The sequence below is a fragment of the Papaver somniferum genome, chromosome 9, assembly GCF_003573695.1.
Source record: "Papaver somniferum cultivar HN1 chromosome 9, ASM357369v1, whole genome shotgun sequence".
Lineage (NCBI taxonomy): Eukaryota > Viridiplantae > Streptophyta > Magnoliopsida > Ranunculales > Papaveraceae > Papaver > Papaver somniferum.
In genome coordinates this window covers 167147031-167219119 of record NC_039366.1, presented here as the reverse complement: position 1 = coordinate 167219119, position 72089 = coordinate 167147031, and the positions used below count along the sequence as shown (strand labels likewise).

The 72089-nt window shown below is 38.1% G+C and overlaps 1 protein-coding gene and 2 long non-coding RNA genes across 4 annotated transcripts; 1 reads left to right on the top strand and 2 right to left on the bottom strand.

The window, feature by feature from the left end:
• Positions 1-6349: 6349 nt before the first annotated feature.
• LOC113312835 lies at positions 6350-8017 on the bottom strand. Its single transcript, XM_026561572.1, has one exon. It carries the CDS (start codon positions 8015-8017, stop codon positions 6350-6352), a length of 1668 nt encoding a protein of 555 aa, XP_026417357.1.
• Positions 8018-31371: 23354 nt separating this feature from the next.
• On the bottom strand, positions 31372-33019 carry LOC113309097. 2 transcript variants are annotated; one of them, XR_003340318.1, is made up of 3 exons: positions 32958-33019; positions 32402-32502; positions 31372-31489 (listed from the first exon to the last, which is right to left on the bottom strand). It is a non-coding gene; the product is annotated as an uncharacterized LOC113309097 (long non-coding RNA). The 2 variants fall into 2 exon arrangements; XR_003340319.1 differs by having other exon boundaries at positions 32402-32487.
• Positions 33020-57134: 24115 nt separating this feature from the next.
• On the top strand, positions 57135-58775 carry LOC113309428. Its single transcript, XR_003340594.1, has 4 exons — positions 57135-57244; positions 57541-57658; positions 57924-58003; positions 58503-58775. It is a non-coding gene; the product is annotated as an uncharacterized LOC113309428 (long non-coding RNA).
• The last annotated feature ends 13314 nt before the right edge of the window (positions 58776-72089 follow it).

Genomic DNA, 72089 nt, shown 5'->3' with positions numbered 1-72089 from the left:
AATCAATCTCACACTGATCCAAGGTACAGTTATGCTCCTACGTCTCTGATCCCGGCAGAGTACTACGTACTTTATTACCTTAGCTGATCTCACCCACAACTAAGAGTTGCTACGACCCAAAGTCGAAGACTTTAATAAACAAATCTGTATCACACAAAAAAGTCTACGGTAATAGATAAATCCGTCTCCCACGAATATAATGCGAGTTTTGTTCCGTCTTTTGATAAATCAAGGTGAACATGACCCATTTAATAAACCAGACTTATATTCCCGAAGAACAACCTAGTATTATCAATCACCTCACAATAATCCTAATCGACGCAGCGAAAAAGATATTGTGGAATCACAAACTATGAGACGAAGTGTTTGTGATTTTTTTTATATCTTGCCTATAGGATATATCAATCTCAAGCCAATTATTATAATTGTACTCGTACGATAGAAACAGCAAGATCAGATCACACAACTACGAGAAAGTAGCATCGGTCTGGCTTCACAATCCCAATGAAGTCTTTAAGTCGTTAACCTGGTTTAGAAGAAGAAACCAAAGGTTAAAGGAGAATCGACTCTATCTTAGCGCAACTAGTATCACACAGAAGGTGTGGGGATCAGGTTTCCCAGTTGCTAGAGTTCTCCCTTATATAGTCTTTCAAATCAGGGTTTGCAATCAATGTTAGTTTGGTAACAAAACATTCAATATTCACTGTTAGATGAAAAACTGATTTAGATTCAAGCTAATATCTTTCAACCGTTAGGTCGAAAACTAGCTTGTTACACACAAATGAAATGCACGTTTCTAGGCTTGTGCAACCGTACCCAAACTTGTACATTTGTTGGTTCAACAATAGTCAACCAAATAGTTAGGCATATGATCACTTTCATATCAACCATATTCTTCTTCACCATAACTCGTTCAAGTGACTCAAATGAACTAGTTAGAGAGTTGTGCAATTGCAAGGAAATCTTATGTAACTACACAAGACACAATCGAAGCAAAAACGATTTGATTCACTCGAATCGGTTCATGAAATATATAGCCATGGTTTGCAATTTGCATTCCTTAGTTTATATAAGAATAAGTTCACAAACTCGTTTTTAGATACAACCTACTCAAGTTCGCGAACTGGGTTCGCGGACTTAAGTTCCCGGACGGAGTTCACAAACTCCAACAGAAATTCTCGGGACAAGAACTTCCGCCAGTTCGCGGACTGAGTTCGCGGACTTGGCTCACGCCACCATGTCGGTTCTCTTGATCAACAAAGTTCGCAAACTTCGGTTCAAGGAATAAGGACTTATACATATATGTGTTTCCACAACAATGCTTATATCCTCTAATAGTTATATAATCTAAACTCTCATTTCAATCATCGGAACATTCTTAGAGGACGTTGATATTCTATAGTTGTTATTCACAAACTATTTTCGTCAAAGTAAGCAATTTCCAAAGTGATTGAAACTTGTCATGACTTTCGTCACTAGATAAAGATGAACTTGGTTAAAGCGAAAGCTTACCAATACATATTTCTAGAAATAGATAGGCGAGATAAACTCGGCTCGAAATAGCACATGTGTATAATCTAAGTTTATATAGCAAAACGACTTTTGTCTCAAGATAGGAGATAAATAGACTTTTGAGTGATAGATAAGTTCAAGTCTCCATATACCTTTTAGTCGATGAAGATCCATCAGCTCCTTGAGTAGTCCTTCGTCTTATATGATGATTGCCATGGAGTTCTTGATCTCAACTACACTTTCTATCCTAGTCCGATACCTTAGCTATAGTAGACTAGAAATCAAGACTTATAGTTTTGATCACTAACATTGACAAACATGCTTGAGATAGCAACGCATGCGAGTTCGACAGAGTAATACTCTAACACTTTCTATTTGTCGTGTTCACTACTTTCTAAAACATGGCGAGGCGATATTTCGTACCCACATTCTTCCTCTTCTCGTACTGGTCTTCTGAAGGAAAGATAGTGAGAGAATTTCACGTCTTCTCGCCATGTCGCTTGGTGTTATACAACAACCATCATGTTTTCATGAACTTTGCATAACCTTCACGTTTCTTCCATCTTAAATGTTCCTACCGCTTTTTGACCGCCTTAAATACTTATTGATTCAAATACGGATAGTCTTTATTATTGGCTTTCCTGTGGTTTGTCCTTCTTCTCTTTTATGACTTCATTTCACATCATAGGTTTCGTGGCGGATCAACGGATTTTCTCTCCTAGTATTGAGTCTTTATCCAAGTAAGTGATTTGTTACTCTTCCAGGCAAACGCTTCATACTATCCTGACTGAGAACACTTTCATATGGTGTTTCCTCTCTTTTGTCAGATCAAAGAAGATTCCGAGGAGTCTGATTTCGAATTCAAAAGAGGTAAGAAATATCTTCGTTTTCTAAATAATATTGTTGCCTCTATTTCTTATCTTCTTTTGATCGGGAAGGAGGAATTTGGTGAATCTTCTATTTCGGCCAAGGTCAAGAGATCCCGTCATGTCAAATCAGAACCTCTGCGTGTTCCCAAATTCGCTCGTCTCCGTGCAGGTGGATGTCATGCCTCTGCTCGTGGTATGTTGTGCGAGGATAGTACCGATGAAAACTCTGACCTGCGACAACCTCTACCCGAGCAGAGTCTTCTGCTGTAGATAAGAGGTCTTCTCCTTTGATTCTGAACGATGATCATCATGCTGATCTTAAGTTTTGGTTTAGGGTTTCCAGACAGCTGGTCCTTTTCCTACGATCCAGATTTAGTTAAGGTTTGTACCGCCATGATGAGAGTTTGTTCTCAAGTTCCTATGGATGAGGCTGCGAGAATCGAGGTTGCCCATTCTTTAAGCTACATGCAACAAGCGGGATTCGAAGTTATGGTAGGCAAATTCTTCTGTTGTTACTTTTTGTGTCTTTACTTCGTTTATTGAATTCTTGCTTTCCTGCCTCAGGATAGCGGGCGTCGAATCGCGCTCCTGGAAGGGTGCCTTCATTCAGAGCGAGAATTGGAACATAGCTTATTCCTTATCGCCGATCTTAAAGAGAAACTTTCCGAGGAAGTACGAGTTGATGACTATTTACGAGAAAGGATTCATGATCTTACTAGTAATTTCATCCGCCATCTTTTTTTTTTATGATATTTAGTGATTCTCGTGTTCTGCCCCTTGATTTTCCTGGTCTTTGCGATGTAAGGCCTCAATAAAAGTATATCGGCGAACTTGATGGGGCTTCAATCTGTTGCTGATGAAAATTCGGACTTGAGACGTCATCTGAGTATCTGCACTGCTAGGCATTCTTATCTGACTAATCATTTAGAGAATTTCAAAGTCGATAACGCTCATTGGGAGAGTACGATTTATGAACCGACGTCACTATTCCATGGTGTTCGTTGCTAGTTTTGACTTTGCTCTTTTCTTTTCTGTAGACTCCGCGACTCAGCAGAAGCTAGAGATATCAGCCCGAGATGATGAGTTGGAGAAATTGAAGGGTTACTTGATCCTTACCCGAGATGAGAAGTAATCTTATTCACGACGGATCGTTAATCTTCAAGGTCAGATGTCGCAGCTTCGATTCGAGAAGAAACAAAAGAAAATCTGGAGTTTTTGGTAGCCAAGATCACTAGGCAAAGGGAAAGGCTTGAAAAGAATTCCCACATACGTTCCCAGCGAAGTCTGAATGTGCAGTGCCGGAAGTTCGAGTGTGAGCTCTGTGAATTGAAGGGTCTTGATCCGTAAGATGTCGAGTATTTCGAGGTCATCTCTGATTAGAAGAACACCAGTTCTGAGGATGAGTCCGATGAGGATGAACATAGCGATGATGATTGCTCCTAGGATAAATCTCGCGCTTCTCTGCGATAATCCATCTCACTTTACTTTGGTCCCCTGCTCTCATCTATATATTGCTATCTTTTGGATAATATCTGGGGATTCCCAAGTTTGGTGTGTGTGTGGTGGGGGGTGTGAATTCCTTTTGCTTAACTTGATTCATCTTCTAGTCTTTTACCTGTTCTTTGGAAACGATGATATCATAGTATGTTAGGCAACTTATCGGGTAACATATTTATGGAAATTTATCTGAGTATCTTTCGGCGATAATTTGATGACAAATTCAAAAAATATTTCTGGTTGAAAAGGTAAAGAATACGTAACCTGACTTTGTATTCCCATACTTTCCTTTGTTCTTTCCCTTCGAGTGAGGATGCATTTTTTGAATTCTCTTTTTCATGGCTACTCTCTTCCTTAGAGCGTAATTTCTGCGTTATTTGTGCATTTCATGGTTAATTATTCGTTCTTTTAGGGCGAGGTCAATGATTTTAAGTGACCCAATCCTATCGACAAGATCGCAAACGCCTACACACTTATATTGAGTGATAGTTCCTTGATCTCGCCTTATCAAATTTGAGGTCTTATTTTGCCTCCTAGTTAAAGTCTTATTGTGCCTCTCCCTGGTTTTGTAGGTCTTATCGTTGCCTCAGGGTTATTATTTTTCATTATTATATTCTGAGGGCGAGATTGCTGATATTCGATTACTCATATTGAGCAATGCTTTCAGAGATCCAACCCTGGCGACAAAATCGCAGTTCCATGGGCTCTTTCGAGTCATTGGCCATTGATCTCTCCTTATCATTGTATTTTTATTTTCTTTATTTTCTTTGATATTTGATATTTGATGCGACAATGTGATAGGCCTAATGTACTCCCATGAGTAAAAAGCCTCATACCATTTTCGTCTTTGACACTTTACAACTCCCTAGTGGAGGGTGTCGTCCCTTTATATTCCCCCTGACTGCCCCTTCGAGGAAGATAACCCCTACCTGATGCAGTTGGACTTCTTCTCGTCTGGTTATGCCGACAATCAGTGTTATCGTGAGCACTTATACCTTCGCCGATGAGGCTCTTGGTTACGAGATCACACCCTAGGTGGGATTTCTTGGGGACCGGATGCATTCTATGCCAGAACTCTGTCTAACTAGCACGATCAACAATCAATATATTTTTCATTTCCTAGGATTTTCCCAATATGACATGCGATAGGTCTTATCACTGCCTCTTGCATTTTTATGCGAATTAAGGTGCAAGCCAAAAATTTGGTACCTAGCCTCGCATCTAAGGATTTGATTGTTTTTGTATTTTTCTTCTCCTTTTGTTTTTGCTTTTTCTTTTGCCTTGTTGTCGAAGGTCTTTTTGTATTCTTTTGTACTTGTTCTTGTCGTCTTCTCTTTATATTTGTTTTATCGTACTTGATTTACTGTTGTTTTGTCGCAACAATTTTCTTTTTTGCTTTGCGACAAAACGTCCTTCTCAAAATGTTCTCATTGAGACATTTTTTCTTGATCAACATATTCTTTCATTAATACATTCTCATTCTTTATAACAACTGTTCCACCTTTTTTCTTTTAATACTTCCTCTACGGATAATACTTCTTGATGTATAATGGATTCTAGGGACGATCCAACTTGTGGTTTATTATATTATCCTCGGAATCTACTAATTCATACGCGACATTCCCTTTAATTCTTTTAACTGTATAGGGTCCTTCCCAGGTTGGTTATAGCTTTCCTCCTGACTCCTTCTGATATGGTGGAATTTTCTGTAAAACTAGATCTTCTGGCTGGAAATTTCTTTTCTTGACTCGCTTGTTATACTCTCATGCTAGCCTTTGATGATAATTGACCATTTGTTGTAAAGCTACTTCCCGATTTTCTTCTAGATCATCAAGTTTCGATAAAATCAGATCGGTATTTAAATTTCTTTCTCATGCCTCTCGCCTGGTAGTGGGTATAATGACTTCTGTTGGGAGAACTGCTTCCACTCCATATGTTAGACAAAATCGGGACATTCATGTAGCGTCTCCTCTCGTGGTTCTGTAGGCCCATAACACGTTATGCAGCTGCTCGCACCAACTTTTATGATGCCCTTCCAACTTCTTTTTAAAATTATCGGTGATGGTTTTATTTGTTGCCTCCTCTTTCCCATTACTCTATGGGTATAACGGAGTTGATTTTCCGCGCTGAATTTTGAAGGGTTGAATAACATATCTATGTTTTCTTCTTCAAACTGTTCTCCATTATCGGATATAATCACCGGTATTCCGAATTTGCATATTATCTGCTCGAATATGAAACTGAAGACGTATTTGTCGCGAATGTGCTGCAATGCTCTTGTTTCTACCCATTTGGTGAAGTAATCGATAGCGACAATTAGGTATCTTCTTTGCTTGCTCCTTGTCACGAGTGGTCCCACGATGTCTATTCCTTAATTTTTGCAAAGGGACAGACGCTCAGCACCGAGTTTAGATTTGTTTCCGGGTTGTGTATTCTTGTTCCAAAGCGTTGGCATTCTTCACTTCGTGTGCTCACCTCCCCTGCGTCCTTGTACATCCTTGGCCAGAAGTATCCATGTCCTTTGCTTTGTATGCTTGCGATTTTGTACCACTATGATTCACTGCATCCCCATAATGTATTGCCTTTAATATCTCCATGCATTCCTTCAACGATAGACATCTCAGTAGGGGTCCCAGAAAATATCGTCGATAAAGAATGCCTTCTCGTAATTCATATTTCGTGGATCTGCTTTTAATTTTGTTTGCTTCTAATCTGTCTCTTGGCAGTTCACCCCTTTCCAGATATTCATAGATTGGTTTTCGCCAATCGTCTTCTTCTGATTCCTTAGTCCCCTTTTTCATTTCCAAGTTCATAACTTTCATATCTTCGTTCTCTATTTCTATATTTTCTTCGCTCTGCTCTTTCAGGCTTTCTTCGTTCTGTTCTTCCATCTCGATAGAGGGATTTTTCAATCGCACGAACACGTATTCTACGCTGGGATCCACTGTCATGGATGATATAAATGCGAGTGCATCCGCATACCAATTATCTTTCTGACCTATATGTCGCCATACTATTTTTAGTATCTTCATGGCATGCTGCTTGACAACCTTCAAATATTTTTGCATTATAGGGTCGCTTGCATTATGCTTTCCTTTTATTTGGCTAATCACGAGCTGGGAGTCACTCGTTAACCGGATATCTTCTAACTTCATTTCCTCAGCCAACCTCAAAGCATGTACCAGTGCCTCATATTCTGTCGTGTTATTAGTGGATTGAAATTCTATCCTGAACGAAAATACTATTCTAGCTACTCCCGGTGAGGTGAAGACTATTCCAATGCCCCTGCCTTGACTATTCGTGGATCCATCCACGAATATTTCCCATCTTGTTGTGTTAGTCTCTTTTAGTAGGTCATGTGTATCTGATTGCTCATCGTCGATCTCAATCATTTTTTCCTCGTCTTCTTCTTCTTCCAGCGGGAATTCAGCCAGGAAATCTGCGATGACTTGAGATTTTGGTGAGGATAAGATTTCGTATTTTACTACGTAATGTTTTGTTTGTGCGTTCCATTTTGCGACTCTTCCTACTCTTTGAGTATGTTTCAGAACTGATTCAATTTGGGTTCTCGTTAGTACTTTGATTTTGTGTGCTTGAAAATAAGTTCGCAACTTTTGTGTCGCGTATACCAATGCGAGAATCAATTTCTCTATCTTTGTATAATTTATTTCTGCTGAGTTAAATATTTTACTGATGTAAGAAATTGGCTTTTCGATTCCCTTATCTGATCGCAATAGAATCACGTTCAAGGCATTTGAGATTGCCGCTAGGTAGATTAGGAGCTCCTCCCCCGGCTCCGGCTTTTGAAGGATGGAGAGATTCGCGAGATGATCTTTTATACTTTTCAATGTCCCATCACATTCTTCAGTCCACTCGAATTTGCTCCTCTTGTTTAGTACATCGAAAAAATGTTTGCATCTATCCGACGATCTCACGATGAATCTCCCTAATGCCGCGAGCTGACCATTTAACTTCTGCACATCTTTGATTGTCGACGGACATGGCATATATCGCACCGCTTGCACCTTGATAGGATCTACTTCAATTCCCTTCTCCGAGAAAATGTAACCCAAAAATTTTCCTGACGACACCCCAAATATGCATTTGGCTGGATTTATCTTCATATTGAGTTTTCTCATTTGTTCAAATATTTCCCTCAAATATCTGACATAATCTTCTGAATTTTTGCTTTTTATCAGCATGGCATCCACGTACACCTCTAAAGTGGTGTGCACCCACTTGGAAAATATTTTTTGTACCATCTGTTGATAGGTTGCCCGTGCATTTTTTTAGTCCGAAAGGCATTCTTGTATAGCAATATAACCCCCTTGGTGTAAAAAATGTTGTATTTTCTTGATCTTCTTCGGCGAGATGTATCTGATTGTAACCCGAGAATCCGTCCATCATTGATAGTGCGCCATATCCTGAAGCTGACTCCACCATTTGAGGTATATCAGGAAGAGGAAAACTGTCCTTAATTAGGACAATCTTCATTTAGGTTGTTGAAATCTATGCAGATCCTGATTCCTTTGTATTTCTTTGGTATGACCACCATGTTTGCAATCCAATCCGGGTACTTTGCTGGTCTAATGATACCTGATTCTTCCATCTTTTTGAGTTATGTCTGTATTTCTGCGTGGTACTTTGTTTCTATCTTCCTTATCCTTTGTTTTAACGGCTTGGCACTCGGATTGATATCCAGCTTGTGACATGCCACTTTTGGATCTAATCCTAACATCTCATCCATGTTCCACGCGAATACATCATGAAATTATCGCAGCAATCGCTTTAGTCACTCTTCTTTTTCCTTTTTTAATTTGGTTCTGATTTTAATAACTTTGGGTTCCTCCTCTGTTCCCAGATTGACCTCCTTTGTGGGCTCGACAACGGTGAAACTCATTGGTGCTTCACAAACTGGGGTTGGATCTTTTATCTCGCAAATTGGATCTCCTCCTTTTTCGGGAATCTCGCTCGGAATTCCTTTTCCTTCTCTGCAGTTAACCAGATAAGCTTGATATTCCTTTTCCTTCTGGTTTTCTTTCGCCTGTTTTCTCTTTTCTTCTTCTTCTTCTTCTTCTTCTTCTTCTTCTTCTGCTTTCGTTCTTCATATTGTTGAGTGTCTTGTTTGTTGCTTATTTTCGCTTGTATTGTGTCTCTTTTGATTTCTCCTATTCCCTCTGGTATCAGGAAACAAATGCATTGATGGAAAGTTGAAGCTATTCCCGTGATCCCAGAATCCATGGCCTTCCTATAAGCGCTTGATATGGAGATTCGATATCGACTACGCAAAATACCACTTCAGTGTGCACGGATTCCAGTGGTATCTTTATCATGATCCCGTCTTTTGGTGCAGTTGGTACCCCGTTAAATCCAAATATGTTATATAGCGATTGAGTCAGCTCTGAATTATCATATCCAATTGATTTGAGTTTCCGGTAAAAAAGTATGTCTGCGGAACTTCCCGTGTCTACGAGAATCTTGTCTACCACCCATTTTTCTTCTTTGCACGCGACATCGTTCCTTTCCAGCGTTCTTCTAATCATGGTTAGCTCTACGACAAGAGGATTCAAATGAAGCCCCCATCGTACAGAGCTTCTTCGGTTGAGAAGGTAATGAGATGTTTTTGCCATTCCGCGAGTGGTGAATCATTTATCATACAGTTGAATTCATTGTCGTTATATTCTCATTTGTGTTTTATTCTTCATCACATTGTCGTGAAAACTGGTTATTTCTCTCGCATAATGTACTATAAAGTTGCACTTCCGAAAATTGCTTTTGGTCTCTTCTCTCGCTCTTCTGGCATCGCCCATCATTTCTCGCGCGCTCTCCAGTTCATTTAGAAATTCACGGCTTAAACTCTCATTACTGGAGTCCCCTTCCTTTCTTTTTAACGTTCCTTGCCGACCCACTTTTGTCGTAGTCTTAAGGTTTCTTTGATCTGGTTGACTTTGCTTTATTGCTTTCCTTAAGTCTTCTTCTTCATCGTGCTCCTTTTGGCTTCTTTGCGAATCCTTCCCCTTTTCTTTAGGTCCCTTTGAGATTTCTCGATTATAGCTCTCTCCTTCACAAGGGCGCAATTCTCTAATTTTCTGGTGTGGTCGCTAGACCGTTTTAATCCTCTGGGCACAGTTCCCATCACTTGTCTCAATTTCCTTCTTTATCGAATTATTTTCTCCTTCGATTGTCGCGTTTCTATTTGCGATGTCAGCCTTCTCTTGCTCCCATACTTTCCTTTTCTCTACTTTTTGTTCTAGCATCCTTTTTAGATCTTCATTAGTATCTTCCTTCCCTTCTAACTTCTTTTTTCCCTTTCCGTGGAATCGACTATATGTTTCTTCCTCCATTTTCTTATACCTCTCCTCTTCATCGCCATGAGTATTTGAGATGGGTCCTTCCTGCACATCTTCTTCAATTCCTCGCCTTCTTTTTTTTTCGGTTGGTGCATTCCCATGCTCTGCTGTCAGATCAACAACTATCGAAGCCCTTTTAGTGATCCACTTTCCTGCGTTAATTAACTGTGGTTGCACGAGATTCCGTTCGTAGAACCCCAAATCGCACACTCCAAGTGCAGATCCCTAACTCAGTACATAGTACCTTCCACACTGATCCAAAGAGTAACAGTTTTGGCAGATCCCAGAGATCAACTGTTCAATCATTAATCGTTTTTAAGCAAGGAAAACTCCACCGGAACTTATGGAAATCTTAACACCAAATAACAGACTCTCTTTCCTAACTATCAGTATAAATCAAGTTTTAGTTTCGAAAACTCATTAAAACCCTAAAAATTTCTTAGATCCAAATAACAAACTCTCTTTCCTAACTATCATTGATCCAGAGTTTTCCAATAAAAAACTTACAGATCTAAATTCTTGTACTAACAAGATAAAACTTGTATGAAAAAAATAAAAGTCACATGAACTGAAAAACAAGGTCTATGATGATGGTAGTAGAGAAATTTGAGAAAATAAAGATTCAAACCATGACTGCAAATAAAAGTCACAGATTCACTCCCTTTGTCTGGCGCCAAAATGTAGCTGCAGGAAATCCTACAACTACACCCTTGATAAGATTAACGCACATACTTACTAAAACAATTAAAGAAGATTGGAATCAAGCCATATTGTTACTCTTGAAGATTCATACACAAAGATGATATTACTCAAAGTATACAAACCCTAACTTTATCTCTCTCTATTCTCTTTGGATATTACTTGGACTAGATAAAACCTCATTGCCCCCTACAATGCCTTCTTTATCCTTATATAGGCCTTTTACATAACAGATTACAGATAATAAAGTGATTTCTTCTCCTATAAACTCGGTTAAATCTTCTCTCCGATGTCTCTTCATCGCATTGGTCTTGGTCAACTATCTTCTCTCCTTGAGATTGCCTTGTTCATCGTGAACTCTGTGCTCATCGTTGTTATTCCATCGGATGGATTTATTGTTATGATGCTTAGTGTCTTAATCAGATCCCTTTTTTATCACATGTCCCGTGTCGTGTAGGTTTGTCGTTGTCTTGTTGTCGGGGAACTTTCTATTTGTCGTGTGCACTACTTTCTAAAACATGGCGAAGCGATATTTCGTACCTACAGTTCCTTTAATTCTTAAAACTTTTTCTAATATTTATTCTCTGCTATTAATCTAAGATGTTAGAGCACTGCTCGATCGAACTCGCAAGCGTAGCTATCTCAAGCTTGTTTTTCAATGTTAGTGATCAAAACTATAAGTTTTAATTTCTAGTCTACTTATAGTGATGTCTCGGACTAGGATATATTGTGTAGTTGAGCATTACAATTCACAGCGTTCATCAATTGAAGACGAAGAACTACTAAGGAGAGCTTGTGGAACTTCATCAACAAAAGGTATGTGGAGACTAAAACTCATCTATCAATTGGAAAGTCTATTTCTACTCTATCTCCTATATTAAGACAAAAGTCGTATTAATATATAGTTTTCGATTATACATATTTGAGATTTCGAACTGAGTTTAACTCGCTTACATATTTCTCAAAATATGTGTTGGTAAGCTTTTGCTTCAACCAAGTTCATCTTATATTCTTGACGAAAGTCAAAAGATGATCATGTGAAAATTGTCAGGTAACATCTTACATGGTTTGTGTGATACAATCATTTGGTGTAGATTTGGAATGTTTCGTTATGATTAATTCAATAACTTGAAAATTGCTTTGATGCTAATAGTATGTGAAAACGGCTATTGTCATCCTCTAAGAAAGTTTCAATGATTGAAATAGATTTTAGAACTATTGGATTATAAACATAGTGTCTTGCATGTATGTGATCCATGACCTGAACTAGAGTATGCATACACGTATGCGTACTTGTAGTTGTGAAATTCCGTGTACCAAGTACACATACCGGTACGCATACTTGCGTAAGGTATAGGTCCGGGAATTTCTGCTAGGTTTTGGAAGTGTACTAATGTATGCATACCCGTTCGCATACTGGCGAACCCAAACCCAGACCGGCTACTTAGGTATGCGTACCCATATGCATACTTGAGTGGTTAAAGTTCTAAAATCGGTTGGGTCATGAACTAATACATTTATATATTAAGGAATGCATTCTTTGCAAACCGCGGCTATAATGTTCATGAATTGATTCGAGTGAATCAAAACGACTTTGCTTCAATTGTGTTCTTGTATACTTCTATGAGAATATAACAATTGAACAACTCTTTAACAAGTTTCATTTGAGTCATTTGAACTAGTTGTGGTTAAGATGAATAAGGTTGATATGAGAGTGTTCATATAGTTAACCTCGGTTAACTACTGTTGAGCCAACATGGTGTACACGTTTAGGTACGGTTACTTAAACCTAAATGAAGGTACATTTCATTTGGGTATAACAAGATAAGTTCGATCTAACGGTTGAAAGATATTAGCTTGAATCTAATAAACGTACAGAAGTGATATCTCCATAAACGTACCACTAGTCTTCGATGGCTCAAATTACTTATGGTGGAAAATTTATATGCGTTCCTTTCTTCAAGAACGTGATTTTTAATCATGGGTTTATGTAGTTAATGGCCATAATACTCCGGTTGTTGCAGAAGGCGATGCAACTGTTCAAAGGATATTAATGCATACGAACCTGCCGAGATTCTCGCTGCAATGCAAAATTCTAACAGGTTAAATGCTATCATCCATGTCATTACCCCAGATCTTCAGCACCATGTGACTACGTGCACTCGGTCTAAAGATGCTTGGGATATCTTAGAAACCGTATTTGAAGGAAATACCAGTGAAAAGGAAGTCAAGCTTCAAAACCTAAATTCCGATTGGGAAAACCTTCGTATGGCATATGAAGATTCATTTGATGAGTTTAATCTCAAAGTGTCTGAAATTGTTAATGCATCTTTTGCATTGGGTAAGACTATTCCTGAAAAGGACATTGTTATGAAAATTCTCAGATCGCTGCCATCCAGATACGATTCTAAGAAGCATGCCGTCGTTGAAGGTAATAACCTTGCAACTCTTTCCAGAAACACTATGGTTGGGAAGTTAAAGATCTTTGATCATGAGCATACATCCAAATCCGGAAAGGATGTTGCTTTCAAAGCACAAAAGAACACTAAATTACTTGACAAAAGTAAAAGTGTTTGCATCTCTGAAGATGATCTTTCCGAGGCTGATTCATCAGATGAAGATCTTGACAAGTCAGTCTCCTTGATCACTAGACAGTTTAGGGATCTTCTTTTGAAGAGAAGTATTCGATTCTCCATAGATAAACCTAGGTCATCAGTTAAACCTCATAATTGTGGTCCTCCTAAAATCAGGGATATTAATGAAACTGATGACGAGGATATGCCTCAGTGCTTTAAGTGTAAAGGTTTTGGTCATTTTACAAATGAGTGTCCAAATCGGAAAAAATACACTGGGAACAAAGGTCTAGCTGCAACTCTTGATGAAATATCTGACAACTATGATTCTAATGAAGACGAAAAGTCAAGTGTTGCACTTCTTTGTGAAAACATTGATTTTGATAATTGTAGCAATACATACATCAATCTTGATATTCTTTCAGAAGAAATCTCAACCGGTCTGGAAGAAAAAATGAATCTACATGTTTATACTGGAAACTCTTTTTCTGATTTTTTAGGTTATATTATGTGTCTAGCTGCCTACACATCTCGGGCGTCTGAATAATCTTCCATGTAGACATGCTCTTATTTTTCCCTCAAAGGTCATGAACTTTCAAAGTGTTTTAAGTAAAAACACAAAATGAGATATGTCAACAAACTTCAACGAAGAGCGAATCGATTAGCAAACAAGCTAAAACTTGTTCAAAAATAATCAGAGGTATGTAAACGCATCTCTTCTTTTAAGAAGTTAGTTTCTAAAGAAAAGACTAGATCATTACTTTTTTGTTATATAGCAAAGTGGCGCCTGGCGGAGCCATGGCATAGCGGCATGCCAGTGGCGTAGCCGTGGCAACTGTTTTGGCATATTGGTGTTAGACCCAAATATGGCTTCTGGCAACATTGGCCTTCTTGCTAAGTTAATATTGAGGTCTCAGGAGATCCACTGAACCCAGTTGGCATGAAAACTTTTAGCTAAATTAGGGTTTGGTGTATCACAACTCTATTTAGCACGTGCGATATGATGGTGGCATGGCTGGCATAGTTAGCACATGCCAGTGGCACGAAGTAGCGTCTGGCGTAGCCATGGCCGCTAGATTTTGCACATTGGCATGGCAACATTGGCCTTGTTGCCACATCAATCCCAATGCTCTGGGAAACACTACTTGGCTTGGTTGGCGTAGCAACTTTTCCTAAATTAGGGTTTGGTGCGTCAAACCCTAATTAGCGCAAACGCGCGTGCGGCATGTGGCATGTGACCATTGCACATCGATGCTTTGTGCAAATGGTGCCATAGCCACTCCAAAGGAACCATAGCCAAGCCATCATGTGAAAATGACCACAAGAGCATGATTCCCACGGGTGGCCATGTCATGGCGCCATTATTAGGGTTTCCTGGGTCCTGTATGGTTCGTGGCATGTTGTGGGGCCCGAAGTGGCATGATTTGTACCACGAATGGAAATTAGAGTTAGGACTAACGCCACTAAAGCAGAGCCGTGTTTGGAATATCCTAATTGAATATGTTATGGCGTTTGGCCATGAACAAGGAGTGGGTTAGCACATTGGCGCGCTATTTATGGTAAGTTGCCACGTTCGGCATGTTTCTGTGGCAAAGTGGCGCGTTCGGCATGTTTGGCATGCCAATTAGCGTATTCGCGCGACTTTTGGAAAGTCAATTTGGCATTGTGACCATCTGGCGCAACTTTGCCTCTTTTAATACTGTGGCAGGTTTAGAGCGACCTGATTGGTCGATTAAAAGAGGGGTCGGCCAAACGCGGGCGTGACCACACTTCTGTTGCGCGTGTGGCAAATTTAGAGCGACCTGATTCGTCGATGGGAAGGGGGCCGGCAAGCAACATGGGGCCGGCCTCATTCTAAATGTGTGTGGAACATTTAGGGCGACCTGATTGGTCGATGGAAAGGGGGGCCGGCAATCAAGGGCGTGGCCACACTTCCAGTGCACCGTGGCGGATTTAAAGCGACCTGATTGGTCGATGGAAAGGGGGTCGGCAAGCAGCATGGGTCCGGACTCATTCTAAATGCATGTAGCACATTTAAAGCGACCTGATTGGTCGATAGAAAGGGGGCCGGCAAGCAAGGGCGTGTCCACACTTCTAGTGCACCGTGGCGGGTTTAAAGCGATCTGATTGGTCGACAAAGGAATAAGGGTCGTTTGGGTAGTATGGGGCGTGGCCAAGTGGCGCCGGCTAGCCTATGGCATGGCCACGCTTCCCTCGTTGTTGCTCCTATTCCGCGGCTCTGTTTATTCTTTGCTTTCTGACTGAGTATTCTGCGCAAAGGCCTTAACCTTGGTACTTGGAGGTCCGTGCTACTCTGCTGCGAGTAAACACAAATCCGTCATGCCATATCGATATTAAGGGTTCTGCCGGGGAACATAGCACATGAAAAGTACTCAATGAATCTTATATTAATAAGTAATATAGGCAAGGTACCGAAATTTACAGAACATCTGGGATGGTTGCTACATGCGCCAGTCTGGATAAATTTCATGTAAATATATTGAACGACTCAATAAATATGTCAGTGAAGAGGTTAACAATCGTGGCTCCGTTTCCTTACAGAGTGACGTCACATCATATGCAAGGTTTTTACAATTTTAACCCTAAACTAAAAAGCACAATCAACATTAAGTCCCCTGCTTAGCTCGGAACAGCGGTATTGTTGCGGGGTAAGCATGAGATGGTGACAGACAAGGATAAAATCGAAACGACAAGTCATGAAGAGATTGTCAGGAAGATTTGGCTAACCTTTGTCAGGAGGCATGAAGAATCTATAATTCTTGCATTGGCAGATTTGCATAAATTCGGCTTGGCCACGGGGTGTTGGAATTAGCGCTGCAACTTTGGTTATTGATTGGCAGAGGTGGCACTGCAACTTGGTCTGCGGAATGGGCGCTGGCTGTCTAGGAAAGGTAGATGGTGCTGCTTTAGCTGGCTAGGAGCAAGCGGATATGGCGCATTTCAACATTAAGATGAAGATGTGTTGAGGCAGTGATGTCTGACAACACGGTATTGAGTGTTGAGGAATTTGCACGTCTCAACACTAAGAGAAAGGATGTGTCGAGGCAGCATGTCTGGCAACACAGTGGTGAGTGTTGAGGAATTTGCACGTCTCAACACTAAGATAAAGGATGTGTTGTGGCAGCATACCTGGAAACGCAATAGTGGGGTTGAGGAATTTGCACGTCTCAACACCAAGAAGAGGGTATGTTGAGGAAGCATGCCTAGCAACACAGTGGTGGGCGTTGAGGAATTTGCACGTCTCAACACTAAGAGAAAGGATGTGTTGTGGCAGCATGCCTGGAAACACAATAGTGGTGTTGAGGAATTTGCGCGTCTCAACACTTAGAAGAGGGTGTGTTGAGTAAGCATTCCTAGCAACATAGTGGTGAGTGTTGAGGAATTTGCACGTTTCAACACTAAGAGAAAGGATGTGTGATGGCAGCATGCCTGGCAACTCAATAATGGTTTTGAGGGACTTGCACGTCTCAACACCAAGAAGAGGGTGTGTTGAGGAAGCATGCCTAACAACACAGTGGTGAGTGTTGAGGAATTTGCACGTCTCAACACTAAGAGAAAGGATGTGTTGAGGCAGTATGCCTGGCAACACAATAGTGGTGTTGAGGAATTTGCACGTCTCAACACCAAGAAGAGGGTGTGTTGAGGAAGCATGCCTAGCAACACAGTGGTGAGTGTTAAGAAATTTTCACGTCGCAACACTAAGAGAAAGGATGTGTTGCGGCAGCATGCCTGGCAACAAAATAGTGGTGTTGAGGAATTTGCACGTCTCAACACCAAGAAGAGGGTGTGTTGAGGAAGCATGCCTAGCAACACAGTGGTGAGTGTTGAGGAATTTGCACGTCTCAACACTAAGAAATTTAAAATTTATTGAATATACTTACTAGATATAAAACATTTAGTTTAAGGATAGTTATTTAGTTCTGTCTCCGCTAGGCAAGTCCTTCGCGCATGATTGGGCTCTGGGTATTTTAGGCTCTCCCATGAGTGAGCAACATCTGGCGTTAGTGATGACATAAAGATGATGACGGGTTAATAGACGGACAAAAGTCCTCAGGTCTTTGATGGGATGAAACAAAAGGTGGCCACAACTATGAACCTTGGCTGGCTGCGATCACGATCCTTGACAGGGAGGAGTGTGGTGGCTACGGGCACGAGCCTTGGGAGGAAGGAGTGTTGAATCGGTTTCGGGTCCTGGAGAGGACATTGAAGCTTATGGAGCAGAACGCTGAAGCTTCGGCTTCGGATCTGGGGGAGGATGTTGAGGCTTCGGCTATGGATCCTGGAGCAGCTTTTGGAGAGAACGTTGAAGCGGAGCGGCTGTTGGAGAGAATGTTGAAGCGGAGCGACTTCTGGAGAGAACGTTGAAGCGGCTCCTGGAGAGAATTCCAGTAAAAGCACCATTAACCCTTGACTTCGAAAAAACGAGTTGATATGATATGGCATATGGGAAGACGTCACACATATAGTTCTGGTCGGCAAGTCGTGTTTTTCTCCTCGTGGGAAATAATACGCTTCTTATGTTTGATTTTCCCGTGCAAATCTCAGAGTCTTGAAGGTTACAATGTTGAAGTTAGAGACCGCGTCAATCAGCTTGCTGTCAAACTCGACATACTTCAAGTGAACAGTGGTTAGGAGTCCCCAGTTCCGTCTATCAATCGTGCTTTCAGGGAGAGGTTGGGGTTTGGGAACGGCTTCGCTGGCTGGAAACAGCTGCTTTCCTGATACAGTGCGGTTGAGGGCTGCAGATATGTCTTGACGCTGTACCTTGGAGAAATACAAAATCTCACATAAATGTTTCATCATAGACTGCACGATTTTGTGGACGGAGTCCCCAGAAATCATGCATCTCCTGATGGGGAGAGGGTCTATGTGAACTCAGGAGGGTTGTTGATTTTCTTTGACTCGATTTTGGAGAAGTCGTTCCTGATCTTCACGTGTGATGAAATTGGATTGTTGATTCTTTTCTATTGGGCGTTCAGGAGCAACACGAGCCTCTTCATCTATAGAGGCGCGTCCTACTGAAGTGCTTGCGCCGGATGCTAAAAGTATTCCTTGTCACCTCCATTTGGGGTTGACGTGACTCTTGTGGTAGCCGCTCCGTTAGTGTCTAGAGGAAGATAGGTATCTCTTTATGAATTGTAGCCATGTCTGTCTGAGCCTTACGAGAACCTTTTGTCTTTCCATCAAATCAACAGCGGTAAGAGAAGGTTAGATTCCTTTGGCTCCTCCAGTCTCTCGTCCCGGTGGTGGAGTGGCGGCGGCTTTGGTGACAACTGGCGGTGTCACGTTTGAATAAATATTGGGAGTAGCTGCGGTTCTGGCTCTGGTTATAGGAGGTGTTACGCCAGAGGGGATGCTTCTAGTGTTGCTGGTGTTGGCGCTAGAGGGTGTAACGCCATGGGATGTGTTGACTGCGCTTGCAGAGGATACATTGGTGTCGGCCATTTCCTCTTGATCTCGTTGGATACGTCCACATACTGTGTCTGCATCGTCGTTGGCGGGGGCACAGACCTCAGACAAAGATTTAGCATTTTGTGCCATCTCTGAAATTGTTGGCGCTCTCCGAGCGAATGTTTGCTGGATCTTGCTACAGACGGTTAACCATACTATTTAAAAGACAAAACATCTCCTTTTGCGGCTTGACAACATCAGCTCAATTTGCGGCAACATCTTTTAATATTTTTTCCATGCCTTCCATGGTGATTGGATTTCGAACATCGCGCCTTTGGAAGTGCTTCGGATGACCGGGGTAACTCCTAAAGCGGAAGGTTGGGATTGGTGATTGAAGTTAATTCTGTTTAGTGATTGAATTTATACCTAAGACCCACCATCTTGAGTTTGGGAAGATTGGAATGAAAATCGAGAAATTGGCTTCGCAACCGAAAGATTAATCTCCCACTGTGGTCGCCAATTTTTTGTGGGTAAAACTGTTTCTGCCGGTTTTGGTAAATTCGGGTGTGTGGATGAGAAACAAATCTAAACCCTAAACAATGCACTACACGGGAGTACTTTTGATTCGAGAGATCAATCTGTACAATCCTGGCCTAAACCAAGAAATGGCCTTTCCGGGCTTGCTTCGGTCACAAAGTGAAGGAGAAGGGTTAGTCTTAGGGAGGGAAACGAAGAAAGTGTTGAGACCAGAATGGTTAATTCTGAAGGTGTAGATGTTTTATGACTTGTATCAGAAAATGGAACTGGCTTGCAGAAAGCTATCAGTTCTTTGGTGATTTCTGGATACTATATTGTTGCTGACCAAAAACTTGTTTTTTGGTGAAAATAAGTGAATCCTATTTATACAAGTCATATTGAAACGTACCCTGGTCTCGTAGGAAGTGGAAACGATTGAGTGGTGGAAGAATAGAGTAACGTGTAACCGTCAGTCATTATGCTTCCATGATGACGGAGGTGAATTCGTTTACACCGTTACTTTTTACTACCACTAATTGTCCTGCTTCATGACACTTTATTGTAATGGGCGCATTGCACGCCGCATGTTGTAAACTGCCAGACCAATACCCTGATGAGCATCCCCCAGTTTGTGACATGTTTGATGTCTCGAGTGTTTTCGTGGAAAACATGTAGCACTTTGCTACGTGTGGCAAGTCAAAGTCAAGGGACTTACCGCAGGAAAATAGCATGCAATTCTATTAGGCTCGTTTTGGATGGTATCCTAAAACTTGCCACAGGTTTGTCAGTTCAGTGGTGAACTTCGATGGCTGAGATCGCATCTCATGAAGGAGGATAGCCATTGATTATGGCTACCTTGTGTTGGTGCCTGATGATGGCGCGGTGGTGTTTTGGTGTACGCCAGTGGCAATATGGCATGGCTGGCATAGCTCGTGCATGTCAGTGGAACGGTGATGCAAGTGGCGCCTGGCGTAGACATGTCCACTAGATTTAGGCAGCTGGTCGCCTCAAACTTGCCACAAGTATGTCATTTCGGTTGCGGACTTGGATGGCTGAGATTGCATCTCATGACAAAGGATGGCCATTTATTATGGCCGCATCTTGTTGTATAGAGAAGTGGCGCCATTGGCATAGTGGCGCCTGGCGGAGCCATGGCATAGCGGCATGCCAGTGGCGTAGCCGTGGCAGCTGTTTTGGCATATTGGTGTTAGACCCAAATATGGCTTCTGGCAACATTGGCCCTGTTGCTAAGTTAATCTTGAGGTCTCAGGAGAGCCACTGAATCCAGTTGGCATGTCAATTTTTAGCTAAATTAGGGTTTGGCGTATCTCAACTCTATTTAGCACATGCGACATGATAGTGACGTGGATGGCATAGTTAGCACATGCCAGTGGCACGAAGTAGCGTCTGGCGTAGCCATGGTCGCTAGATTTTGGCACATTGGCGTGGCAACATTGGCCTTGTTGCCACATCAATCCCAATGCTCTGGGAAACACTACTTGGCTTAGTTGGCGTAGCAACTTTTCCTAAATTAGGGTTTGGTGCGTCAAACCCTAATTAGCGCAAACGCGCGTGCGGCATGTGGCATGTGACCATTGCACATCGATGTTTTGTGCAAATGGTGCCATAGCCACTCCAAAGGAACCATAGCCAGGCCATCATGTGAAAATGACCACAAGAGCAGGATTCCCACGGGTGGCCATGTCATGGCGCCATTATTAGGGTTTCCTGGGTCCTGTACGGTTCGTGGCATGTTGTGGGGCCCGAAGTGGCATGATTTGCACCACGACTGGAAATTAGGGTTAGGACTAACGCCACTAAAGCAGAGCCGTGTTTGGAATACCCTAATTGAATATGTTATGGCGTTTGGCCATGAACAAGGAGTGGGTAAGCACATTGGCACGCTATTTATGGTAAGTTGCCACGTTCGGCATGTTTCTGTGGCAAGTGGCGTGTTCGGCATGTTTGGCATGCCAACTAGCGTATTCGCGCGACTTTTTGAAAGTCAATTTGGCATTGTGACCATATGAAGCAACTTTGCCTCTTTTAATACTGTGGCAGGTTTAGAGCGACCTGATTGGTCGATTAAAAGAGGGGTCGGCCAAACACGGGCGTGGCCGCAGTTCTGGTGTGCGTGTGGTAAGTTTAGAGCGACCTGATTGATCGATGGGAAGGGGTCCGGCAAGCAACATGGGGCCGGCCTCATTCTAAATGCGTGTGGCACATTTAGGGAGACCTGATTGGTCGATAGAAAGGGGGGCCGGAAAGCAAGGTTGTGGCCACACTTCCAGTGCACCGTGGCGGATTTAAAGCGACCTGATTGGTCGATGGAAAGGGGGACGACAAGCATCATGGGTACGGCCTCATTCTAAATGCATGTGGCGCATTTAGAGCGACCTGATTGGTCGATGGAAAGGGGGACGACAAGCAAGAGTGTGGCCACACTTCCAGTGCACCGTGGCGGGTTTAAAGCGATCTTATTGGTCGACAAAGGAATAAGAGTCGTTTGGGTAGCATGGGGCGTGGCCAAGTGGCACCGGCTAGCCTATGGCATGGCCACGCTTCCCTCGTTGTTGCTCCTATTCCGCGGCTCTGTTTATTCTTTGCTTTCTGACTGAGTATTCTGTGCAAAGGCCTTAACCTCGGTACTTGGAGGTCCGTGCTACTCTGCTACGAGTGAACACAAATCCGTCATGCCATACCGATATTAAGGGTTCTGTCGGGGAACATAGTACAGGAAAGTACTCAGTGAATCTTATATTAATAAGCAATATAGGCAAGGCGCCGAAATTTACAGAACATCTGGGATGCTTGCTACATGCGCCAGTCTGGATAAATTTCATGTAAATATATTGAACGGCTCAATAAATATACCAGTGGAGAGGTTAACACTCATGGCTCTGTTTCCTTACAGGGTGATGCCTTATCAGATGCAAGGTTTTTACAATTTTAACCCTAAGCTAAAAACCACCATCAATAGTATCCTCTATAAGACCATGAGCTGATACACATAACTCTCAAGAAGATGCTCATTTCTTGACAAATGGTCTGTGTTGTAATATTTGCTTTGATCTTGTTCCTCCTTTTTGAGTCGTGCTCCAGACAGTTGTTGTTCCTTGTTTGTCTGATGCCTTGTTCAAAACTTTAGTTTTTTCTTCCTCAATGTTAGTTGATTTCCAACTTTGTGTTGCACTTTTTGTGAACTAAAGCTTCTTGTCATGAGTTCAAAACTTTTCTGGCAAAACTTATTCCTAAACGCTGGCTCCTCTGGTTCTCGGGTTTTTGATTACTGGGTCATAACCATGAATTTTGTGCACCCGACCCGTTACCAAAAACAGTTACAAGTGATCCTAAGGTTTCCTTATGAAAATCACTTATATATATATCAAGGACTTCCCCTGATATATAATTGTTCGGTAACGTCAAGACTCTCTTGATTATTTTTTGTGTGTGCACAATCGAAGGATGCAATGAGGAAGACAAGTTTGATGATGCCAAAGTGTTTGAACTTCTCGAAGAACCCATATCCATAATTTTCTTTCAAGCAATTGATCATGAAAAAGATCTTCCAGTTCAAATGTCTCTTCAATTGGTTGAAAATCTTCTTCAAGATTTTGAGGTCGTTTGTGAACAACTTGAAATTGCGTCAAAGAACCTTGCGTTTCTGAAAAACGAGCTAAAGAAGGCATCTAATGAACTCGCCCTTGTCCGTTATTTGGTTGTTGATCATATCCAAGTTTTTTAGTTGTTCTTTTAATTATTGTCTAGGAAATTTCTTATGAGAATTTATTTTTGTGTTTTTAAGAAAGATAACTAGGGTTTGGAATATCCATTATTGTGAGTACACATAGCTATTGCCAACGTTTTCATCTTGCAATGCTTTTAGATTCATTTATTTAAAATCTTAAGTTTATTTGGAAGATAATTTTTGGAGTATTAATCTTTATGGTTTTATATATTGCAAATTGTTATGGGATATGTTTTTTACGTCCGTGATCCTTGACTGTCCCATATTTGTTCAAAAGTTAACTCTATTATATGTCGGTATGAAAGTATTGATAAAAGATAGAATGAACTTTTGATTACAAAAGTTAAGCCTTTTATGTCATTATGCAAATATTGATGGAAGAAATGATGAACTTTTGTTTACAAAGATTATATCTATTATATGTCATTGTGCAAATAGTGATGAAAAATAGAATGAATCTTTGATTATTCCGCAGTATTGGTCTTTCCCTGATCCACATCTTAGTGTATATACTGTGTTGCTCCGTAAGTTCTCTTATGTTGAGCATGACCAATTGAATTGATCATTTTCCTTGTGGTCAATTCCATTGAGATTTTTGGATACAAATTCATGTTTCATAAGAATTTTTAATGTCCAAAGAAATCCTTCTTTTCTTGTAAAAGTAAGGTCGTTCTTGTTGTTTTTACGGGAATGACATTTTATGGGGGAGAGTTCTTAATTGAACTTGTGCTTAATTGCCAAATCTTTGTGGGGAGTGCGGTTGTGGAATATTGTAGGAGTTATCTTGTATCTTTATAATCTCCTTGATTAATACACTAAGTTTCGACTATGTGAAATCATCGAAACAAGTTGGTATGTTGTTCTCTTTTGGTTATGTAAATTTCATGAGGATCCCACTAGTTTTCATACCTTTGCCAATTTATATTGACAAAAAGGGGGAGAATTAATGTGTAGTTCACACTATAAATACATATGGTTTACGGATCATTATGTAAGGGAGAGTGGATCTCATTGTGAGATGAAGTATTGACTAAGGGGAAGTGATACATATCACCATAGTATTGTTGTCAAAGTTGTGATACAATTGAACTTTGATGTTGTGTGATAATACTATGACACCGTATAACAATGATTGAGAGCAACTGTTTTCTCATTGTTATTGCTACGGATCTTCAACAACTATGATGTTGAGTTGAACACATTTGGAATCATTGGAGTACTTCGAAGTGACGAAGATTTCGATTAATGTTGAAGAACCAAGGAGATCAAGCATTTGGATAAGAATCTAAAAAGTTTATTTATTTTGTAATCCATATGTATTGATAGTTTTTCCACTAAAATTGACAAATGGGGAGATTGTTAGAGCACTGCTCGGTCGAACTCGCAAACGTTGCTATCTCAAGCTTGTTTGCAAATGTTAGTGATCAAAACTATAAGTCTTGATTTCTAGTCTAATTATAGTGATGTCTCAGACTAGGATAGATTGTGTAGTTGAGCATTAGACTTCACGGCGTTCATCAATAATTGAAGACGAAGAACTACTAAGGAGAGCTTGTGGAACTTTATCAACAAAAGGTATGTGGATACTAAAACTCATCTATCACTTGGAAAGTCTATTTCTACTCTTATATCCTATATTGAGACAAAAGTCGTATTACTATATAGTTGTCTATTATACACATTTGAGATTTCGAGCTGAGTTTAACTCGCTTACATATTTCTAAAAATATGTGTTGGTAAGCTTTCGCTTCAACCAAGTTCATATTATATTCTTGACGAAAGTCAAAAGATGATCATGTGAAAATCGCTGAGTAAAATCTTACATGGTTTATGTGATACGATTATTTGGAGTAGACTTGGAATGTTTCGTAATGATTATTTCAATAACTTGAAAATTGCTTTGATGCTAATAGCGTGTGAAAACGGATATTGTCATCCTCTAAGAAAGTTTCAATGATTGAAATAGAGTTTAGAATACTTAACCATCATTTATTTACGAATATAGTGCTCATTCTTGCATGTATGTGATCCATGACCGTAACTAAAATATGCATACCCGTATTCAACTAAAATATGCATACCCGTATGCAACTAAAATATGCATACTTGTAGTTGTGAAATTCCATGTACCAAGTACACATACCGGTACGCATACTTGCGTAAGGTATAGGTCCGGGAATATCTGTTGGGTTTTGGAAGTGTACTTAAGTATGCGTGCCGGTTCGCATACTGGCGAACCCAAACTCAGACCGGCTACTTAAGTATGCGTACCTGTTTGCATACTTGAGTGGTTAAAGTTCTACAATCGGTTTGTTCATAAACTAATACATTAATATATTAAGAAATAAATTCTTTGCAAACCGTGGCTATAATTTTCATGAATTGATTCGAGTGAATCAAACCGATTTTGCTTCAATTTTGTTCTTGTATACTTCTATGAGAATATAGGAATTGAACAACTCTTTAACTAGTTTCATTTGAGTCATTTGAACTAGTTATGGTTAAGATGAATAAGGTTGATATGAGAGTGTTCATATAGCTAACCTCGGTTAACTACGGTTGAGCCAACATGGTGTACACGTTTAGGTACGGTTACTTAAACCTAAATGAAGGTACATTTCATTTTTGTATAACAAGCTAAGTTCGGCCTAACGGTTGAAAGATATTAGCTTGAATCTAATCAGGTTTTCATCTAACGGTGAATATTGAATGCTTTGTTACCAAGGTAACTTAGATTGCAAACCCTGATTTGAAAACTATATAAATGAGAACTCTAGCAACTGGGAAACCTAATCCCCACACCTCCTGTGTGATACTAGTTGTCTAACCTAGAGTCGATTCTCCTTTAACCTTAGGTTTTTCATGAAACTCTGTAAGTTAACGACTTGAGGATTTCATTGGGATTGTGAATCCAGACCCAACTATTTTCTCTGTGGTTGTGTGTTCTGATCTTTCCCTGTTCTATCGTATTGAGTACTATCTTCTCTAAGATTTGCTCGAGATTGATCTACAATATGCAAGATAAAAAGTAGTCACAAACATCTTCGTGCATCGTTTGTGATTTCACAATATCTTGTTTCGCTACCATACGATTAAGATTATTATGAGGTGATTGATAATACTAGGCTGTTCTTCGGGAATATAAGTACGGTTTATCAATTAGTTCTTGTTTACCTTGATTTATGAAAGACAGAACAAAACTTATAGGTATTTTTGTGGGAGACAGATTTATATATTCCAATAGACTTTTCTGTGTGAGACAGATTTGTTATCAAGTCTTCGACTTTGGGTCGTAGCAACTCTTGGTTGTGGGTGAGATCAGCTAAGGGAATCAAGTGTGAAGTATCCTGCTGGGATCAGAGACGTAAGGAGCGCAAATGTACCTTGAATCAATGTGAGATTTATTAGGGTTCAACTACAGTCCAGTCCGAAGTTTACTGGTAGTAGACTAGTGTATGTATCGGCTTAATACAGTGCGGTGTTCAAAGCTGGACTAGGTCCTGGGGGTTTTCTGCATTTGCGGTTTTCCTCGTTAACAAAATTCTGGTGTCTGTGTTATTTCTTTTCTGCATTATATTTTGTTATATAATTGAAATATCACAGGTTGTGCGTTGAATCGATCAATTGGTAAATCCAATCTTTGGTTGTTGATTGAAATTGATTGATCCTTGAACATTGGTATTTGTTACCGTTCAAGTTACTTCTCTTATATTCAATCGGGCTCGCAAATTCCTATTTGCTGATTGCGGATTGAGTTGAGAGATAGAGATATAAAACTCTTTGATATACTTTTATCTAGATTGAGTATGATTGTCTAGTTGATTCTCTTGAAAGTATATTGGAGTTTGTCTATGCATATTGCCAAATGAAATATTGGGTGTGGTTGTTAGACCCCCGCTTTTTCATAAGACATTAAAATTCATCTACTTATTTTTGGCAGTAATCGTTGTTGTGTGATGTATGTTGTGATCTTTGTGGATGTGAGAGCTGCTTTTGGTGGATCTTTCATGCATCGTATCTTGATGAATGCTTACAAGGAGGTTTTATCTTTAACATGTTGTTGTTTTTAGAATTCAGGTCCTTGTAAACATTACAAATACATGTACATGGATTAAGAAGTGGATCTATCTAGCCAGTGTTCGGTGTCCCCACCGCGCATACACATATATATGTTGGGAAATAACAATTAAAATTGAATATATCAAACATCTAATTAAAATAAGAGGAACTTATCTTATTTTTGTGTCGTCTCCGGTTCAATTGTTGATGTCTTGAACATCCATGTTAAACACCATAGAAAGAAGAAACTGGTAATGGTAGATTGAGGCACATGTTCAACATGCTGTCCTTAAGACAAGAATGCCCGACTACACTCTGAAAAGATGATGCTATAGCCCTACCAGACATCTACCTCCAAGATACAACAATCTTAACACAGTTTGGATAGCACATTCAAACCTTATCTTTATAGAACTTGGCAGCGAAAAACTCACGAAACGTTAGCACTTAAACCCTCGCATCAAACATAGAAAACGAAGAAGAAGTATACTACACGGATGGATGTAAGAGAGATTCATCTCGTGAAAAACCTTTGTGCAAATCCAATATATATAAGATAAACTTATCCAGTAAAAACTAAGAGATAAATTTGGAAGGTATTTTATTATTTGAAAAACTGTTTTCTTATTAATTTTTTTATTCACATAAAAAACTTAATTTTTCCAATAATATATACGATCTGCATATTCTATATCAGGCTTTGTTAGGATCATTACATCAATTCGAAGTGTTGACGCATTTGTAAAGGTACCATACAAGCCATAGCTTTCTGCTGACTAAAATTCGAACACTTGATTTTTTAGATCATGGCACCCATTAGAAACTTGACAAAAGACTAACCAGGCAACCGATAAAAAATAAATTTGTGTGGTTTCAATAGAGTACGAGAACAATTTCTCACTGGCAAAGTACCAAACAATTACGTGACAAAAGAACTAGGTTCCACCTTATCACATACACGTTTGACATTCATGGGTGTACCAAAGATTTAAGCTTCAACCATAGCCTAATTAACAGTCGATTTATAGCACATATAAACTAAATCTTTCGTATAGATAATAAAGCTTCAACTATATCTTAATTCTATGTTGCCCTTATCAGATAATATTTTTGTCGCAGGGTTTAACGGTGTTTTCTCTTTAGATTACGACCAGAAAAACAAAGTTAACATTCCTAGTTTGATCTTCTTAATTGTTACTGTGAAATATTCTTGTCTTAAGATTGTTGAGGAATAACAATTAAAATTGAATATATCAAACATCTAATTAAAATAAGAGGCACTTATCTGATTTTTTATCGTCCCTGGTTCAATTGTTGATGTCTTGAACGTCCCTGTTAAACACCATAGAAAGAAGAAACTGGTAATGGTAGATTGAGGCACATGTTCAACATGCTGAACTTAAGACAAGAACGCCCGGCTACACTATGAAAAGATGATGTTATAGCCCTACTAGACATCTGATCTGCCTCCAAGATACAACAATCTTAACAAAGTTTGAATAACACATTCAAACTTTATCCTTCTAGAACTTGGCAGCGAAAAACTCACGAAACGATAGCACTTAAACCCTCGCGTCAAACATATAAAATGAAGAAGAAGTACACTACACAGATGGATGTAAGAGAGATTCATCTCGTGAAAAATCCTAGTGCAAATCCAATATATATAAGCTAAACTTATCCCGTAAAAACTAAGAAATAAATTTGGAAGGTATTTTATTATTTGAAAAACCGTTTTCTTATTAATTTTATTCACATAAAAACCTTAATTTTCCAACAATATATATAATCCGCATATTCTATATCTGGGTTTGTTAGGATCATTACATCCTGAAGTTTTAATTTCAGCTGTATCGTAGATTATTCGACTCTCAGCCAGCCAGATGCTAACCCAATTTTAGTCAAACTGCGATGACTAATAAAACTTTTTTTTTGCATCTATATCCTATATACATTATTTCAAATTAAAGTCTACTCTATTCGATGAAACTTCTGATCTAGTCACTTCGAATTTGCCAGTTCGTAATTCATTATATTGATAGATTCAAAAGAACTAATCAAATAACAAGTGGTTTTGAAAGAAAAATAAATCCGTTGACATTTTATTTTGTTATACATTTTTTTCATTGTTGAGAGAGTTATATATAATCCTTCTTCCATTCTCTCTATGTATTTACTTTTTAGAATCTGTAACCATCTTCATTACACCCATATTATCTCTTCTGATTATCTATGGAAGCACCACCAGTAATCCAAGAAATGAGTATTTCTGCAGAAGAAGAGGAAGAAGAGGACGCTTGGTAATCATCTAATACACACATAATCTTGTTTATGCCTTGTTGAATAATCCAAGTAACCATTAACCATGTATTTATTCTAATGTACATTTTCTTTTTCTTATTTGCAGTAATTGTTGGAAGAACCTGGACTGTTGTAATGGTGCTGGATGTAACTTCTGCTGTGACACATCCTGTCTTGATGGATGTTGCCAAGGAGGATTTGATTTCCCTTCTTGTTGTTAGAAAACTCGTCTTTCTGTAAAATAAAATGTTAATAGATTGGGAAGCGGGTCATGTAATCAGCTCATGTTTTATGTAAGCAGTCCAAAGTCTTTCACATATATGCAGTTTTCTTGTGCCAGTAAGAATGATGTTTAAAACGAGCGAAGGAAAAGAAAGAACGATGTTTAAAGTTTGGTTTTATTTTATTTTAATCAACAGTTCATTATTACCGAAACGAACAGAACAATTCAAAAATTTCTAGACATTTCATTGCGATTGGTATTTTTCCTAGACATAATACTATTCAGGAATGGAGCCAGAATCGGCTGAACTTAGTCCCGTTGCAAAAGTCTAATGTGACACAATTTTGGAATGGAAAATTTGTTGGTTGGTCCTGGGCCCATATAGTTATTTATAGTAGGGTCCAACCGGAATTTTCTTTTATCTGGAGGTCCAAAATTAATTGAAAACATTAAAATGACCATAATACCCTTTACTACCAAACGTGTGCGTGTCTACACCCTTATTATATTGGGTACATATCCGCTGCACTGCTTACAAATTTAAGTACACATAGCTTATATACTTATAAATTCGAGTACATATCTTCTGCACTGTTAACTATCAAAATCAACGGCAAGAAGCTTCACTCTCTTAACTGGTTTTTCGTCCAAGTTTTACAAACCCAATCTTTGAATATTCGACCAATGTTTCCATGTTTATCTCAAGTTCTAAATCAAGCTTTTGCCTTTGCCAGACAGCCCTTGTGCACAGCCTCGAGCCAAGACTAGCAGCTACACAATACTTGGGTAGAACTGTTGCCCTCTTCACTGATTACTCGCCTCAAACTCTTGTCGAAAGTCTGTTCGAACCCTTGTACAACCAATGTAACCATGGCTGATAGCTGCAAAAGACTTACTTGGATTTGTGAATACTGGTTGCACAATCCCTTGTCAGCATTTTTGACATCTCCTACATCTGACATACTAAGCTGGTCGCAGCTGATCTTGAAACTGTGAAGAAATGCTCTTTCCGGCCTTTCTACAAACAACCTGTGTGCAGTTTGCTTATATACAGTTCTGAGCTTGATGTTGAATCCTAAGCTCTTTCAATCTCCTTCCCTGCGACAATAATTAAATTACACAAGCATCCACATTTCTAATTCATTCAAAAATCAGAAACATTCATCATCACTTATCATCATAACGGCAGCAACTTGTCTTCTCTTCACTGTCTTCTCTTGGCAGCAAAACGACTTCAAAATCAAACCAAACTCTCCAAAATTGAATACCCAATCTTTATTTCCTTCTCAGCTTCGAGATCCCAGTCCTGATCTCCCTTGATCTTCATTCCAATCAATGACAGACAACAACTCTTTCCCAACTGGTTTCTCGGTATTAATCTCTCACTCTGTCGTGTTGTTATGAGCTTCTGGATCACGCATTTCCTCCTCAAAAACGACCACAAGAACCGTGACTATCTGCTGGTCGACTTTGTTGGACAACGGTGAACTCTTGGCAGCATCTCTTCGTATTTTGGTTGTAGACTGAGATGAAATGAGCGGAACTGGTCGAGTGTATTAGGACCTAGCTTTGTTGTTGCTGCATATAATACTGGCCCTTGTCACAGCAGGTGGCTACCCCGATTAATAAGTGTGACTGCCTTGGCTTCAAATCCATTAGCACCTAGCGTAGCCAAAATGATGAATTATGCCTCTTCTCCTCTTCTTTCATGTAACATGACTCCAAAATGCCTGCAAAATAAAACAAACGTAATATACAAAAATACAAGAGAAATAACTAAGAAAAGCATAAAAAATTGACATTCAAAAGATGTATTTAAGACACTTATCACCCATTACCAATGAAAACTCTTAAGACGTGTAGGCGTTTATCAAACCATACCAACTAACGAAGAGTAATAATCCTGCAAAATGTTTTCCAGTCTATAAATGATGTACTCAATTTCTTGACAGTACATCTGCACTCAATTTATTCGGTCCTTTCTTTTTCGAAGGCAACAAATAACTATTTCTTGACAGTACTTATACACCCAATTTATTGAAAGTATACCTACACTCAGATCATGTTTTACATCTACAAAAATCATCCTTGAATAAACTCAATTCATACTGTATAATCCAAAAAAAAAAATCGTTCTCGAACCGACACATAAACTGCTTAATAAGCCAATTCCATTACCAACCCAAAAAGATCATATAACCAATGGATAATGCTAAGAAACAAAATTCTTCCTTTCACACCATGACAGTGATTGCGTTACAAAACACAACTAATTCTATCTAAACCTATGTGTAATGCTAAGAAAGGCAAGTCTTCGTTTCACAACTATCAGTACATATTGGATGCACTCATATTTTCAGTGGATTTTAAACATAATAACACGGATTTAATGTTAAGAAAAATATGTACATGATCCTATCAATGTCCCCATAATGAACAATACTTCACTTAGTCCAACTTGGGTAATTATAGAGTGAATATACTTAAAAATTGAAACTAAAATCGTTATGGGTTGTCCAGCAGATAGACAACGGTGCTGGTATACTAAGATAAAAATGTATGGCAAGGAGATAAACTGTTTATTAGTTTGTTTGTTTTGGTATTCCTCTATGCGAAAAAAGAAACTTAAGCAAGAGTCTTACGTAGTTGTGTTGATAAGGTGTACCAATCTCTGCTTGTAAGAATGACTTTATGCAACCATATCAACTAGCACGTCTTGTTGAGCCCCCTGCTAAGTGACCAACTGAGATGATCAAAAAATGTATAAAAACTCCAAGCGAATTACTTGGTTATGCTTAGTGCAGAATAATAGCTATGGAGCAAAAAACCAGCAGCTACTGTAATGTTCTATGAAGTGTAGACTGTGATTTTTACAGAGTGCAACATTTATACACTGATTTCTCGTCAGTGTAGCGTATATAAACTGAATTTTCAGCAGTGCAGCATATACGCACTGCCAAATTATACCAAATGAAGCTGCAAAAACCTTCTACAATACTTATCTGGGAATAATACAGTACATTCATTATGGACTCCATCAAACTCACTAAAAATGCATGAGAATGCAATACATGCATTACACACTCTCATCAAAACACACTAAAAATGCATGAGAATGCAGTACATACATTATGCACACCCATTAAAACACACTTCATACTAAACAAGATTACATAAAAAGAATATCGAAACACTTACATGTTTGCATTATATCGTCCCAAGAACTTCACCGGAGTTTGATCCTTCAGAGAAAGGACGCAACCATCAGGAAATTCAGGAAAACCATTATACACCACGATCCATTCCTACGCCTAACCCGAACTAAACTACCAACAGACAAATCGTTCTTCTTCGACCTATATTCCCTAGGTGGATTCAAAAACTAAAAATCAATTGCATATCAAAACAAGTAATGAATATAACAAAAGCAAAACAATTCTTTTTCAGTACGCCATATATGCACTGCTGGATTCTTTTGCAGCACTACATATATAGCATACTGATATAAACAGTACATCATATATGCACTGCTGGATCACACCCAAAATCAACTGAAAATAAAATCAACTATAAAAGAATAATCAGAATAAAAAACTTAAGAGCTACCTACCTGAATTATGTTAGTCTCTAGATCCGAATAAGAACAGAGCATGAATCCAACGACAAAGGCCTGCACCAAATTAAAAGAAAGACATATACCAATGTTGATTCATTAGATTATCAAACTGATACTTTTTTTTTTTACACAAAGCACACACATATACACAAAATTTAGATGTTACACATTTTATAGACATACAACGACCGTATTATATTCAGTACATCACATATGTACTCCTGATTATGAAATTAAAACACAAGAAAAGTATGATTTTAACTGGGGAAAAAAATAATCTACCAAAAACGGAAAATTATCTCAAATTGACAATCCACCCAATCAAAATATTATCAATTACAAAAACATATTCATAAACAAGAAAAATTCAAAACAAGGAGATGGATTTTACACATCTTAAACATATACAACAATTATAATACCATCAGTACGACATATATGTACTACCGGATCCTGCAACCACGGATCTACAATCAAACATCAACAACTCAGATTTATACAACCAATCTTTAGCTAAAATCACCGAGAAAGGAAATGAGATTACAGATCTAAAAACTAATTGTGAATCGAGTTAGGAATTCAAAGTGAATTTAGTGCTATTAGGGTTTTTGAAACCATAGATTTTTCTGTAAATTCTTATCCAAACTGATAAATCAAGGATTACGACCGAATTAAACAATCAAAATAGATGAAACTTATTTTTTTTGTTGGATTTTATTGATGATTCATTCAATAAAACTCGTCGGTGATGCTTTCAAATGGAGTTTCTTCGATCTTCAACGCAGAGCTGGAGTCGTGGAAAGAGAAAATGAAAATAAAAATGAAAATCTTTGTGACTGATTTAGTCTTATCGTTATTATGTATGAAGGGTAATTCAGACATTTATCGAAAATATTTCCTACTTTCGCACGTGTACAGGACCAAGTGATAAAAAATTGGATCCATTTTTCTTCTTTCTTTTAATTATGGACCTCTGGTTATTGGGCTTTAGTGGGTGGACCTGCCACTAACTAAGAAGGATCTATAGGTAATTCCTACTTTTGGAATATGAGCAACGAGTGCTCCTAGACTTTCAGATTTTTTGCCCCTCCCAGATTTTGAAAGATGTCGCGAAATTTTGAAATGTGGTACTACCTTCTTTCTCATAGACCACTTTTTTCATTAACTCCTCGGAATTTGGCCCCTCCCAAAACTTCTGCCGTCGCAAGGGTGATATCACCCTCTCCCCATCCACACACTTTGCTAGAGAATCAGCACAAGCATTACCATCTCTTATTAGTCTGATCTGATCTGAATCGTGCTAAGACATCAAAGACAATTTTTTCCACTGGATTTATTATCAAAAAACGTAGCTACATTTCTTGCATTTGTCAGAAGGTCTATCCCTACTCCTAGTACCACAACTATAATGGTTTGATAACTGTTACCATTGCAGGAAACGCCTCAACTGCCTGAGACTGAGTCCCATATTTCAAATTTTATACACTCGTTAGTCTTAAGGAATTACGGTATAAAATATGATTTGCTTTATCATATACTCGTTTCCTTCCTTTTTTAATAGGCTGGTTTCCTAAAATAAATGTTTCAAAAAAAATAGGCCGGTTTCCTAATTGGGAAAATCAAATGTTATTTTAGTTTTCTGGGACCACTTTTATCTTAACTTTTTTTGATCACAAGTGTCATGTGGACCATTTTACTATACATTTTTTGCTGACAAGTGTCACGGGGACCATTTCACTTCACTTCTTTTATTGACAAGTGTCATGAGAACCACTTTTAATGATTAGTTCTCTTAATTTTCTTAATTTTCTCTAAAAGTAAAACCAGCTTATTGAAAAGGAACGGACGGAGTATTACTTCTTTTGGTTGACGAGTTCTTTTAACCTCTTATCTCTGGAGTTTTGCTATAGGGAGGAAGGAAAAATCTTCTCTCTAGTTAACCTTTTCACTCAATTATTCATCTAGCATATCCTAATTCAAAATTCAACATCAAGTAGGTTGTATTTTCATATGGAACCACCAATTCCAGGACTGAGTTTCTATGCCGAAGATGATGATGATGATCCAGTTATGAATGAATGACAAGGTTCCTTTAATTTTTAGACTTTAAAATTCATCAACTTTATTTTGGCAGTAATGGTTGCTGTGATTTATGTTTTGATCTTTGTGGATGTGAGAGCTTCTTTTGTTGGATCTTTGATGCATCGTGTCTTGATGAATGCTTACAAGGAGGTTTTATTTTTAACGTATTGCTGTTTTTAGAACTCAGGTTCTTGTAATTAAACACTGCAAATACATGTACATGGATTAAGAAGTGGATCTATGCACGATGCTCATATTCAATATCAGGCTTTCTGACGATCATAATATTCAGTTGTGATCATTCGCCTCTTAGAAATCAGTGAGCCAGATGCTCACCCAATTTTAGTCAAACTACTTTGACTAGTTAAAACTCAAAGTCTAGGCTATTCAATGAAACTTCTGAATCTGATTTAGTCACTTCAAATTTGCCAGTTCGTAATTCATTGTATTTATACATTTAAATGATTTAATCAAATAACAAGTCGTTTTTAAGGAATAAAAAATCCGTTGGCATTTTCTTTTGTTATCCATTTTTTCATCCATGAGAGGGTTATATAGTCCTTCTTTCATTTTTGTAGTTGCAGGAAATCCTACACTACACCCCTCATAAGATTTCATTAACATTCAACTCATTTTTGGATTAACAATTTTAATTTTATTGATGAATCTTTAAACAATCTTACAAGAAAAGATAAAGGAATCAAAAATAATCTCTGCTCTAAATTTTCTCTCTCCTATTTACTTGATTCTCACTCAAAAAAGATCTCTCTCCTTTTCTTTACAACTGAATGACTATTTATAGGGAAATACATAGTGGATGACAGCATCTGTCCTTTATTTTCGGATATGGTTTGCGACATTCTCGCAACCTTACAAATGTTAATCTCGCAAACTCCCAAATTTTCGCAGGGCCATCACAATTTTCTCATGATTTAGCTGACGTCGTTTATTATGTCATTTCTGAAGTTGTTCTGCGACACTGTTGTGTTGTGTTGTTAATAATTTCGCTGATGCATTATTGCTGCGAGATTCCTGCGAGAAAATTTAGAGCAGAGGTTATTTTTGATTCCTTTATCTTTTCTTGTAAGATTGTTTAAAGATTCATCAATAAAATTAAGATTGTTAATCCAAAAATGAGTTGAATGTTAATGAAATCTTATGAGGGATGTAGTTGCAGGAATCTCGCAGCAATAATGCCTCAGTGAAATTATTAACAACACAACACAACAGTGTCGCAGAACAACTTCAGAAATGACATAATAAACGACGTCAGCTAAATCATGAGAAAAATGTGATGGTCCTGCGAAAATTAGGGAGTTTGCGAGATTAACATTTGTAAAGTTGCGAGAATGTCGCAAACCATATCCGAAAATAAAGGACAGATTAGCTGTCATCCACTATGTATTTCCCTATAAATAGTCATTCAGTTGTAAAGAAAAGGAGAGAGATCTTTTTTGAGTGAAAAGCAAGTAAATAGGAGAGAGAAATTTTAGAGCAGAGGTTATTTTTGATTCCTTTATCTTTTCTTGTAAGATTGTTTAAAGATTCATCAATAAAATTAAGATTGTTAATTCAAAAATGAGTTGAATGTTAATGAAATCTTATGAGGGGTGTAGTGTAGGATTTCCTACAACTACAATTCTCTCTTGGTATTTTACTTGGTAGAAGACACGCATACTATCTTTTTCAATTATATATGGAAGCACCACATTAATCCAAGGAATGAGTATTTTTGCAGAAGAAGAGGAAGATCCAGCTACGGAGGCTTGGTAATCATCTAATACGCCCTCTTCAATCTTCTAATATACTCCCTCCGTTCCTTTTTAATAGGCTGGTTTCTATAAATAAATGTTTCAGAAAAATAGGATGGTTTCCTAATTGGGAAAGTCAAATGTTACTTTAATTTTCTGGGACCACTTTTCTCTTAACATCTTTTGATGACAAGTGTCATGTGGACCATTTCACTTTACTTTTTTTTGCTGACAAGTGTCATGGGGACCATTTCACTTCACTTCTTTTATTGACAAGTGTCATGAGGACCACTTTCAATGATTAGTTCTTTTAATTTTCTTAAATTTCTCTAAAAACAAAACCAGCCTATTAAAAAAGAACAGAAGGAGTATATGAATTCTACTATCTTGTTTATGCCTTCTTGAGTTTTACAAGTAAATTATTAACCACCGTATCTATTCTAATGTGCAACTTTTTTCTTCTTTGCAGTGATTGCTGTAAGAGGGATTGTTGTAATTGTAATTGTGGTGGATGTAACTCCTGCCGTAACTGTCTTGATGCATGTTTAGAAGGAGTACTTTGTTGCTTATCTTGTTTCACAGTTTGTTCTTAGAAAACTCGTTTTCCTGTAAATTAAAATTAAAAAGTTAATAGATTTGGAAGCGGCTCATGTGATCAGCTCGAGTTTTATGTAGGCACTAAGCAGTCCCCAATCTTTCGTATGTATATGCAATTTTCTTGTGCCGATCAGAAAGATGTATAATCCGAGCAAAAAAGATAAGAACGATGTACAAAATTTGACTTTTTTTTAATGTCATTAGTTTTTATGCTTATTACAGAATTTAATAGAACAATTCAAAATTTTCTAAGTTTTATAGCAATTACTAGTATTTTTATTATCAATACAACTATTTCGGGGCCCGGAAAATAATTGTGACAATAATAAAGACGACGTAATCCAACTCATATTTGACTATTTGACCACTGTACTGAGCAATATACAATTCCAAGCACAGCGAGAGACGAGGAGTTATTTCCAGCAGAAATCAAACAAGCACTTTTCTCCATAGACTCTGAGTATGCTCCTGGCCAATTCGGATGGCTACATAAGTAAGTTTTTCAATGCCTTTTTGGAAACCACTCATACACAATTGATAGCTATGGTTTGCAACTTTTTCAATTTTGTTAATGTCCATCCACTCATGAACCATACAAATTATTAACAACCTAAAAATTCAATCCCATCTCTCACTCCAGAATAAATGTAGCACTGGTGGAGCTTACTCTCCTTCTTATTGGCTGGTGAGCGTAACCGCGCGCTCTCATTGACTCAGAGAAAGACCATTCGTATTCGTCAGATGAAATTTCGTGAAATATGGAGTGTTGATCTGACAACGTGCGGTGTAGATTTGGTAGGTGGTTGGTACATATCTGACGGATGGCCCTTATTATTTGATATGTCTAACTGCTAGATGGACAAGATCTTTGATTGGACGGCCTGAAATTATTGCATATAATTACACCGAGTTTTCATGATATTTTTAAAATCATGACCGTCGAATATTTTGTAAAAAAAATATTATACTAATTTCGCGTATTTATGATAAAAATCCAGAAAAATACAAAAAACTACTATAAATTCCGGACATTTATGATAAAAATCCAAAAACTCGAGTAAAGTGTAAAAAATTAGATTTATATTTTTTGGATAGTTTTTTAGAACGCGCGATTGGGGGATACTAAAACTAATTGGGAGATAGAGGAAAAGGACAAAAACTGGATTTAAATATCAAATCAGGGTCACCCCTTATCTAAGTATTTTACCTAATACCTAATCTACCCCTCACTAATCATGTTTAGTGCTTAATTATAATTAGTAAATTCATAAGATTATTTGATAAATGATTAGTGTGTATTTTTATTTGTATTTGGGTGAGTGAGGTGAGAGCAGAAGGAGGGAAAAAGTATTTGAGAGGGAACTTTTTTTGGTGAAAATGGAGGATGATTGTGAAGAGAGAATTGCTGCTAAGAGGTTGAAAATTTGATTATTTTTTTCTTTGAATCCATCATTTTTGCAGCTGAAAAAGCTCGGTGCCGGCATGGACGTGGTATGAATACAATGCCGGAAGCAGCCATACGGGCATGGTATTCATACCACGTCCATGCCGGCACCGAGCTTATCCCCCATTTTAAAATTCAAGCCGGCATAGTATTCAACCAAAAAACTATGTCGATACAAAAGTTGTTTTTTACCTACCGCCATCCAGGGGGTCTCGGGGGGTCCGGGAGGGCGTAGCCTTTCCCGGCCTAGCAGAGTGCGAGTCAACGTCTTGTAGAAATTTTTTCTGGTTTTGAAATTCAAAACCTATTCCGTTTTGATTTTTTTTCTGGTTTTCAGTCCACTGCCGGCACAGTCAGTTAATTATCGAGCATGCCGTCCGGTACTGCTACTGGCATGGTATGTTGCTTGAATTTCTTTGCCGGTACATGATGTAAAGTATCTAGAAAATTGAATTTTTTCCACTTGACTACCGGCATTGATAGATTTCTATCGAGCATGCCGGCACTTAGTTACAGCATTGAATGTTAGTTACCAAGTGTAAATGGTGGATTTTCGACAAGGGCTAAAATCGTAAACTCATAATTATACGAAGTTCTGATCCAGCAATCAGACGTGAGTATTGAGACACAGGTCTCTCATCGAATTCTCAACGGAGAGTACTTTCTCTCATAGTACATGTAGATATGTAGTCTCACGACTAGACAACGACATATCTCATGAATACTGAACACTTTCAGTGATTATTTCTATATAGTATCACGAGATGGACGGCTCCTAGACAGCTTGCTCTGCTAGTATAGAGCAATAACGTCTTCAGGAACAAACAACGAGTTTACCCTGACTATATAAAGGATATGACTTACCGACAAGCTCATATCGGGATAATTAATGCTCCTAGACAGCTTGCTCTGCTAGTATAGAGCCACAAAGTTAATTATTCCTAATTAAGATTAATTCTGCCGTGACATTCACTACTGAATTCCCAGAATAATCTATTATTGCTCCTATTCCATGGTCGAATCCACGACTGGTCCCATGGAATGGCAATAACAACTGCTCCTATTCCATGGTCGAATCCACGACTGGTCCCATGGAATGGAAATAAACAATTGTTCTGATTCTATGATCGAATCCACGGCTTGATCTCATAGAATAGCAATAACTATATTATCTCATTACTCCGATTTCATGATCGAATCCACAACTGGTCTCATAAATGGTAATAGATAAATCTTAATTACTCTGATTCTATGGTCGAATCTACGATCCCATGGAATGGTAATGCTCACTTTATTATTCTGAATTCGTAGTCGAATCCTCAGCTGATCCTATGAATTAATAATAAACATCTTATCACTCAGTTTTGTGAATTACTCTCCACTGAATTCCACAATTAGTAATAAATAATCAACAACCGGGCGTCTGAGCTACCTCTAAGTAAGTCCCGATTCAAATGGTAAAAGTGTATTCAACGATGATACACTAACAGTCACTTGCACGAACGAGTATTTCAAAATACAACGAAACAATGAACCTATGCAAAATAGGGAAGAAAATAATAAATAATTAAAAATATTGACCAGGGTGCTGGGAGCACGGACACACGACCGACCGACCGTGTCGTGGTCAATCCCACGCCAGTTTTATATTTTTAATGCATTTTTATTATTTTCCATGATTTGATGAAAATTCTCTCATTTTATCAAATCTCCTTCGTCTCGAGGAAACTCCTCGGTTTCATGGTATTTTCATAAATTCGTAAAAAATAATATAAAATTAAGGAAACAAGTGTGGGGCGTGACCGTTGGCCAACCGACCATCCCTTGGTCCCAGCCGGCCCCACACCTCACGGTTCCTCATTATTTTTTTATTATTATTATTTCTCTAATTTCATGAAAAAACTCCTTGATTTCATGGTATTTTGCACAAATCACCAAATAATAATAAAATAAAATTATGAAAACTTGTGGGACCGGGCCCTAGCCGGCCGCCATGCCCTAGCCGGTCCCACACGCCCTTGTTTTATTATTATTTTTATTTTTCCTTGAATTCATCAAATTCCTTGATTTCATGGTATTTCTCTCAAATTAGGAAAAATTCCCTCAAATCATAAAAATACCTAAAAAATAAAATTATGAAAACTCGTGGGACCGGCCTAGCCGGCCGGCCGCCTCCACGGTCCCACACGCCCTTTTATTATTTTAATATTTTGCTTCCTGAACTCATGAAAACTCCTTCAATTCATGGAAACTCCCTAAATTCATCAAATTTCTCAAAATTCATGAATTTTTCATAAAATCATCAAAATATTATAAAATTAAGGAAAAGGCACCACGGGACCGTGGCCACGACCGGCCGACCATGCCTTGCCGGCGGTCCCACGCCTCCTATTCCTTTTTTATAATTTTTCATCATCTCATGGTGTTTTCCTCAGTTTCGTCGAAACCCTAATTTTGGCATATTTTCTCGAATGGATGCTCAATTGCACGCCAGAAAATATCAAAATTCTCAGGACTGAGACGCGGACGCCTTGGGGACACGAGCACGCTATCTTGACCGACCAAGATTGGCTCTTTGGCTACAGAAGCCGGTCCCATCAATTTTCACAGTTTTGACCTAATTTGCACAATTGCACGTATTAGGTCCAAACTCTTCCAAACACTTTGGATTTTCATGAAGTGATCATCAGGCGGTCACGTGACTACCCAGGGCCGGTTTCATGACCCATGGTCGGTCCCACTCCGTCATAATTAATTAGGTTTTCTCACCTAAGGCTCAGACGAGCATTTCGAATAAATGATTAAACCAGCATTTAATCATTCTTTCACCAACAAATCGTCAACTCTTCAGGAGTTCTTTGTATTTGCTCACGTGAGCATATGGACACTACATGGTTGATCCACGGTCCCATGTAGTCGCTCCTCCTTCATCCCATGGTTGAAATTCTGACGAACCATGAATTGATTATCAATTGATCAAATTAGGGTTTCTGAATCCAAGGATCATCATTCCAGATTCCAACCTTAATAATTTTATGACGACCTCGTTGTCATTAATTTTATTAATTATGCTCGGTTCAACGACCAGTATTCTAATTAATATTTTTGGTACGCTGCCAATAATCCATCAGACGAGCAACACATGTTCAGACGATCAAATATTCAACAATTCATCACATGAGAAACATTTGCTCAAATGATAAATATTTGTTCAAACCAAGGAATATTGGTTCAACAATCAATATTCAACGATCCATCGAATGAGCAATACTTGCTCACTTCATCGTAAGAACTATACCTCTGTCTCATGACATGTTCAATTCAGGAGTTTCAGAACATCATGTTCAACTCAACGACTACATGGACTCATCTTCCCATCAAACCACGAAGTCATCAATTGACTAACAAACCACGAGACGTCAATCGTGTCACTTGGGGGGATATTACTTAGGGTTTTGGTCTGGCGGTCTACGGTACGTGTGTTCAAACACACGATGGAATGTGAGCAAGTCGTGTAATCAGTTGAAGGAATTCACGAGGTAGTGGGTGGAAAATCGACCAAGTCTCCACACGTTGAGCAACTGGTTTCAAAAACGATCTCCACTTCCCCACTCCTTGATTCCATCAACTGTCACACTTCATGGAATCGTGGTGTCTACAATTCCAGTAATATAAATAAGTCTCTGAATCATGATTGAATCAGCATTATCAGTATCATCAATCTCACGTCAAACTGACCACACGAGATCATCAACTCATCAATTGAGCAACTACTCTCAATTGAGCAATTTCAATCACTCAGAGCTTATCGTATTCAGAATTCACACACCCACAATCTTTGATTACCATTGATTCCACACATTTCTCAGCTTCCCTCCTACAGATCAACCCATCCTCTTTTGTGACCGAATTTACTCTGGAACGGTCATTGTCTTGATTTAGGTCGGAGTACTACAGATTGATCTCTCGAATCTAAAGCACCTCCTTTGCAACGGTGCATCTGTGAGAGGTTTAACATTTCGCTCGGTTCGAGGAGTCTCCTCCGTACGGTCGTCTCCTAAATTTCTTAAAAACCAGCAAATCGGTTTTCCCCATCTACAGATTGGCGACCACAGTGGGAGATCATTCTCTCGGTTGCAATCTCACAATCTCACAAAGATGATTGATCTTAGGTACAGTTTAGTTACCAATCTGGGTTCAACACCCGACTCTCGCATCACAATTTCTAGTGATACTGCAATTGCAAGTACTACTCCTCTCAACATTACAGGCTTCAATGGTACCGCTAATACCACTCCTCCAGCCAGCAATGTCATGCCACATGTTACTACTACTCCTCCAAGTATTGGTGCTCCAGAGATCACCCCTGCAAGTGACGACACTGGCGCCATCAACAATGCACTCTTCGATCGGTCTCCTGAAGAAACCAGAGGAAATCAGCCTACCATAGTTGATCTCACGAAGGTTCGGACTGACGTGGCTGCAACACAGAAGCAGTTGTGTGTTTATATTAAAACTCTCACAAACAAGCTTGCGTCTGAACGAACTCAGCCTCAGCGCGAGAAAGGAAAATCTAAAGAAACATCTTCAGCCGCTGATCCTAAAATCTCTCAATCCATGTTGTACATGATGAAGAATTACGCAAAGCTGCAGATGACTTTCCAGCAACGGAACCTGCAAGTTTCATCACTCGTGAAGATATGGAGTGCTTTTTTGAGGATCGATGAAAAGACAAGACATCATATGTCCATCGTCACCAACCTCCATACTGCCATACAGAGGATTCCTCTTTCAAAAGGTTATACCGCTCCAACATTTATTCTTTATGATGGAACATACAATACTCAAAAATATATTTCTCGGTTTCTGGAATTATTGGGCGAACACGAGCACAACCATGTCGTTCGTCTGGAGAAATTTTCAAAATCCTTGAAAGGCAGGGCATACACCTGGTACAACAACATCGCATCGTGAAGTATCACCGATTGGGGAGAAATGATTAATGCTTTCTACAGAAAATACTTCTTCGTGTCAGATCAAGTCACTCTGATCTACGAAGGATGTTTCGAAGGAGTAGCGAACATCCTGATGATTACGTGAAAAGGTTCAGAATTCAAGCCTTGGACTGCCACGACCCAAACGTCACATAGCAACAACTTGTAGACTTGTGCGTCAACAAAATGATCCCGATCTACAGAGCCTTGCTGGAAAACCTCCGGTTCCACACTTTCTCAGAACTTCATGAAGCAGCCAAAATGATCAGCGACTACTACACCTGCTTTACTGAGCAAAGTCTACAAGGTCGAGGAACCTCGGAGCAGCCGACGCCTGATTAACAAACAATACGATGTCCAACCTTCCATGAACGTTGTTGCTCAAGGAAGAAAAAGGAAAGCTTCTGCTCAAACATGCGACATCCAACACCTCTTCCTACAAAAGTATCACGGAAGGATAACCAATCTTGCACAGACCTCGACCTGGCATCAACGAACGGGAAAATGATCGTACAAACTAAACTTCTCACGAAGTAGTGATCGAGTTACTGGAAGTCTGGGTTCAAGACGGTGCAATCAAAATGTTGCTCATCATAGAGAGCCAACATGAAGAATCCAAGGTACTGTCACCTTCATAGATTTATCAATCATTCGACAAGTAACTGCAATATTTTGAAGCACGTCACCAAAGAGAAGGTTGATCCACAATAGCTTCAACTGGGCACTGGAGGAGTACACAAGAATCCTCTCCCAATCATAACCTTTACACTCTCTGAAAAACCTATCAAAGAGGCAGTTCAATCCTTGGTTGAACGTGAATTGCTCTATCTGTCGAAGGCACAAAAGAGAGACATGTTCACAACACTGAACCACATCGTGTCAAGAAGTCCATTCCGGAAATACTTCTTGAGCCTCTAGCCACAAACCAAGAGATGTACGACTGGGGACTGCTTACCACAGTCGAAGAAACGAATTTGGAAGAACGTTGATCGATGCCGGCACCGCCATCAACATCATTCCACTGAAAACCTCAGAGCCGCAGGCATCAGTCGACAAGAAGATACTCATGCTCCCATCTCAATCAGAGACCTTGAAGGAGCGCTCGGAATACTTATGGCTACATCACTCTCAAAGTGAACATAAGTTCAACACTGGACAGAAACCAAGTTTCACATAATCAGGAAGATCCAGGATATGACATGTCCTTCAAACGAGCGTGGATCCACGCTGAAAATATGGGTACTTACAGAGCCCCTTTGGTTACACCTCTCTCCAAAGAAGAAAGTTCTGATCCAGAAAATTTGACGGACATTCCATCATCAGAGTACTTGGAGGAATTTCAAACTTTGACGAGGTTGAAGAAAGAACCTGCAAAATATGCATACACATCCATCAAGAGGTTCCGCATTCAGGCAAGTTTCATCCCATGTCTATGTCATTTATTTCCTCACATGCTATCCTAGCATGGGGACTCAATTCTGCTAGCAACTCTGCAAGACGTTATGAATGGTAGCTTCACCACATTAGTATTTTACCAAGTGGTTTAATCTGGCGCTCCTCCGAATCAAGCACTGAAACATTCATTACCAAGATGATGTCCAAACATGGCAAAGAACACTTTGGGTGTTTCTCCTGCAAGTCCATGTGTTCCACAAAATCAGAAAGCTCTGATGTCTGCACAAGTGTCGAATCCCACTACCGCAACGAAAGGGATGATGAATCAATCGAAGATACTCCAGAGCTGAGATGATCAAACATTCGATGCTTAAGTAATATACACTTCAACACTCAAGAATCCTCTCCCAATCAAAGAGTACAAGCTTCAGCACAAATATCTCGACGATGACACATTGATTCAACACCAGCATGATCAAAGTGTAACTAAACTACAATCGATAAGTCTTCATTATCCCATGATAAGACTTCCGAAGCATATGCAACATTATTCATACATGGATGGCACTAACTCCTGAGGTGATTCCGCGAAACTTCATCAACTGGATTTTTCCACATCACAAGCCCCTGCATGATTGAGGAACTTCCTCTCTTCACCAATCACATTCAGTATGAAAATTGTTGATGCTATCTACCACAACAACGTCGACTCACTGACAAAGCCAGTTCATGGTAAAGTTATGCTTTCAGGAGAATTTAGGTTGAACTCTCAGTACACCTTCATCTTAGGGACGCTCAACTCATCAACTAGTTCGTAAAAGGCTCATTGGATGGAGGAGCAAAGATTATATCTATAATCATGGTTCTAGCCTTTTCGGTCTTTGGAGCAACTTCAACCATGGTATCAACATCAACAATAATCTCTAGAGGAACACCATCCCTAATTTCATCATCGACAAGTATCTCTGGAGCGTAATCATTCATGGTCTCAGCACCAACAACGGTCTCAAAAGCAACATCCTCAGGGTTTCATCAACTAATCATTCTCTGAAGTGTTACACATGAAGCGGACTTCTCTAAGAACCAATGATTCATATCAATATATGTAGACATGATAACAGTAATATCTTCCCAAAGCTTGCACGACGGATGGGTACAAGTCAAAGTCTTTTACAAGATGTTCTCATCGCCTCTACAAATGAGATACGACATGCTCCAGGCCATGGGTTTACAAAAACGTACCAACGGGTGAGGAATGGGACAATACTTCCTCAACAAAAGGTGTTTGTCTATGTTTCTTCTGCAATATACCAAAAAGGCGCATCAATCGGACATACGAGCTGAAAGATATGGTCTTTACCGTCAGGTCTACGGAATCTGAAAAATCTGTACGGGATTACAAATTACAAATGTGCACGCTCCATTGGCTAATCTCTACAACTCCAAATTGAATTATTCTTTTCTCATGAGATAAATCATCCTCGTAGCTTCAAAAGTTGGGGTCAAGCATCGAATTCCGACCTTGTATGAGGTCCCTACAGCTTCCATACCGTACAATATACAAGCAGAAATTCTAAGACGGGATTCATGACTTCCACAGTCGAGCGGTGTCCACCAGGTCTTTCCACTAAGTACTTCATCACGGTACCTCCAACTTCGACCACCTAGGTCTTCACATCAATTTTTCTACCTGGGTCCTCTATCCAAGTCTTGCTAGAAGAAGAGAAAACGAAAAGGAGAGATTTTAAAAAATACTGGGGACTGACGGTCCGCTGATCATGACGATCAGTTTCACAGTCCAAGACTCGGGGCGCCAGACTCTCTTGTGCTAATCATTCATCATAAAAGTGATGCTACCGCCGGGACATGAAACCATGTTCATTACATCATCCCCTCTCGAAAGCAACCTCAGCTATGGTCCCGTGACCAGGGTTTCAGACGTGATGTTTTGCAGTTGAGAAAGACAAGATGGCTGCAAGCACCATGCTCATGAATCAAGGGTCCTGATCTCAAATGAATCAATAGCATTGAAATCCTCTACTAACCAGTTCGTGGTATGAGAGTGATGCATCGAATGGAGGACCAAAACAACCCCTGCACTTGGGTGTTAATACACCACTACACGATTCTCAGTTATTGGGGAAGCCTCTACAATCAGGGCAACAGTTTCTTCAGTATTCTCTGTTGGTGGCTCAGTTTCTTCTATCACTGAAGCAGCAACAATCGAAGTTTCCATAACTTCAGTGACCACCTTCTCATGGCCTTGAAGTGCAGGGATGGTTATCTCTTCATCAACAACTCCAGAACATCTCGAGTTATCCTTATTGGTTTCAATATCCTCAACTTCGGTATTTGGCACCTAATACGCAGATTACATGAGGTTAGAGCAATATAAACATGAGACCAAATGAGATCATAAAAATACATTATACAAGCATTCCAACATCATCAGGGTTCATCAGTATACACTCGAGGCACGAGCAAATAGCATGAAAGTCATGAAAATACGTTTTGCGGCAAGCTCGTCTGAAGAGACTTTACTCTGCCCTGTGCAAGATGACTAACTGGGAGCAATCTACAAGGAATCTAAGGATGTGTTATATACCATTCTCTTCACAAGGATATCCTCTACAACATATCCAAAATTCAAAACAATTGGATAAACGAGCAAAGAGTTGTGGCCAAAACATTAGATCACATGCCAGCTGAAAATTTTCTGAAGGTCTCCTGGAAGTTTACTGTTTCGTCGATTTCACATCCTAAACATGCTCGGAACTCAAAAGTCTTCTTTGTGAAAGTTTGAAAATTTCCTGGGCATGAGTATACATGGGTCGACCGTGAAAATACGACATCGGACGAAGATTCTACAACAATTTCAATGAAGGCCTAACTTCTGAATTTTCTGATGACGAAATTCTTCATCCAATCAGGAGCTACACCATCAACGCAAAGCCGAACTTCATCTTCAGCCGATAGTCTCACTTGCTGAAGTCGGCGGTGCTTCTGCTAATGAGGGATGACTCTCGGATGATCGAGAGACATACAATATGTCAGCTTCCAGTGTCTCTGAAAGGTTGATTTTCCTCGGTATGAGCATCCGCAGAAGTCTTCATCTTTGACTTGATATTTTTGGAGCGCTCCACGGAAAATCCCGAAGAGTGGCTGTAACCAGAATTCACCACTATCTGAGGCGCAAGGCATGGAGTCATGGATATACCAATAAAAAACACGCAACAAAATGGTAATCCTCAACTCTTACTTATTTACGGTTTCAAGAACCTAGTGATAATAACGTAAAAACCTCGAAAAACTTGCTCGCTTCTTCAAACTTGCCAAGATGAGCAAAATTCATTATTTAAAGTCAACACCTGACTTTGCGTGAAACTATGAATAATTCACATAACCTTTTATGTGAACATTCGTTGATTTTCTACATGTGTGCATACACTATAAAATCGCAAAACTCATACATACATTATTTCATCACGTATACAATTGCTTACTTTCAGCAATTTCTCAAAAATCATGACTTGATTTTCATAAAGCCGTGAACAATCCATGTAAATTTTTACTATGTGTAAACTCATTGATCTTCAAAAATTGTACAGACGTCCATTCTACAATTGTGAAAACTCACGTATAGACATTATTTCACCATGTATAATTGTCTACTTTCAACAGTTGTTCAAAATCAAAACATTGATTTTACAAAATATATATATTCAACGTGAAACTCACGTAAATTTGAAAAATATATCTATATATTTTTGCTCCCTCGCACGAGCATCTGTCTTTGAAGCGAGAGTATATTTTCAAAGATTTCCGAAAGCTCGAAGATAAAATTTTCATGAAAGCTCATAAACAAAATTTTATTACTAACAGACGCACGACTATTCAAAAAAAAAAAAAAAACTTTTCTCTCGTATGAGCATCCACCTTTGAAAAGAGAGTTTATTCCACTTTGTGAAATCTCACATATAAAATAAAATTTTGGTTTTCGTGAAAGCTCATAGACAGAATTTTATATCATTAGACTCAGGTCTATTTTGTTTGTTCCTTAAACTAACGAACGAACAAGCGTCTATTCCTAAAACAAGGGTTTATTTTTTGGGTCGGGCCCGTGAATCCTGAACCAACCAAGATTCCATCATCGAATCAGCGGTTCAACACCAATTTATGCTCATCAAACGACGCTCCAATCATGACATTGAAGCCTTCATCAAGTCGTGGTTTACTCATGCTCTCTAAATCCGGTAACGTCTCAACTTACGACTAAGTTCAATTACTGGTATTATTATTTATGGCCGGAAAATCACCATTTAATGCTGACTGAGGAACACAACTTTCCTCAGTAAGCAGGGGACTTAATGTAGATGGTGGATTTTCGACAAGGGATAAAATCGTAAACTCATAATTATACGAAGCTCTGATCCAGCAATCAGACGTGAGTATTGAGACACAGGTCTCTCATCGAATTCTCAACGGAGAGTACTTTCTCTCATAGTACATGTAAATATGTAGTCTCACGACTAGACAACGACATATCTCATGAATACTGAACACTTTCAGTGATTATTTCTATATAGTATCACGAGATGGACGGCTCCTAGACAGCTTTCTCTGCTAGTATAGAGCGATAACGTCTTCAGGAACAAACAGCGAGTTTACCCTGACTATATAAAGGATATGACTTACCGACAAGCTCATATCGGTATAATTAATGCTCCTAGACAGCTTGCTCTGCTAGTATAGAGCCACAAAGTTAATTATTCCTAATTAAGATTAATTCTGCCGTGACATTCACTACTGAATTCCCAGAATAATCTATTATTTCTCCTATTCCATGGTCGAATCCACGACTGGTCCCATGGAATGGCAATAACAACTGCTCCTATTCCATGGTCGAATCCACGACTGGTCCCATGGAATGGAAATAAACAATTGTTCTGATTCTATGATCGAATCCACGGCTTGATCTCATAGAATAGCAATAACTATATTATCTCATTACTCCGATTTCATGATCGCATCCACAAATGGTCTCATAAATGGTAATAGATAAATCTTAATTACTCTGATTCTATGGTCGAATCTATGATCCCATGGAATGGTAATGCTCACTTTATTATTCTGAATTCGTAGTCGAATCCTCAGCTGATCCTATGAATTAATAATAAACATCTTATCACTCAGTTTTGTGAATTACTCTCCACTGAATTCCACAATTAGTAATAAATAATCAACAACCGGGCGTCTGAGCTACCTCTAAGTAAGTCCCGATTCAAATGGTAAAAGTGTATTCAACGATGATACACTAACAGTCACTTGCACGAACGAGTATTTCAAAATACAACGAAACAATGAACCTATGCAAAATATGGAAGAAAATAATAAATAATTAAAAATATTGACCAGGGTGCTGGGAGCACGGACACACGATCGACCGACCGTGTCGTGGTCAATCCCACGCCAGTTTTATATTTTTAATGCATTTTTATTATTTTCCATGATTTGATGAAAATTCTCTCATTTTATCAAATCTCCTTCGTCTCGAGGAAACTCCTCGGTTTCATGGTATTTTCATAAATCCGTAAAAAATAATATAAAATTAAGGAAAGAAGTGTGGGGCGTGACCTTGGCCAACCGGCCATCCCTTGGTCCCAGCCGGCCCCACACCTCACGGTTTCTCATTATTTTATTATTATTATTATTATTTCTCTAATTTCATGAAAAAAACTCCTTGATTTCATGGTATTTTGCACAAATCACCAAATAATAATAAAATTAAATAAATTATGAAAACTTGTGGGACCGTGACCTGGCCGGACGGCCATGCCCTAGCCGGTCCCACACGCCCCTTTGTTTTATTATTCTTTTTATTTTCATTGAATTCATCAAATTCCTTGATTTCATGGTATTTCTCTCAAATTATGAAAAATTCCCTCAAATCATGAAAAAATACCTAAAAAAATATTAAAAATTATTAAAACTCGTGGGACCGGGCCCTAGCCGGCCGGTCGCGCCTCCACGGTCCCACATGCCCTTGTTTTTATATTTTGATATTTTTTGCTTCCTTGAACTCATGAAAACTCCTTCAATTCATGGAAACTCCTTAAATTCATCAAATTTCTCAAAATTCATGAATTTTTCATAAAATCATCAAAATATTATAAAATTAAGGAAAAGGCATCACGGGACCGTGGCCACGACCGGCCGACCATTCCTTGGCCTCGACGGTCCCACGCCTCCTTATTCCTTATTTTATAATTATTTTCCATCATCTCATGGTGTTTTCCTCAGTTTCGTCGAAACCCTAATTTTGGCATATTTTCTCGAATGGATGCTCAATTGCACGCCAGAAAATATCAAAATTCTCAGGACTGAGACGCGTACGCCTTGGGGACACGAGCACGCTATCTTGACCGACCAAGATTGGCTCTTTGGCTTACAGAAGCCGGTCCCATCAAGTTTCACAGTTTGACCTAATTTGCACAATTGCACGTATTAGGTCCAAGACTCTTCCAAACACTTTGGATTTTCATGAAGTGATCATCAGGCGGTCACGTGACTACCCAGGGCCGGTTTCATGACCCCATGGTCGGTCCCTCACTCCGTCATAATTAATTAGGTTTTCTCACCTAAGGCTCAGACGAGCATTTTCGAATAAATGATTAAACCAGCATTTAATCATTCTTTCACCAACAAATCGTCAACTCTTCAGGAGTTCTTTGTATTTGCTCACGTGAGCATATGGACACTACATGGTTGATCCACGGTCCCATGTAGTCGCTCCTCCTTCATCCCATGGTTGAAATTCTGACGAACCATGAATTGATCATCAATTGATCAAATTAGGGTTTCTGAATCCAAGGATCATCATTCCAGATTCCAACCTTAATAATTTTATGACGACCTCATGGTCATTAATTTTATTAATTATGCTCGATTCAACGACCGGTATTTTAATTAATATTTTTGGTACACTGCCAATAATCCATCAGACGAGCAACACATGTTCAGACGATCAAATATTCAACAATTCATCACATGAGCAACATTTGCTCAGATGATAAATATTTGTTCAAACCAAGGAATATTTGTTCAACAATCAGTATTCAACGATCCACCGAATGAGCAATACTTGCTCACTTCATCGTAATAACTATACCTCTGTCTCATGACATGTTCAATTCATGAGTTTCAGAACATCATGTTCAACTCAACGACTACATGGACTCATCGTCCCATCAAACCACGAAGTCATCAATTGACTAACAAACCACGAGACGTCAATCATGTCACTTGGGGGTATATCACTTAGGGTTTTGGTCTGGCGGTCTACGGCACGTGTGTTCAAACACAAGATGGAATGTGAGCAAGTCGTGCAATCAGTTGAAGGAATTCACGAGGTAGTGGGTGGAAAATCGACCAAGTCTCCACACGTTGAGCAACTGGTTTCAAACACGGTCTCCACTTCCCCACTCCTTGATTCCATCAACTGTCACACTTCATGGAATCGTGGTGCCTACAATTCCAGCAATATAAATAATTCTCTGAATCATGATTGAATCAGCATCATCAGTATCATCAATCTCACGTCAAACTGACAACACGAGATCATCAACTCATCAATTGAGCAACTACTCTCAATTGAGCAATTTCAATCACTCAGAGCTTATCGTATTCAGAATTCACACACCCACAATCTTTGATTACCATTGATTCCGCACATTTCTCAGATTCCCTCCTACAGATCAACCCATCCTCTCTTGTGACCGAATTTACTCTGGAACGGTCATTGTCTTGACTTAGGCCGGAGTACTACAGATTGATCTCTCGAATCTAAAGCACCCCCTTTGCAGCGGTGCATCTGTGTGAGGTTTAACATTTTGGTCGGTTCGAGGAGTCTCCTCCGTACGGTCGTCTCCTCAATTCCTTAAAAACCAGCAAATCGTTTTTCCCCATCTACACCAAGCATGCCGGCACCGTTTTCCGGCATGGTCTTCATCAATTCCGGCATGGTCTTCATCAATTCCGGCATGGTCTTCATCACTTCCGGCAATGTAAAAAAAAAATTCCGACATGGTCTTCATCACTACCAGTATGGTCTTCATCACTTCCGGCATGGTCCTCATCACTACCGGCATGGTCTTCATCCATATCGGCATGATCTTCATCACTTCCGGCATGTCTTCATCACTACCGGAATGGTCTTCATCACTAACGGCATGGTCTTCATCACTTTCGAATGTTAAAAAAAATCGTTTTCAAGGTGAGGAGCCGGCAAAGAAGGAGAAGAGAATTTAAAAGGTAGTGGGGCAAATTTAGAATTTGAAAGGGAGTGGGGAATATTTAGGTTTCAAAGCCGTAACCCTAAAAGAGATTAATAAGATGTGAAGATGGAAATGGGGGATATGATTTTGTTTTTTGATTTTAAGTTTTTTTGATTTTTATTTTGAGGGAAGAGTATTTTAGTATTTTTGCCCCCAGAAACACCCCTTAGCAGACACTATTGGTTGGGGGAAGTAATTTATATTCCCCAATTAGTTCAAGTATCCCCAAAGTTTTTTTTAAAGTAAACTTTAAAATTACTATATTAATTAATGTCCGAATTCAATATTTATATTTTCCAGTATCTAAAGAAATCAGATTTATATTTATATTTCCAGTATTTTGAATTAAAATCCAGCAACATCTATAAATTACTATATTATTCGTTATACATAATCGAATATTTCAATAAAACTAACATAATTAATCAAAAATATTAATCTGATAAATATTTTCCATGAATATAATAAAAACTTTAATATAAATCTCCAAAAGTCATAACATTGTAAATATTTTCCTAAAATAAATCGATTAAGATAAAAAAGAATCTTCTTAGAGCCTTTTTTTCTGGGACTTAATTCCAAAAATCTAATCGAAGATCAAAGAAGGAAAAATCTTTACAATTTTCTTGGTAAATATAAGAAATTAATACCAAAAATAATAATATTCTCTCCTGTATAAAATTGCTTGAGCAAAAGTCAAAGGTAATTTTTTTAGTGTTTTGCTCAACATACGTACGCTTACTTATTTTCTTCTATTAGTTTTCTCATTCGTGAAATAGGTGGTTGGTACACACCCGATGGACGGTCCTCATTATTTGATATGTCTAATCGCTAGATGGACAAGTTCTTTGATTGGACAGCCTAAAATTATTGCATATAATTACACCGAGTTTACATGATATTTTTAAAATCATGACCGCCGAATTTTTTGTAAAAAATTATATATCAATTTCGCGTATTTATGATGAAAATCCAGAAAATACCAAAAACTACTATATTAGTTTTGGCTATTTATAATAAAAATCCAAAAACTCGAGTAAACTGTAAAAAAAATTAGATTTATATTTTTTGGATAGTTTTTAAAATAAAAAAAATCTAAAAATGGATATATTAATTTATAATGCTAATGACAAAAATCCGAAAAAAGAAAAGAAAATGCTATATTAATTTCTGACATTTATGATAAAAATCCAAGCATGTTTATGGGGTAAAAAAAACCAGAATTATATTTTGTGGATAGATTGTAGGGTAAAAAATATAAAAATTAGTAATATTAAATTAATATCCGAAATCAATATTTATATTTTCGAGTATATAAAAAATCAGATTTATATTTATATTTCAAGTATTTTTAAAAAATCCAGCAACATCTAAAAATTACTATATTATTCATTAGACATAATTAAATATTTCAATAAAAATAGCATAACCAAACATTTCAACTTGTTGCTAGGCTACCAACCAATAGTTCTGTATGATTTATATTTTCCAAATATAAGATTAACATTTTTGTTTTTTCTTTAATCAAAAATAATAATGTGACAAATATTTTCCGTGAATATAATAAAAACTTTGATATAAATCTCCAAAATGCATAACATTGTAGATATTTTCCTAAAATAAATCGATTAAGATAAAAAAGAATCTTCTTAGAGCCTTTTTTATGGGTAAATATAGAACTTAACTCAAAAAATCTAATCAAAGATTAAAGAAGGAAATTTTTTTACAATTTTCTTGGTGAACAAGACTGTTCAACTAATGTTTGCCATCAAAAAACTCAAGGACCCTCAAAGTGAAATGTTATGACTTCGTAATTGTACTGGTGTGTCAAGATTATATTTTGCAATGCGAACTACCAACCCTGCAGCCGTTCAACAAGCCATCGATCTTTTCGATGATGATTTTCTCAAGTACTTGAGACTCCTAGTCACTGGTGATGGCGCGGGTTTTGGTCCTATACAACAGAGATTAGATACCTTTCCTATCAAGGAAGGTGGCCTCGGAATTTATACCATGGCAGACACCCGCACCTACTGTTATCTTGCTTCTCAGAGCCAGATTGCTGCGGTACAAAAGGTGATCCTCGGTAGCCTATTCCCAACAGACAAAGATTTTTCCTGTCAGTTGGCTCTTCAGAATTTTATCTAGGTATGTGGACTACCTTCTTATTATTGTGTCGATGATACTGCCCCCCCCCCACAACCACCACCACCCCCACCCCCCCCACCCCACCCCTCTTCCATGCACTTCGTGGCAGTCACTTATTCTGATGCAGTTAAGAAGCGAATCCTAGACCAATTTTCTATGTCTGCAAGAGATTCCATTTTGTGGCAGTGAAACCGTGTTAAGCATGCACTGGATTATTTGTTGGATATACCAATTAGTAGCTTAATCAATGCATTGGGCCAAGACAGTTCAGAGCTATTCTTTGTTATCGCCTTGGTATCCCGTTGTTTGTTGAGAATGGTCTTTGCTCAAGTTGTAACATATCTATGGATATCTTTGGGGACCACGCGCTTCATTGTGCTAAAGATGTTGGAAGTAAGTTTCTACATGACCTTGTACGTGATGTAATCGTTGAAATTTGTTACAAAGCTGGTGTGCCTGCGTAAGGAAGTTTCTCTTGAATTTCTGTCGGATGATGACAAAGATTCACGGCCTACTGATATCCTTGTTCTTAACTGGGAAAATGGTCAAGATGTTTGTATGGATGTCACATGTGTCTCTCCCTTCACTGGTGATAGTGCTCGCTCTTTCGTCCCAAGTAAAGCTCTTTCTAGTGCTATTTCGCGTGAACGCACTAAATACTTGGACAAATGTGTAGCACATGATTATGGTCTGGGCGTTCTGGCCTTCTCTACCTTATGGGAACTCGGGGAAGATACTTTGTGTTTTTTCAAGCGTCTGAAGAATTGTTTAGTTAGCAATGATGCTATTAGTGGTTTTGGTAGTTTTATTTTTCATAGATTAGGTATTGATATTCAAAAAGGAGTTGGTGCCCAGCTTGTTGCTAGGTTACCAACCAAAGTTGTATTCCAATCTTGATCGAATAAAATAAATATATTATAGTCTTAAGAAATTAATACCAAAAATAATAATATTCTCTCCTGCATAAAAATGCTTGAGCAAAAGTCAAAGATCATTTTTTTAGTGTTTTGTTCAACATACGCTTACTTATTTTCTTCTATTAGTTTTCTCATTCGAAAACCGCAAGCTTCTCTATCATTATCAACAGCAGCGATAAAAGTCGGATTCTTTGATTAATTTCCAATGGTAATCATATTTTTGTTGTCTTTGTTTGATCTTTCTCTGATAATTGTTTGCTTTTCTTGGTTTTTTTCTGATAACTTTTTGGAGGTACCATTTTTGTTGAAAATGATAAATAACTCAATCCAATCTTTTATTAATAACCCTAACCTCTTTTTTTCCAGGTCCCGGTGAAGGTATTATGACAAATGTTATATGACTCTTTAACTTTGCCTCATTGATTTTTCAGCGATCCTAAGAAGTTCCAGATTTCAGTTTTTATTTGGATATGTTGTTGATTTACTTTCTCTTTGATATTACAGGTGATAATAAGTTGATTCCAAAAGTGGATTCTCAGTGATTTTTAGTTTTACTTACGTTGGGTTTTGTGGATTCTCAATGATTCCACAAGAGAGTTTCCAGAAGTTCCCCTTCCCAAAGGTAATATATATTGCCTAACATTCTTTTCTACTTATTTTGTTCTTCACATTCTATGTTTCAAAAAATTATTTTCCTAGTTGCTATGAATCTCTCAAGGATAGTAGGAAGATTTTAACTTCTCCTGTTGGTATTCATGATGGTAGCGGCAATAAATTGTTACCAAAATTAGATAGGAAATCAAAATAATATTGATTGTATAATAAAATAAGTTTGGTGATGCTTTGAAAAATTGGGTGATAATTTTTGGTTTATTGGTATATGTCAGAGTCATGATACAGGCTTTTGTGTAGGCTCCACAAGCATGATGTTACATGTATATCAAGAAGCAAGATAAGGGTCGAGAGAGTAAGTGATAATTTTTTCATCCTCTATATATTTGGGAGTTTAAGAATACATTGACGATTTGATTCTGATACTTATAGATTCTTGGAGGTATTGTAACCAAAATCTTTAATTATTTAGTAAAGTTTATAACTGTAATTGCTTATGAAATTAGGGATTTGAAATATGATTGAGTAGTCGGAGCTAGATATAGTTACCTAAATATATGGTTTTGAGGAATTGCATTTTAAGTTTATTAATATAAATTGCATTTTTGAAAGTTTTTCTTTGATTCTATTGTATGTGAACATACCCACAAATTACATAGAAGAATACCTTGAGAAATTTATGAAGGTGTGATGTCAGATTTTCTCTTAGTCATCTCTTCTATAAAAACCATCAAAATTTGTACCTAATTGGCTACATTAGATGTTTCTAATGTCTGTGGTACCCTTCCCTTATATTGTAAGTTGCGGATCAAATAATTATGTCACTTAACTGAATTTGTTTATGTTCTCTTCAGGAAACTGACGACCTTGGAGAGTTTTCTTTTTGTATGGACCACCAGGAACCTGAAAATCTTATTTAACTAAGGTTGTTGCAACGGATAAAATTTATAGCATTTGTATGACTCTTGAACTTCTTTCACACAGGTTAGGGTTGTTTCAAATATGTCATTTGCATTTAGTTACTGTTAGCGCACCTCTCTTGCACAACTTATGCTGAACTTGATGAGCAAAAACTATATTTTGACTGAAAGGTTGTGTTCGTATTAGATTAAAGGTATTTTTCCTGCCATGGAATTGTTATTTATTGAGTTGTGATATTCTTGAAGTTAATCTCATGTTTTAAGTGCACAAAGTTTTCAAGGATTTTTCATTTAGAAAGTTAAAAAAATCTTTTATGTTATCGACCATATGATTTTGAGTTTTGATATGGAAACTTTGTTGTACTTCTGGTATTACGTTATAGCTAAGTTTCCACTTTGGAGTTTGGGTGTTCTCATTTCTACAAGTCTAACGTAACAAAAACCCAAGATAGAAAAAATATACGTTGTCTAAATTTGTAATTTGGTAGACAAACATACAATGAAAAATAGTGGGAGAAGTATGGATGAGTCAGAATTTCGCCTTACAGTTCTGTCACTGTAAGTTTGTTTGTGATTTCAAAATCGTATATGTTTTATAATCTTTCAGAAATTAACCAAGCTCTTCCAGTATGTAACCAAATGACATATAGAATCTTATTACTAATTTTTTTTATCGATTTTTTTATCTGATTTTGTTAGAGCATAGCTCGGTCGACCTCGCATGCGTTGATATCTCAAGCATGTTTGTCAATGTTAGTGATCAAAACTATGAGTCTTGATTTCTAGTCTACATAACTAAGTCTCAGACTAGGATAGAAAAGTGTAGTTGAGCTCAAGGACTTCATGGCGATTCATCATACAACGACGAAGATCTACTCAAGGAACCGTGGAACTTCATCAACAAAAAGGTATGTGGAGACTTGAACGTATCTATCACTCAAAAGTCTATCTCTTATATCTCCTACTTCTTATGAGACAAAAGTCGTATGCTATATAGACTGGATCATACACATTTGATATTTCGAGCCGAGTATATCTCGCCTATCTATATCTCGAAATCATGTGTTGGTAAAGCGTTTCGCTTTGATCGGGTTTATCTTCACCTAATGACGAAAGTCATATTGTTTCAATCACTTTGAAAATCGCTTTGACGAGAAATAGTGTAACAACTATATAACGTCCTCTAAAAATGTTTCAATTGATGGAATGAGAGTTTAAGTCTATATAAACAATGATGGATATAAGCATTGTGTGGAAACACATATGTGCATAATTCCTATTCCTTAATCCGGAGTTTGCGAACTTTGTTGATTGAGAGAAACTGGAGGAATTGGCTTTGCCAAGTACGCAACTGACGGAAGTTCTCTTGCCGAGAATTTCTGCTGGGATTTTCCATAAATTCGTTTGCGTGTTTAGTCCGCGAACTGGCAGAAGTCTCCTTGCCGAGATTTTCTGCTGATTTTGGAAAACTCTGTCGATTGTCTTAAGTCCGCGAACTTGTTTGCGTACTTGAGTGGGTTATGATCTAAAGATGTGCTCTGAACATGAAACTTAAATTACTAAAGAATGCAGTATGCAAACCGTGTCCATAAAGTTCATGAGTCGATTCAATTGAATCGAATCATCTTTGTTTCAATCGTGTCTTGTGTAGTTACATAAGATCTCATAGCAATTGAACAACTCTCTAACTAGTTCATTTGAGTCAATTGAACTAGTTATGGTGAAGAATAACAAGGTTAATATGAAATGCTCATATGGTTGACCTTTTGGGTTACTATGTTAAACCAATATACACGTACACGTTTGGGCGCGGTTTTCACAAACCCAGTAAACGTATATCTCAAGTGTGTGTGACAAGCTAAGTTTTCGATCTAACGGTTGAGAAATATTAGCTTGAATCTAAATCAGGTTTTCATCTAACGGTGAATATTGATTGCTTTGTAACTAAGGAAAAACCCTGATTTGAAGACTATATATATGAGACATCTAGCATTGGGAAAAACTAATCCCCACACGTCTGTGTGATACTAGTGCGCTCGCTAGAGTCGATTCCACTCTAACCTTTGGTTTTCTTCTCGAAAACCAGGTTAACGACTTAAAGACTTCATTGGGATTGTGAAGCCAGACGGATACTACTTTTATCGTAGTTGTGTGATCTGATCTTGCATCTTCTGTCGTATGAGTACAATCTTGATTGGCTTGAGATCGTGAGAGTTCTCCGATAGGAAATATAAAGAAGTCACAAACATCTTTGTCTCACTGTTTGTGGTTCCGCGACGTCCTCTTGTGTATTCAAGTAAGGCTGTTGAGAGGTGATTGATTAATCTAGGCTGTTCTTCGGGAATATAAGACCGGATTATCAATTGGTTCCTGTGCACCTTGATTTCATATCTTAAGACGGCACAAAAACCTAGGGTTTTTCTGTGGGAGACAGATTTATCCTTTGATAGACTTTTCTGTGTGAGACAGATTTGTTTATTATCAAGTCTACGATTTTGAGTTGCAGCAACTCTTGGTTGTGGGTGAGATCAGCTAAGGGAATCACATGCGCAGTATCCTGCTGGGATCAGAGGCTTTGAGTACAACTGTACCTTGAATTAGTGGGACACTGATTGGGGTTCAACTATAGTCTAGTCCGAAGTTAGCTTGGAGTAGGCTAGTGTCTGTAGCGGCTTAATACAGTGTGTATTCAATCTGGACTAGGTCCCGGGGTATTTCTGCATTTGCAGTTTCCTCGTTAACAAAATTTCTGGAGTCTGAGTTATTTCATTTTACGCATTATATTGTTTATCTTTATAACTGAAATAATACAGGTTGTGCGTTAAAGGTTAATCGATTAGAGATCTGACCTTGTGGTTGTTGATTTCATTGATTAACACTTGGACATTGGCTTTGGTACCGTCCAAGTTATTCCTTGTATTTGATAAAGACTCGCTATTGTTTTTAGCTTGGGTAAAAATAAAATCAAGAGACAGATATTAACTCCTTGAGACACTTTTATCTATATTGAGTCTGACCGTCTAGTTGATTCTCCAGCAAAGTATTTCGGAGTTAGTCCATACAGATTGCTAAGCGAAATATTGGGTGGTGTTGTTAGACCCCTGCCTTTTCAATTGGTATCAGAGCAGGCAAACACACTAAGACCTCATCAGTCTGTGTTTGTAGCGATATGACTTTATGGACAAGCGTACTATCTCTGACAACGCAACATCAGTACAGGGTTTCTCAGATAAGTTTCAAAGATCTGAAACCACTGAGGAAAATTCACGTCTCCTCCAGCCAAATCCGCATTCAACTGGAGAAAATCTCTTGATGAACGGTTGGATGATCTCTCAGATGATAGTGATTCAGAAGAAGGACAGAGTCTTGATGAAGAAGTTTCTCAATGTATCAAGTTGTTTAATCGTGAATTGAAAGAAACAAGGACAACTGCTTGCTTGAGAAAGTACATGGGTCCTCTTTGTCAAGAAAACAGAAAGTTGAGAAAACTCTTCAAAGGTTATGATGGTGGATACAAACTGTTACAATCTACCGTTAAAGACCATGAAGAAGAGGTTCGCTCAAAAAAATCTGAATGTGATAATTTTATTTGTAACCTCTGTATGTTAAAAGAGAGACTTGCCGAAACTAAAGCAAGATGTGAATCTCAACAGAAATGTTTCAATGACAAAGAACGCAGTCTTCTTACCAAAGAGAAATCCTTGGAAACCAAACTCACTGCTGCTCTTAATAAGGTAAAATCACTGGAAAAGAACCTAAATAGGTTCGGTTCTAGCTCTACAAAACTGTCTTCTATGCTGGGAGCCTGTAAAGAACACCATGATAAACGTGGTCTGGGATATAAAGGAATAGACGCTCCTAACAGTGGTAAGATTAAGTTTGTTAAAGCTGTTAATATTTCTCCATGTGAAGAACCTGTGTCATCTTTCAAAAATAAGGATTCTACTTCTTCTAAATCTGCTCAAAAGAGAACTGTTGAACGTAAGTCCTTCAACTGTTATTACTGCGGAAACAAAGGACACTCTGAGCGTAGGTGTCGTCTTCGGATAAGGAATGAAAAACTTCACAACATTCTTACTTGGATGTATAAAGAAGTTGTTAAACCTATATCACAGATTGGAATCAACCCTGCTCGGCCTCAAGGGATATACTGTGATAAGACTTTTCCTAATTATGTTTTCAAACCGAAGGATGCCTACAATGGTGGAAGGAAAAACAGCAAAAGCGTGAAAAGTGTTGTAAATCAGTCTGGAAAGAGAAAAAGGAACAAGAGAAAGAAAAAAGAGTTAAGCCCTTCTAATCTTCTCAAAAAGGACTGTGAATTCAAGTCTTCCAACTCAGATTTTCTACACGTCAAAAATAGGGTGTCTGATATGAAGATCTGTATAAACAACCTAAGACGGAATATCAAGAAAACATGGAATGTTGTTAACATAGGTACTTCTAAATCTTCTCTTGATAATGCTTCTTAAACTATACCAGGTAGCTTGATAAATACCGATGTAAAGGAAAAAGAAGAAGTAAATAATGATGAGCAAGATGCTCATCTTATTACAACCTGACATGTTCATGTTGCATCTCTTTTAATTATTCTTAGTTAAAAAGGGATGCTCATGATTCTCAGGATTTTCATCTTGAGAAAGCTGTCAGGATTGTACTGCATTCGATGTTACTTTATTCCGCTTGCTCCTCAACATCTATTTTTTTTTTTTACGTTTTGGGATTGTTTGGTCTATCTTAGGGCAGTTTCTCCAGTACACGCACCAACCCTCACGAGTGGCATGTTTCCTAGGGTTTGATGGAATTCCTTATATATATATATATATATATATAATGTGTTCCAGAAGTGCAAAAAGATTTCCTAAAAGTCTTTTTGGTGCACAATGGAGGGAAGCAACAAGGTTGATGATGTTGAGATTTGTCCTATTGATATCTCGTGCTTTCATGCTCTTGATCATGAAAACGAAGACAAACTACCAGTTCAGATTTCTTCACAACTGGTAGAAAATCTTCTTGGAAACTTTAAGGACGTTCGAGAACAACTCAGTATTGCAACGAGGAACCTTGACTACCTAAAAGGCGAACTAAGGAAGGCAACTGAGGAACTCATTCTTGTTCAATCCCTGGTTGCAGACAGGATTTAGTTTTTCGTCTGATCTTGGTTCTAGTTTGTTACCTAGTAAGTCTTCTTTTTGGGTTAGTTGGAAGAATAACTAGCTCTTTGAATAGCGAAGATTGTGACTACACATAGTTATTTTTTTCATCTTCTTATGTTTATTTTTTAGGTTTATTGGTTTTAAATTCTAAAAATACTTGGAGGATGATGTTATTGCAGTATTAATCTTTATAATTTTGTGATATTGCAATATTTTTTATGGGATATGTGTTGTTTGCGTCCGTGAACTCGAAGGTCTCATATGTTGTCAAAAGTAAAGTCGTTCATGAATTGGTTTTCGTATTGATGAAAGGACGAATGGACTTTTGACAAATACAAAAGTTATGCCTATGCGGTCATTTACTTGATGGAAAATAGGATAAAATCTTTTGTGTGACAAGGATAAAGTCTATTATGTCATATAGTGATGGAAAGATAGAATAGATCCTTGTATGTATTCCAAGGTATTGATCTTCATTGATCCATTATTTTTGTATTACCGTGAAGGCTCCATTGTGTGTCTTATGTTGAGCACGATACAACTAAGTCAATTATTCTTATTGTTGGTTGTTCCATAAGATGCTATATCTTGAGCATTATAAACTAAATTAATCATCTTGGTTGGTTATTTAGTTATTTGCTCTGAAAGCCTTCTTTTGTCGAGCAAAACTTTTGACAATTAAATTGATTACCTTCATGATTAGTTAGGTTGTTTGTATTCCAATTAGATTAATTATGGGTTCTCTTGTAATTAGTCTAATTGAGTTTTCGTATATTCCACAAGTTCTTGTGTTGAGTATATGAACGGCTATACTAACTATATTCTATTGGTTGATATAGTCGTATATTTGATGAACACGCAAGTGTGACGCATTTTCACCCATAAATACATTAGCTGGGACTCATTTTATCACTAATAAACTTGTGTTCGGTGTTTTTGGGCAGTAGACATTTTTGGAAAAATCAGCTCGAAAAGTTGTTAAAGGCACCCCCGGAGGGCATTTGTTATTCGGACTCTCATTGTTGGTTAAGGGGCAATTCAATTACTAAGGGGTACCCAATTACTATTGGCACCCAAGCTGCTGGTTAAGGGGCACCTTCATCTATTACCTTTTGAATATGTTTTTGGCGGGAAAAATCAAGGTTCACTCCGGCAGAATTAGGGTTCGTGATTTGGACCAGTTTTGATGAGATTAAAGCCCTGAAATCGATTGGGTTATTAATTTAAGCTAAACAGGGATGATATTGGTTTTTGATTCGCCTACAATTGACTGGTTTATCGGGAAAAATTGTTGCAGTCACCTGCCATAATTAGGGTTGAAGAACTGGATGTGTTCCACTGAGATTAAATTGCTGAAACTAAATGGGATTGTTCGAATGTGCCTTACAGGGTTGGTATAGGTGTCTGAATCGTTGAAGTTTGGCTGAAATGCAGGATTTGAAGAAAATATGAGTCTAGGGTTTATTCTTCTCCGGAAAAATTTGTTTGGACCCGTGAAGAGATTGGGTGAGATTCAAGTAGCGTAATTCATTGGGCTAAACCTATTAGGATCAAACATGACTGGTAAGTCCCTTAGAATCGAGAAAATATGAAGCAGTACGTGGATTGGACAAAACAGAGGCTAAGAGGATATTCACGGGATTGTGTTAGGTGGAAACGTGTACTGCACATGTCAGAGGTACTCAAGCAACATTTTGGAGTATGAAGAAGTTATAAAAGGAGGATATGTCGTGAAATCAACTCCAGCAGATTCGTGAGAATAAAAATCAAAGAAATAAGAGGAAATAAAACCATGCTAAAATAATGGAGAATATTTTGTAATTAACACGAGAGATTTCTTCCTACAAGGTATAAATAGACTGCTGGGATGTCTTAGAGAGATATCGAGAGTTTGGGGAGAAAAATCGAGAGTTGGGGAGGAAACCATAGGGTTGCAGAGCAGATTTCTCTGCTGCTGCAGAGAAGAAGAAGAAAGAAGAACATTGACGCCTACTGACTGTCGCAGAGAACTGTCGTTTATAAACAGTACTCGTAATAGTCAGTTTGGCACGCTTGTTTTGAATTTGCAACAGCTCTTGTAACGGTGACTTCTGTAACGTCAATACAGCGTTGCAGTTTCATTGTAATATTAGTTTTCTTCAATAAAAACACCATTTGAGCTATAAATTATATTTTTGAGTGTGTCTTCATTATGAGAAGTTAAACCCCAACACTGGGTCGACGGAGGAAGCCGAACTTCATACATGGGTGAATTTATTTTATTTTCTATATGACTTTGACACTAATTAAAATAGAATTATGATTTGAATTAATTAGTTATCATTTTATTAGATGGGTCATGCTTGCTTAGATGTTTGATGTCCCATGCTTACGATTTATAACTAATATTTTGAGAATCTACCTTGGCAAAAATAAGAGTCCATGTTGTTTTATTATTTGAGCGTTAATTGATGAGAATAAATAATTGAGCCTTATGATATGAATGCGGTGGAATCCTAGTCCCAGTAACTCTCTCTTTTATTATTTTCATTAAACCTTTAAATTTATTCTTCACAAATCTTAGAGTTATAATCTTTATTACAACAACGACAACGATAAAAAAAGCACCTATCAATATTCCGTAAGGTTTTACTTATGTTGAGTATGTGAACGATTAAGTTAGTCATCTCCGTATGATTACCTTAGTCGTAGCTCCGTAAGTTTACTTATTTTTGAGCACAATCAATTAAATTGATCACTTTTGTGGTTTGATTTAGTTGCGTATTCCAATTAAATTAATCATGGGTTTACTTGTGATTAATTTTATTGAGTTTTGGATATAGAAAATCATTTTCCTATGGTTTTTGGTGTCCAATTAAAAATCCTTCTTTTCTTTCGAAATTAAGGTCGCTCTTGTTGTTCTCTCGGGAATGACATCAAATGGGGGAGAGTTCTTTTGAACTTGTGCTTAATGGTAATATCTTGCGGGGTGTGCAGTTATAGAATTTTATAGGGGTTATCTCGTATCTTAAAACTAATTGATGAATGCATTTAGCTTCGGCTTTATGATTGCATCTAAATTAAGTTGGTATGTATTTTTCTTTTAGTCTATGAAACGTCTCTTCTCGGAAATTTCATTAGGAACCCGTTCTTGTACCTTTGCCAATTTTATTGACAAAAAGCGGGAGAATTAATGTGTAGTTTTACTACATATACATATGGTTTTCGGATCATTGTGTAAGGGGGAGTGGTTTCCATGTGAGATGGAGTATTGACTAAGGGGGAGTGATACATATCACCGTAGTATTATTGTTAAAGTCGTGATGCAATTGGACTTTAATGTTACATAATAATACTATGTCACTGTATAATGATGATCGAGAATCTCGATTTCTCTCATTGTTATAGCTACGGATTTTCAACAACGGTGATGCTAAACTTACAACCTTTGGGATCATTGGAGTACTTGGAAGGACGAAGATTTCAGCGAACGTTGAAGATTAGACTATGGAATAGGAGCCACTAAAGTTTATCTTTTTTGTATTCCATATGTATTAATAGTTTTGTCACTAAAATTGACAAAAGGGGAGATTGTTAGAGCATAGCTCGGTCGACCTCGCATGCGTTGCTATCTCAAGCATGTTTGTCAATGTTAGTGATCAAAACTATGAGTCTTGATTTCTAGTCTACATAGCTAAGTCTCGGACTAGGATAGAAAAGTGTAGTTGAGACTTCATGGCGATTCATCATACAACGACGAAGATATACTCAAGGAACCGTGTAACTTCATCAACAAAAAGGTATGTGGAGACTTGAACTTATCTATCACTCAAAAGTCTATCTATTCTATCTCCTACTTCTTATGAGACAAAAAGTCGTATGCTATATAGACTGGATCATACAATTTGATATTTCGAGCCGAGTATATCTCGCCTATCTATATCTCGAAATCATGTGTTGGTAAAGCGTTTCGCTTTGATCGGGTTTATCTTCACCTAATGACGAAAGTCATATTGTTTCAATCACTTTGAAAATAGCTTTGACGAGAAATAGTGTAACAAATATATAAAGTCCTCTAAGAATGTTTCAATGGTTGGAATGAGAGTTTAGGTCTATATAACCAATGATGGATATAAGCATTGTGTGGAAACACATATGTGCATAAGTCCTATTCATTAATCCGAAGTTTGCGAATTTTGTTGATTGAGAGAAACCGGAGGAATTGGCTTTTCCAAGTCCGCGAACTCAGTCCACGAACTGACGGAAGTTCTTTTGCCGAGAATTTCTGCTGGGATTTTCCAAAAACTCGTTTGCGTGTTTAGTCCGCGAACTGGCAGAAGTCTCCTTGCCGAGATTTTCTGCTGAGTTTGGAAAACTCTGTCGGTTGTCTTAAGTCCGCGAACTTTTTTGCGTACTTGAGTGGGTTATGATCTAAAGATGTTCTCTGAATATGAAACTTAAATTACTAAGGAATGCAGTATGCAAACCGTGGCCATAAAGTTCATGAGCCGATTCAATCGAATCGAATCATCTTTGTTTCAATTGTGTCTTGTGTAGTTACATAAGATCTCATAGTAATTGAACAACTCGCTAACTAGTTCATTTGAGTCAATTGAACTAGTTGTGGTAAAGAAGAACAATGTTAATATGAAATGCTCATATGGTTGACCTTTTTGGTTACTATGTCGAACCAACATACACGTACACGTTTGGGCACGGTTTTCACAAACCCAGTAAACATATATCTCAAGTGTGTGTGGAAAGCTAAGTTTTCGATTTAACGGTTGAGAAATATTAGCTTGAATCTAAATCAGGTTTTCATCTAACTGTGAATATTGATTGCTTTGTAACTAAAGCAAAACCCTGATTTGAAGACTATATATAGGAGACATCTAGCATTGGGCAAAACTAATCCCCACACGTCTGTGTGATACTAGTACGCTCGCTAGAGTCGATTCTCCTCTAACCTTTGGTTTTCTTATCTAAAACCAGGTTAACGACTTAAAGACTTCATTGGGATTGTGAAGCCAGACCGATACTACTTTTATCGTAGTTGTGTGATCTGATCTTGCATCTTCTATCGTACGAGTACAATCTTTGATTGTCTTGAGATCGTGAGAGTTCTCCGATAGGCAAGATAAAGAAGTCACAAACATTTTCGTCTCACTGTTTGTGATTCCTCGGCGTCCTCTTGTGTATTCAAGTAAGACTGTTGAGAGGTGATTGATTAATCTAGGTTGTTCTTCGGGAATATAAGACCAGATTATCAATTGGTTCATGTTCACCTTGATTTCATATCTTAAGACGGAACAAAAACCTAGGATTTTTCTGTGGGAGACAGATTTATCCTTTGATAGACTTTTCTGTGTGAGACATATTTTTTATTATCAAGTCTGCGATTTTGGGTTGCACCAAATCTTGGTTGTGGGTGAGATCAGCTAAGGCAATCAAGTGCGCAGTATCCTGCTGGGATCAGAGGCGTAGGAGTACAACTGTACCTTGAATTAGTGGGAGACTGATTGGGGTTCAACTATAGTCTAGTCCGAAGTTAGCTTGGAGTAGGCTAGTGTCTGTAGCGGCTTAATACAGTGTGTATTCAATCTGGACTAGGTCCCGGGGTTTTTCTGCATTTGCGCTTTCCTCATTAACAAAATTTCTGGTGTCTGTGTTATTTCATTTTCCCCATTATATTGTTTATCCTTATAATTGAAATAATACAGGTTGTGTGTTAAAGGTTAATCGATTAGAGATCCGACCTTGTGGTTGTTGATTTCATTAATTAACACTTGGACATTGGTCTTTGGTACCGTCCAAGTTATTCCTTGTATTTGATAAAGACTCGCTATTGTTTTTAGCTTGAGTAAAAAACAAATCAAGAGAGAGATATTAACTCCTTGAGATAATTTTATCTAGTTTGAGTCTGACTGTCTAGTTGATTCTCTAGCAAAGTATTTCGGAGTTAGTCCATACAGATTGCTAAGCGAAATATTGGGTGGTGTTGTTAGACCCCCGCTTTTTCAGATTTGGGTAAGAGACTAGGATTATTTTTTTGTGTGTGATTTATACACCTCAAATTTCCGATAAAGCCAGTTGACTTCAAAATAAATACTGAAGGTCTCATAGACAGGGAGTACCTAGAGAGAGACAAGAACAATCCCCAAATATAGAACTACTTGCAGAAAATGATACCTGTAAGAAGGAAGGTGTTCCTGAAGAATTTTTTGCACCTTTGAACCGCATCAAGGGAATTCTTCTTGAAGACTTGCTGTAAGAGTTTCACCTTCGTTTGAAATAATTTTTATTTGATCTTCCGATGAGCAATTAATTTTAAGCTTATGTAGTATAGGAAAAAATATCTTTGTAAGGGAGGGAATAGTAAGATGGGAAGAATAAAAAAAGAGAAACAACGTTCAAAATTTTCAGGACATTTGGTAGCGGAAGGACACTGCCTTCAGGACGACTTTAGAAACGTTTGGTAGACGAAGTTGCTCATAATGGGTCCCAAATAACAATAAGTATTTGTTAGGTATGTTTGTTTTTTTATGCTCTAAATAGAGTATCGTTTGATTTTTTGTTGTCCGTAAAGTGTGAAGAAGGGAAACAATATATAGCGTTCAATTTTGTTATCCGATGTCTTGTTATTTAAAGAGTTATGTGTGAATTATTCATAAAATTTGCGAGATGACTGCAGCAGTGACCACCAATTCTTAACAAGTATTAGTGATTGGTGGGCATGAATGACTTACACGCTTTTGTTAAAAAAATTTACTGATTATAGGGAGATAATGATGGCATTTTAACCAGTTATGCGTACAGTTTTCTATCTGAACCCTGAGCTTTGAAATGAAACTTGGTTCGACTTGGCAGAACTTATTCTTGGTTAAACTAACTTGCACCTTAATTTTTTTGCTTGATACAATGGAATGGAATGCATGAGTCAACACGGCTGCATGCAAAGAAAACATTCATTCATGTACACTACGGGATTATTAAAATTATGCTCATTGGAGCTTTAGTCATGCATCCTTGGCAGCAAATCTAAGGAAAAACTAATTGGCAACGACAGTATTGAACGACTATTGAGACATGTTGAAGCCGTTTTTTAATAGCATCTATGGAGATTAGGGCAAATAAAGAAGAAGAAAAACTTAGAAGGTTTGGAGCAGTTACTACATAAAATCCATACATAGTTGATGACCATTTTAAACCTTGGTCGATCATATTATGGTAACAAGGTGGACCTGTTAGATCCGATTTTGAATTTGTTCGAATGTCTTTTGGGTTGAAAACAAGGTGCTTAATGAGTTGGTATTTTCAAGTAATTAGACCTCTAAACGACTTCTTAAACCCAAGTAAATTGAACGTGGCTCAAACAAGATGATGTCTTATTTGTAGTAAATCCATAATTTCATCATAAGTATGCAAAATTTCACCAAGAGTATTTGGTTGGTGGTTTTTATTAGCTATTTTATTTTGGTGGTATTGAAGGATAATCAGTAGGAATAACTGTATTTATTTTTGTGGAAGATAACAATGCATATGTGCAAGAAGATAAAGAAGCAGCAACGGATTTAACTATCAACTAATTTGTTAAGAAAACTCTTCAATGGAATAAATAACTACGATTGTTATGATATTACGGTGGTAAATATGATGTTACTCTTGGGTTATCAATTTAACTACTACCTTCCCCGACTTTGGATATCAAGCAGCAATGGATAGGCCTCTCCGTAAGAAGGTATGAGCAAGCAACTACAAAACATGAGAAGGATGTTGAGTCATCATTTGTGAGACCTTCGATGAGAGGATTATAGTTTCTACGGGTTGTGGACTCGAGAAAAATGGAGTTTCAAAGATAAATTGTTGTTGGGATACATGGGTTAGCTCATGTTAATTAGTTAACAGGGTTTGTAATGCACGTACATGATCAATCTATTTTTTTTCTTTCGTCTATTTCACTACGTTATTGTATCCACATTAGTGTAGGGTGTCTCTTGCATCGAGGAATTCAAGAGATGCCTCGCACACAGGTAGCTAAAAACCATGATTAATTTCTAAAGAAAAATATATCAGTACATTTTCTTTGACATGAAGCACTTCATATGTTTTGCACTATTTAGAGTTAGCAATCTATTTTATATTCATATTATGTTTTATTTTAGTGTCAGATATCGGTACAATTGTATAGTGGGTGTGATTTTTCATTCAACTACAAGAAATTGAAGCCTACATAAGCAGTTGAGTTGGCCTCCTGGTTTTAATGCAAGTATATGATTTCCGACGGGAAGCACTTCATATGCTTTACACTATTTAGAGTTGGCAATCTGTTTTATATTTAATATTGGTTTTTCATAAATGTCTCTAATTTCAGATATCGTTACAACTG

Bases quoted from the DNA above. Each gene is read 5' to 3' on its own strand.
- LOC113312835 (XM_026561572.1), bottom strand. From the start codon at position 8,017: ATGAGAAAACTCAATATGAAGATAAATCCAGCCAAATGCATATTTGGG.